Consider the following 72089-nt stretch of genomic DNA (forward strand, 5'->3'; position numbering starts at 1 on the left):
TATCTTTTCCTTGCCTCTTTCTCACTGGCAGTGATACAACTTTGATGGATGTAAAAGAAATTGCATCAGGGTTTTAGGTGGACTGCCTGGGGCTGAAGCGGGTACGGGGTTCCAGGCCTCCCTTGGGCACCTCGTCCAGGTGCTGGGTCCACGTGGTCAGGATGACCACGAGGGGAGGAGGAGGCTCCAGGCCCCGCCCAGGATCCAGTTGTGTTTTGATTTGTGTGGAATGAATTTTGACAGACTAGAGATAATCAACCAACTGGCTGTTCTCTAGGTCATTGTTCTAGAAAGCACGATTCTCTTAATGAATTCGTTTACATTAAAACACCAAAATTGTTTAATAAAGTTTGTTCCCCCTTCGTATTAGATGACACAATTTTGATTTTTTTCCCCCCGCTCTGTTTTGTATTATTACAATTTAAAATGAGGAAAGCTATGTAGCGATTTCAGGTTAATTTGTTGTTATATCTGCCAGCTTATTTCACTGCATTATTAAAACATTTAGTACCGCATGTCATTAGTATTCCAAAAATGTAATTAGCATATTTAATCAAAAACAATTAAGAACAAACACTTCTTCCCTTTTTAAGTAATAAAATATTTACCACCGTAAAAACAAATGGAAACCAAAACATACTTTGAAGTGTTGACTTCTGAGAAAGAAAGAAAAGAGAAAAGAGGAAGGAAGAAAGGAGGAGAGAGAAAAAGAGAAAGGATTCTAAAGAAACTTGCCAACCCTAAACTCCAGTCGTGGATTCGTTGCCTTTTTTTTTTTCTCTCTCTGTCTCAGGAATTTTGAATTCTGTGAGCCAAGTGCGAAGAAATAAAACTTCATTAGTGCTCCTCAAAATAATAACAAAGGACAGTGTATGAAAAATTATGTAATTCCCTGACCAGGAGTTTGATTTCTCAGCTGAAAATGTATTTCTGTAAGAATCCGCTTAAACGCTAAATTGTTCAATGAGGCCTTGGGATGTCAGAGCAACAAGAACAAAAAGAGAAATTGGGAGATCAGGAGACGCGGGCATTTGGAGCGGTTGCCTGGGCAGTGCCCACCCCGGGTGTGGGGTCTGGGCATTTGGAGCGGTTGCCTGGGCAGTGCCCACCCCGGGTGTGGGGTCTGGGCATTTGGAGCGGTTGCCTGGGCAGTGCCCACCCCGGGTGTGGGGTCTGGGCATTTGGAGCAGTTGCCTGGGCAGTGCCCACCCCGGGTGTGGGGTCTGGGCATTTGGAGCAGTTGCCTGGGCAGTGCCCACCCCGGGTGTGCGGTCTGTGTCTCTTCCCCTGTTGGGCCCTCACGGGACCCTGCACGCACCTCCACCTGCTCCCATCAGAGCCTCTGGTTCCTGGTGTCTTGTGCCCTTCTGTCTGTCTTTCCAGCTCCGACCCCTGGACTTCCTGGGCCAATTAAGCACCAGCAACATGTATTTTCTCCCTCACTGAGACCATTAGACCCTGGATCTCTCTCCTTTCTCCCTGTTCTTCACGGCTCCTCCTTCTTGTCCACAATCTCTTCTCTCAACAGCTTACTTGTCCTGGTTTATTTATTTATTATCACCCTCTGTCCAATGGCTCCATGTACCCTGCACTGTGGCCTCATCATGCTTTCTTGGCTAATCTCTAAACCTTAGCCAAACTGCTCCCGCCTTTTCTATGTCTACCCTTGGGCCATGGAGAGCTCCTGGGGAAATGACTCAATGGGGAACTTTGTGTCACCATAGATAGAGTCCGGTCCCCCACACAAGCATCCACTGAATGCTGAGGACTTTGTGCTTTTAGAGTCAGCATTCTGTCCACATGAGTAATTTAAAAATTGAACTCTCTTCCCAAACCTTCAATTCCTATATTCCATCATTCTGTCTTGACCTGGGTTTCCTCACATAGCAGAACCTGAGATGAAAGCTTACGTTCAAATTGTTCTTTGGGGAATTTGACTCTAGGAAACAGGAGTACAGAATAGGAGGCAAAAAATAAAAGGGAGGGGGGATCAATATCAAGTTAAATAGTTGTAAAGCTAATTAAGCACTTGTGATAAAGCTACAACAACAACAACAAATGATTAATTAGGGCTCATAAGCAAGATTGTACTGAAATAGCGTAAGAATGGAAGTTATTGAAGTGAAGTCTAGTCAAGGCTATGGTTTTTCCAGTAGTCATGTATGGATGTGAGAGTTGGACTGTGAAGAAAGCTGAGCACCAAAGAATTGATGCTTTTGAACTGTGGTGTTGGAGAAGACTCTTGAGAGTCCCTTGGACTGCAAGGAGATCCAACCAGTCCATTCTGAAGGAGATCAGCCCTGGGATTTCTTTGGAAGGAATGATGCTAAAGCTGAAACTCCAGTACTTTGGCCACCTCATGCGAAGAGTTGATTCATTGGAAAAGACTCTAATGCTGGGAGGGATTGGGAGCAGGAGGAGAAGGGGACGACGGAGGATGAGATGGCTGGATGGCATCACTGACTCGATGGACGTGAGTCTGAGTGAACTCTGGGAGTTGGTGATGGACAGGGAGGCCTGGCGTGCTGCGATTCATGGGGTCGAAAAGAGTCAGACACGACTGAGCGACTGAACTGAACTGGACTGAAGTTAAAGGGCATTTGTTTTCTGAGAAAAGTCAGAGACTATGATGCTTTAGATGCCATATGTAATTATGTATCAATACATTAAACATTTAAAATAAGAAAGCTATGGTATATATACACAATGGAGTATTACTCAGCCATTAAAAAGAATACATTTGAATCAGTTCTAATGAGGTGGATGAAACTGGAGCCTATTATACAGAGTGAAGTAAGCCAGAAGGAAAAACACCAATACAGTATACTAATGCATATATATGGAATTTAGAAAGATGGTAACAATAACCCAGTGTACAAGACAGCAAAAGAGACACTGATGTATAGAACAGTCTTATGGACTCTGTGGGAGAGGGAGAGGGTGGGAAGATTTGGGAGAATGGCATTGAAACATGTAAAATATAATGTAAGAAACGAGTTGCCAGTCCAGGTTCGATGCACGATACTGGATGCTTGGGGCTAGTGCACTGGGACGACCCAGAGGGATGGTATGGGGAGGGGGAGGGAGGAGGGAGGAGGGTTCAGGATGGGGAACACATGTATACCTGTGGCGGATTCATTTTGATATTTGGCAAAACTAATACAATCATGTAAAGTTTAAAAATAAAATGAAATTTAAAAAATAAATAAATAAAATAAAATTGATCCTGATGATAATAAATTTAAAAACTTAGAGATTTTTGCAGTAAAGAGGAAAATGGAGAGTGATGAAAATTATAAAACAATATACTAAAAAAAGGAAAATCATAAAAACAATAAAACATAAAATACAATAGGAAATATTCTATGTAATTAATTATAATAAATGTAGTTGGGATATTGGAGAGGTCTTAGTAAGCAGGCTCTTTTTCCATGAAACCAGAAGATTGGAGTGATTTCCTTTAGGCTTGACTGGTTTGATCTCCTTGCTGTCCAAGGGACTCCCAAGAGGCTTTTCCAGTGTCACAGTTTGAAAATATCAATTCTTTGGTGCTCAGCCTTCTTTATGGTCAAACTCTCACATCCATACATGACTACTGGTACATGACTACTGCTCAAACTCATGTCCACTGAGTCAATGATGCCATCCAACCATCTTATCCTCTGTCACCCCCTTCTCCTCCTGTCCTCAATCTTTCCCAGCATCAGGATCTTCTCTAGTTGGTCAGCTCTTAATATCAGGTGGCCATAATACTGGAGCTTCAGCTTTAGCATCAGTCCTTCCAATGAATATTCAGTGTTGATTTCATTTAGGATTTACTAATTTGATCTCCTTGCAGTCCAAGGGACTCTCAAGAGTCTTCACCAGCACCACAACCAGAAAGCATCAGTTTGACACTGATCCAGTGGATGTTGGCAATATGATCTTTGGTTCCTTTGCCTTTTCCAAATCCAGCTTGTACATCTGGAAACTCTCGGTTCAGGGACTGTTGAAGCCTAGCTTAAAGGACTTTGAGCACTACCTTGCTAGTGTGTGAAGTCAGCACAATTGTGTGATAGTTTGAACATTCTTTGGCCTTGCCCTTCTTTGAGATTGGAATGAAAACTGACTGTTTCCAGTCCCATGGCCACTGCAGAGTTTTCCAAATTTGCTGGCACATTGAGTGTAGCACTTTAACAGCATCATCTTTTAAGATTCTATATATTTATCCAAACCTATAGGATATGCAACAGCAAAGTGAAGCAACCATGATGTAAACTATGGCCTTTGGGTGATTATTATGTGTCAACACAGGTCAGAAATTGTAACAAATGTCCTCTCTGATGGGCCACACTGATTACAGGGGAGACTATGCATGGTGAGGGCAGGGCATATTAGGAAACCTCTGTATCTTCCCCTCATGTTGCTGTGAACCTAAAAAAGCTTAAAAAGTTGATTTAAAAAGACTTCTTAAAAATGATACAAAAAAGAATATAGACAAATCACAGACTGTAGATGATGTACTTAACACATATGAGCAACAAGTCCAAATGTCTGTAATGCTTAAAAAGCCTGCTACCAATCAATAATGAAGAAATAAACAATCCCATACAAATATGGGTGGAGGATTTGCATAGGGAGTTCACAAAAGATGAAATCCAAACAGCCAAGGAAATATGTAAAGGTAACACATTTCATTAGTCATTTTGGACATGCAAAGTAAAATCATGATTACATGTCTGTTCACATACCTTAGACTGACAGAAAGTAAGAAGTCATCAATACCATGTTGTTGAAGCAATGGAGTGGTGGGAGTGTAACTGCTCTGGCTACTTTGAAATACATTTTTGGCAGCACTTCATCTAGTTGAAGATATGTGTTTCCTAACACTCAACAGTGTTGTGCTTTGGGTCTGCAGGTATTTGCAAGACTGTTTATAGCCAAATTGTTAGTAACTGATGAGCACTTGCTATAATGGAAATGTTCATCCATAGTGAAACGGGTAAATTGTGATACATGCATACAGTGAAATGCTACACTTCAATGAAAATCTACAAAGTACGGCTCTACACGTTAACAGAAACATTTTTTTAAAAAACAATGTTGAGTAAATGAGGTAAGATACAGTAGATGCGTAAAGCACACTCTAGTTATTAAAGTTCAAGAAGATACCAATCTTCACTCTATATACTTTACCAATGTATTTGTAAGCTATAAAACCATAAAGAGAATCAAGGAAATAATTTTCACAACAATCAAAATCATGGTTATTTCTAGAAGAAAAAGATTGTGGTTAAGAAGACATAATTGGAGTTCCGAGGAGCTAGAAATGTTCTATTTCCTTAAGATGTGGTGCTAGGTGACTTTTAAATAACTTTATCCTTATGTTGTATAGACTTTCTGTGCTTATGTATGAATAGAAAAAATGAAGCGATTATTGGGGAAACTCTATACCGATATGTTAGGAGCCAGAACGAAATGGATTCTTTTGTAAGAACATAAGAATCCTGAAAATTGACACAAGGATTAATGGAAATTCTGAGTGGCCTATTAATGATCATCAAGTAAATTAAATTAATTTTAATATTAAAAATCTACTGCCAACATATCATCCTCTGACCTAGGTTGCTTGGTAGGTGAATCTGAATTTTACCAAAAACGTCCAGGAAAATCTCACTGACTGTCTCAGCAAAACTTTGAAACTCAGATGATGACTCAGAGAGGGGTTCCAGTAACACAAGCTTCCAACTGATACCAACAGAAAGGCAAGAATTACGCAACAAAGGAAGAGTTTAGGCTTCGCTTGCTCATAAATACAGATTTTAAAATACTGAAAATAAATTGGCAAAAGAAAGTGAAAAAATGTAAAGAATTGTTTCTTAAAAGCTCATTATGGTTTAATTCCACACCTGTAAAAATTTAATTTTTTGCTAAATTTAATGCTAAAAAGTTGATTAAGTTAACAGATTTGAAGGGAAAAACTCCATGATCAACTTCCTGCAATTAGAAAAAGATTAATTATACCCAGCACACATGTTAATCAAAAATCTTAGCAAACTATGAAGATATGTCCCGTAACCTAACTATCAAAAAATTCTACGACAATCATTATGTTTAAGAGTAAGGCACAATAGAAGCAGTATATCCTTCTAGATTAGAAAATCAGGTGAAGTTGCTCAGTCGTGTCCGACTCTTTGTGACCCCATGGACTGTAGCCTACCGGGTTCCTCTGTCCATGGGATTTTCCAGGCAAGAATACTGGAGTGGGTTGCCGTTTCCTTCTCCAGGAGACCTTCTCAACCCAGGGATGTAACCCAGGTCTCCCACACTGTAGGCAGATGCTTTACCATCTGAGCCACCAGGGAAGTGGAAAAGATTTAGAAAATAAAAAACAGTCTATAAAAGTCCATCTCACATCATTTTTATTAAGCAACAAAGACCCTAACCAGTGCCACTATGAGAACTAACAGGAGATTCCAGAGGTTTCCAAGAATCAAATTTTTATCCCCCAAATTAATACACCCATACTCTTGCAACAAGTAATTATAAGTAAGATACAATAAAATTTATTTTACAATAGCCAAAATCTATAAATTAATCTAAATCTAAGATATGTCAGACAGTTATGAAGGAAATGCAAAAGTATACTGAAGAATTTAGACCTAAATAAAAGCACAGATAGAGAGCTCATAGAATGAAAGACTCGGTAACAGAAAGAAAATATTCTCAGTTAATGAAAACACCGACTTAATAAAAAAAATTCAATTTCGGTAAAAATCCCAAGAGCGGTTTTCCCTGGAAACTTGTTGTCCATTAAAATTTGTAACAAGTATGTCAAGGGTCAAGGGCCAAGAAAATTTTGAAAAAGCATTTAGGGACATCTACAAGATATCAGGGCTTATTATTTGTACATAAATGGGAAAATGGATTAATGGGATAAGATACAAAGTCCCTAAGAGTATCCATATTTGACTACTATTTAATATATAATATACAAAGTGATAGCATTCAGATTGAGAGAAATGATGGATTTTTTAAATAAACTGTACTAAACCTAGTGGTTATTCTCGTAGGAAAAAAAATAGCTTGACCCCTACATTTTATCTTATGTATACCTAGGGTCCAGATGGACTCTAGACCTAAATGTGAAGGACAAACCCGAGGCCTTGGAGGTTTCCTTCTTTTTTCATCTTTTAGATGTTCAACAAAAAAACCCAGACCATACATTTGTCTACATTTAAGGTGAAACAATTTCTCACCAATTTAGGAACACCTACATCTTGTAACGGATAATGATGACCATCAAACAATAGAAAAACTTGCAAAATTCACAAGAAAATAGCTAAACCCTGAGAGAAAAGCAGACAAAGATTGTGAATAGACAGTTCACAGGAGAGATTCCTTGCCCAGGTGCCCAAGTCAAAAATCTCACAGTCATCCTTGGTTCCTCTGCTTCTTGGTCCACGTTGACTCCTTCAGCAAACTGTGTTAGTTCAGCCTCTAAAACATAACCCAGCTGGGCTAGTTCTCACAACTTGACCTTCTCTGATACCGAGGAATCTTATCCACAGACCTGTCCCTCCAGGACTGGAAATTCTTACCCAGCCTCCCTCTTTCCGCCCACCCCCAGAGCACTATAAAAATCTATGTGTGGCATAGTTCAGGTCTCTCTTTAAAACCCTCTGACTTATCCAGTCACCTCTGGGGGAAAAACATTTTCCACCGTGACTGAAGACCTACAGTCCAGAGGAAGGCCTCTGACTTCCTCTCCAAAATCGCTTCCAACCCTTTTCCTCAGACACAAAAAGCTCTCTGGAGCCTCAGAATCCAAAACGTTCTTACCAAGACTTTGACTTAATTCAAGAAACCATCCAGTGACCGGAAACTACCCAAGGGTGCCTCCAGCCGTCGCCTCTACAGCGCGACACGACTCCCCTCTAACTGCTTACCACCGCCTGCAATCAGAGAATAATAGAGAAAGAGCAAAGGATAAAATCTGACTCCCCAGCAAAAAGTGAGCTCTGCGAGGACAGAGCCTTCTTTCCACTGCTCACTGCCCCCAGCATTCCCAACACAGAGGGCAGGGTTGGGCATTTAATGCGTCTGTGCAATGAGAGAAGACTCCTCAATCTCATGTTAACCAAGAAATGCCAGTTGATGAAGCAAGGAGAGATGGCAAAGTTAAAACACCCGTGATGGGGTTTGTGAGGATGCGGAGGCGGGAGCCCTGTGGGCAGCGTCCATGCTTGACTTGGGCCTCTCAGCTTTACACTTTGCATCTGGTGGACTTACCCAGAGACAAGTCTCACTACCCAAAGTGTCCTGCTGTGGACAGTAACTCGTACGGCCTCCGTGTGTGTGAGAATCGGTGCAATCATTCTGCCACGTGGTTTGGCAACATCCACATCTGATGAAGAAGGGCTACTTTCCAGTCCAGCAGCTCTGCTCCTAGCTGTGTATCCTGGAGAATTCCTCACACGTGTGCATTAGGACTTTTTTTTTTAACAAGCATGTGAATTGTATCCATATTTCCAAGAACTAAAAATTGAAACCAACTTCCAAACTGTTTATGGAGAAATAGACACATCAGTTGCTATGTAGTTATATTATGGAACAGTATGCCAGTTATAGTGAACTAAAGCCACATGTACAGATCTTGAAATCATACTAACTGAAAAACCAAATTTGAAAGAATCTTCAGTGTATCTTTCCATTTATGCAAACCTCAAAAGCAAGCATACATTTATTATCAATGGGTATGCATGAATATGTACTGGGTGGGCCAAAAAGTTTGTTTGGGTTAGTCTGTAAGATGTTATGGAAAAACACTAACGAATTTCTTGGCAACCCAGTATATAAATCTGATCAGGATGAACGGATACCCAATTACTCTAAGGGTGTAATTGCTCTTAAAAGGCAGTAGTGATGATAATGACAGCTTTAACTATACATAGTAAGTTTTATTTTATGAACAAATTAAGATTAGAAGAGAATATAGCAAAAGTTTGCATTTATTAACGTCTGAGCAGCACTCCAATAGTCATGCATCATAATACTCTGAGCACCATGTGCTATATTTGAAGTGCTTCATAATTAAAATTGCAAAAACAATTAAGAAAATAAGAGCAGATATGAATAATTCAGAAAACAAGAAGATGTAAATGATAATTCAAAGGGCTGCTGTGATAAACATTTTTTAAAAATCTCATCAAATGGACAAAATCCTGTAGTATAATAAGAAAAGGTAAAAACATAAGCAAATAGGCACCGTGACAATTTTAATAAATTATAAAAGGTTGCTGTGCTCAGGTTTATGCTAAAAAATTCAATAATTTCAAGAAATATTTTAGGAAAAATAGGAAGAAACAAAAACTGAGTAATCCGATAATAATGAAAGAAATTGAAGAAAACTTTTTTCATCCTCAGCACGTACATTGTTGTTAAAATACTCCTTGCCAGATGATAAAATCTCTAGCTTGACACCACAGCCCCTGTGCCTCTTCACGTCCCAAAGCCTTGGCCCCTTCCCAGGGTCCCTGGCGACCTCCCAGTCCAGCAGTTAAGGCTTCCAGAACCCCTGTGGCTCTCCCAGCTCCCCACTCTGTTCCAGTTCATTCAGGCTCTGCGTCTGAATGGCCTGGGGCTGTTCTATGAACATGGAGGTCACCCCCACCCACGTTCCATCAAATATTGCAGATCTTATGAGAAACCAACAGCTTATAGATTCATTTTATTATTCATTTCATTCATTTTATGAGACCAAACTGTAAGATCCAAATCCAAAAAGATCACACACATACTCCCACCCCCTACTCACACCTACACACAAACACAGAAGTAAAACTGCGACCAGTGTTGTTCTTGATCATAGATATGAAAATCTTAAAAAGTAAGTATACTAGAAGTGTACTTTTTGTATTAAAGAAGTAGAATGGTAATTATATCCCAATATATGCCTTCTAATACTGTACTAGTAGAAAAATACTAATAGAATAATATCCTTCTAGAAAAGAATGATGTACTACTATGAACAGAACTTATTAGCATAAGTTATCATATCAGCAGATGAAAGAAAAAATAATAATTATTTTAGTTAGATATCTAAGAAATATCAGAAAAACTTCAGCATCTAATCCCAACTTCAAGTAAACTAGTAGGACTGAATGTATAATTCCTTGGTGTTTAAGGACATCTTAGCTGCGTAACTGATCAAGTAGGTAGTGTAAAGAGTGTAAGGCGTTTCCATGAAAATGAAGAGCAGATTAAGAATGTGTATTTTCTCCACTTAACTTTAACCCTTTCAAAAATTCTAGTCATTGCCAGAGACCAAAGTAATGGTCGGGTTTTTCTGTAACATCTTATGGAGGGAAAATGAACGAACTTTAGGTCCAACCCAATGTAAGAGTTGACCTAAGAAGCACAATCTCCAGAAAGGAAGAGACAAAATAATATTTATGGGCACATGCCATGGTCCTTTGCTAAGAGTTCATTTGCCAACAAAATAGAAAGAATCTACTGGAAAACTAATTGGAACTAACAAAGAGTGTTTGGTATGGTGATCAATCATAAAATAAACATTTAAAAGTAATGGCTTCAACAGACTCATACATACAGAGAACAAGCCAGTGACTAATGATGAGGGGAGGGAAGGTGAGGGGTAATATAAGGGGGTGTGTGTGGGGGTAAGAGGTACAAATTGTTAGGTATGAAATAAGCTCTAAGGGTATTATTGTACAACGTGGGGAATATAGTCAATATTTTATAATAACTATAAATGGAGATTACCTGCAAAAGGAAGACTATGGAAAAACGTCCTAATAAAATGCATGTAACTTATGCACATAAAAAAAAAAATCAAATCAATGATTTCAGGTTATAAAACTAAGTGATAAGATTTTCTTCTTTTGGTTTTCTTTAGCAAGCAGAATGCATATGCTTTTAAAATCTTAAATAATTCAAATGTACTTTCTCATGCATCTGCAATAACCAGCAGAAACTAAAATAATAAAAAGGATCTATTTACAAATAAAACAATGAATCTAGTACCATAAAATAAAGTTCATTAGAAAGGTGCAGGGCCCGTGTTTAAAAACTCCGAACCTGCTGATGCAAATGGAAGCATGCTACTGTCAAGATAGCAGTCCTCTTTGATTTCTTTTCTTGGTCCATCAACCAATAGAGTTTCAAAAAGTGTTTCAAAAGGGTTCTGATGAGGCACAGCTGACATACAATAAACAGTATATATTTAAAGAAGCAGGTTTTCACAGACGTGCACCTCACAATCAGGGGAACGCACGCGTTCACTGTCCTCCAAAGCTTGCTGGTGTCCCTTTGTCATCCGTTCCTTCCCAGCCCCCACCCCACTCCATCCCCAGACAATCCCCCTCTGCTTTCCCTCCCTCTATGTTGCATTCGCAGAACTTCATTTAAATGGAACCATATAGGATATACTCGTCTCTCTCTTTTTTTTCTTCTGCCTTCTTTCATGCAGAATAATTACTTTGAGATTTATCCATGCTATAGTGTATCAATGCTTTCTTCCTTTTTATTATTGAGTAATATTCTTTTCTAGGAAAGTTATTTTGGGGAGGAGTGGAGAACTACACAAAATTCTTCTAAAATTCACCTGGCAGGATAGACACAGAAGAATCATCCAAGGATATCTTTAAAGGGAAGAAACACCAGTGGAGAACGTTAAGACTAATTATTGGGATGCAATAATTAACAGAATGGTGCAGGACTAGAAACAACAGATGCATCGATGAATTAGAGTGAAACCTCTAGAAGCAGAGGGAAATGTAGAATTCGCAAAGGAGAGTGGGATTTTTAAATCAACAGAGAAAGAATAGTGAGTTAATAAACACTGTTATGAAAACTACTTAACTAAGACTGCAGACTTCCCTGATGGCTCAGATAGTCAAGCGCGTGCCTGCAGTGCGGGAGACCTGGGTTCGATCCCTAGGTCAGGAAGATCTCCTGGAGAAGGAAATGGCAACCCATTCCAGTAATCTTGCCTGGAAAATTCCATGGATGGAGGACTCTGGTAGGCTATAGTCCATGTAGGGTCGCAGAGTCAGACATGACTGAGGGACTTCACTTTCACTTGCACTTTCAACTAAGATTAACTTTGTTGTTGCTGCTCAGTCGTGTCCAACTCTTTGCAGCCCCATGGACTGCAGCACACCAGGCTTCCCTGTCCTTCACCACCTCCCAGAGCTTGCTCAAACCCATGTCTGTTGAGTTGGTGATACCATCCAACCATCTTGTTCTCTGTTGTCCCCTTCTCCTCCTGTCTTCAATCTTTCCCAGCATCAGGGTCTTTTCCTAACGAGTCGGCTCTTCACATCAGGTGGCCAAAGTATTGGAGCTTCAGCTTCAGCATCAGTCCATCCAATGAATATTCAGGGTTGATTTCCTTTAGGATGGACTGGTTGGATCTCCTTGCAGTCCAAGGGACTTTCCAGAGTCCTCTCCAACACCACATTTGTATAAATCATCAACAGAAAAAGTGTAAAAGCAGGAAATATTTTCATAATGTTGAGGTGTCTGAGGACTTTCTAAATATTTAGCTACTTGCAGAACTCATATGATAATATAAAAAGTATAACTGCATAAAAATTAAAAACTAAAAGCTCTTCAACTCTATGGAAAGGCCAAAGGCAGATGACCAAGGACTAACCTAATTCCTCTGTAAAGAGCTTTGAAGATGGTTTACAGCCCACACATGTCCACATTGAACCATGATCCTCATATATATACGAAGTTAAGTGCACAGTAGGAGAAATGCAAATGTGAAAATGAGATGATGGAAAGACACTCAGATTCGCTGTTGATGAAACAATTTTTCGAGCCAGGATCAGGTGTCTGAACTTCTTTGCTAAAGTGGTGCAGACTTATCATGGGGTTTAGCAAGGGACAGAACTTCCAGGACAGAGTGGATACGGCAGGATCCAGAGGGCAAGAATGGAAGCAGGGAGATGGTTATTGGAGGTGGGGGAGGGATCTTGATACAAGCCTGTAGACAGAAAGTGGATGGGGAGGCAGCTAAGCCCAGGCAGTGGAGCTAAAATGGATAAAAGCAGGTGGGTTCAGGACATATTGGCAGGATGAGTCAGAGGATTTGCTATGACTGGCCTTGGCATAGGAGAAAGTGGTCATCACCGTTACCATGGCCTCAGTTTGCCCAACGAAGCAAACTTTGAAGGTCTCCGAACTCTGGCTGGTCTTGGACCAGTGACCTTGTCGTCTGGGGTGGGGGGGCGGGTCTTGCCCTCATTCACAGCTGCGGTGAATGATGAGGATTTGAATCTGACCTGTGAATACCATCAGCTGGGTTTCTACTGAAGGAAATAGTCTTAAAATGTTCAGATCTAAAGTGAAGAAGTCTGCGGGACATTTGACCAGTCTAATTTCATAATAAAGGTTGAAATTTCAGAAAATTTAGTGTTCATTTATTTGCTTTCCTCAATAGAAAGCTCTTACTGACACTCACCAGGTGCCAGGCACTGATCAGTATCATAAAAAATAATAACTCATACAGCAAAGGCCCCTGCCTTCCAGAACCTTCCAGATAAGAGATACGTACCACGGAGCTCAATAACAAAACTGCGCAGAGGAAGCAGTGCCCGACTGCCTGGGGTCACGTGGAAGGGCTCGAGAGCACATGACATGTAGAGACCTCAGTAGAACCTTTGAGAAGTTACCCAGCCCGTAGTGGCCCCTGGGCTGAGCCCCTTTCTGATGGTCTCATTTCATCCTCACGACCAGGAAGTGGGCACATGTCATCAGTGTGATCCTGAGGAGACAAAGCCTTAGGAATGGCCAAGTGAGTTTTAGAGCCAAAAGTCACAGTCTGCCTGGAAAGTGCCAGGAGTTCTCAAGATGGACCCAAGGGTGGGTGTTCCAGACAGAAGGGCGATGGCAGAGGACCATGGTGAGAACAGCAGTGGGCACCTGGGCAGAAAGTATGACCAGGCAAGGGGAGGGCCAGTGATGATGGTCTTGGGGCCAGCATTGTGAGGTGTGGCCTCCTGCAGGAGGACCGGGACGTGCTTATGGTGTGAGACGAGGGAGGGGCCTGAGGGGTGATGCTGTGATCACTGTACTGGCCTCCATGTGAAGGATGGATTCAGAATGGAGCAGAGAAAGATGCTCGTGGGGCTGGGCGGGGCTGGGAGGACGGAAGCACAGGACCTGCCCAGCCAGGCACCTGGGGACCTGGAGGCCCCCCCTCCGATCCTGCTCCCCTGTGATGTCCTGGACCCCAGCCAGAGAGGAGGCACAAAGGACCTCACGGGACATGGCTCTCACCCATGAGATGGGGTGGGCAGAGAGGGAGGGAGGAAGGAAGAGGGGGAACCTTCCGGAAGGCGGCAAACATTTGCTCAATCCTCAATGGGGGAAAAAAAAAGCCAGACCAATTGAGCATATAATATCGACGAGCGTCTCTTGGGCAAAAGTCACACCTAAGCCCATATGTTTTAACAAATTAAGAGGTAAATAACGTGCTGAAGGTAGCGTGAGCCACATCTGAGCATACCCAACAATGAGAAATCTTGGTGCCTCAACTGCAGATGTCCATGGAAATCGCCTCCTTTATACTCGCTGGCAAAGCCTTCCCTGGCTTGATTTTTTCAGCAGGAACCCTGGCTGCATTGTGCTCAACCTCCAAACCCTCTGTAAGGAAGGAAGCCTGCCTGTGTTTCTGTGTTTGGCTTAAAATCCATCAGCAACCTCCTGGGGCTGATAAGACAGAGGTTTTCAGTAGGAAAAATTCACCCAGGACCATCTTATGCATAAAAAGAGACATGCAAAGGTTACATCCTGAATTTGAAGGGCCCGTTCATATTCCTGCCAAGAAAACATTAATTTATGTAAAGAAGCCTGGCTCAGCCCCCAAATGGTTAAATTTCCCGCAGTCTTGCGTTTCCTGTTCGTTAGTGGTGAATCTATCTCCACATACAGAGGCCATCAAATCTGGTCACCAGAGACTCCCCGTTGACTTACATTGGGGTCCAGGGATTGCTCCTGTTCTTATGGAAAATACCTCCGAAATCCCTGAGCTGAGCAGTTTGATCTCCTCTGCGGTGAGAGCTCGGCTGAGAAGGGCTGAAGAGTGCAGAGAACACTTTCCTCGCATAATTTCATTTGTCAGGAGAATCTTGCGGCTGACATTGGAAGAGTGATTTAATTGATTTTAATCATACACCTGAGAGCGGGAAATTGAGCCCTCTGTCCTGAAAAATAATTCTAGGCTTCCACCGGAATATCTAATTTGCAGCTAATAGTTTTTTCTTGAAGTTTTGTTGTGAAGTTTGGAAAACACAGATCAAGGGTGAACGTCAGATGGTGAGTGGCGGCCCAGGAGGCCGGAAGCACCCAGGCGCGCCCTGCAACTCCATGTGTGTGTGTCCGGGGAGTTGGGACACGTGGCCGCCAGCCGTGGGCACCGTCTGCAGAGCCGGCCGCTCTGGGCACGCTGTCCTTCAAGGGAGCTGAGGGCATTGGCGGGCCAGTGCCACCCATGGTCTCTAAGCCCTCATTAGACGCACAATCTAGGACCCCAGGGCTCCGGGGAAGCACAGGCTGTTGGGGCTTGACCAAAGTCTGCGAGGGGACACATATTACTGAATTTTTCCAAGGGAGGCTTTCATTCGCAATGGATCAACATGAAAAATAAATGAGGGTGGCTTTCATCTTCTTAAATTTAATCCACTGTAAGGAAATGTTATTGCACAAAAAGAGCTTCTGGGCTGGAATGAATGTATCCACATGAAAGAAAGTCAGGTTGGCTTTGCATGGCAAAGGGCCAGAGCATTTTATACCTGCTTCCCAAGGAAACCTCTGTGACCTTGTGGTGCTAGGGGTGATTTAGTCAATAAGTCTTGAAAGACCATGGACTGGAGCCCACCAGGCTCCTCTGTCCATGGAATTTTCCAGGCAAGAGTGCTGGAGTGGGTTACCATTTCCTTCTCCAGGGCATCTTCCTGACCCAGGGATCGAACCTGTGTCTCCTGCATAGCAGGTGGTCTCCTGCATGGCAGGTGGTCTCCTGCATTGTGTGTGGATTCCTTACCGCTGAGCCACCAGGGAAGCCCTCATAAAGCAGTGCTATGAGTAGCTGCAATTCAGAGGGGACGGTGATGAGCAAAACTGTGAAAGTGAAAGCAAAGTCACTCAGTCGTGTCTGACTCTCTGTGACCCCATGGCCTGCAGCCCACCAGGTTCCTCTGTCCATGGGATTTTCCAGGCAAGAGTACTGGAGTGGGCTGCCATTTCCTGCTCCAGGAGATCTTCCCCACCTAGGGATCAAACCCAGGTTTCCCACATTGCATGCAGACACTTTACTGTCTGAGCCACCAGCAAAACTGTGCAAAAGTGAAAGTCGCCCAGTTCGTGTCTGACTCTTTGCGACCCCATGGATTCATCCATGGAATTCTCCGGGCCAGAATACTGGAGTGGGTAGCCTTTCCCTTCTGCAGGGGACCTTTCCAACCCAGGGATCGAACCCAGGTCTCCCACACTGCAGGAAGAGTCTTTACCAGCTGAGCCACACAATGGTGTACATCCCTCCAAATGCATGAATGTGGACACAGCCTTGCGGTGCAGAAGCAAGCGGAGAAGGACACGTTGGTGTGAGTCCTCTAGGGAAAAAGCTAAGGGACAGCTCAAAGTAGGTGATAAAGACTACCCACTGGGCTCCAGAGACTTCTATTCTACATCTCAGCTCTAGTGGAATACTTGGTGTCCATAAAACCTGAAGACAGGTGCTCGCGTCCCAGGGAATGCAGGGCATCAGGGCTTGTGTCCTCATGCACGCATGCTAGAGTCTATGCTGCCCTCGCAACCCTCCCTCACCCAACAAAACATCACCATATTGACAGTAAAAGTAGATTTCATGGGATGTCTCCAGTTCATCAACATGGCATTCCTTGCAGAAGCAAAAGCCAGAAAAGCGTTCAAGAGACAGTGTTTGATATTGATTACCAGAAGCCTGAGATAAAGCATATTTTGTCATATATGGTCTTAAAAATTACATGAGTGTTTATGTGCTCAGATGCTCAGTCATGTCTGACTCTTTGCGATCCCTTGGACTGTAGCCCGCCAGGCTCCTCTGTCCATGGGATTCTCCAGGCAAGAATACTGGAGTGGGTTGCCATTTCCTTCTCCAGGGGATCTTCCCGACCCAGGGACTGAACTTCCAAGTCTCTTGAGTCTCCTGCATTGGCAAGCAGATTCTTTACCACTAGCATCACCTGGGACACTGCAGCTTCTCCAAAAGTGTGCTTCTTGGACTTGCAGGAGAAATAGAAACAGAGTGCAGTGAGCGGTGAGTAAGCCCCATTGTTCGTTTCAGATCTGAGGAAATTTCCAAAGCCCTCTCGGGCCCTCTGGCCTGGTTCAGTGGGTCCTGCATCCTGGGTCACGGTTGTGGGCAGTTTGCCCTGTGACCTTGAACATGTCATCTTTTCATGGTTTATTTCTCTTAGTTTTCGAGTGCATCTGGCCAGTGCTCTACCTATTAATTTGGAATGTCTTACACGAATAATGTCATAGACATGAACTTGGAGTCTCTTGGAAAATAATGGGAAATTAAATACTTAGCTTTCTTAAGAGATTGTGGACACGATTATATTTATGTTTTTAGTGCCCGAGAGCCTTCAGTCTGCAGGGTGACTAGTCCGTGTCCCGTGATGACATTCACAAGTTGCCCAAAGCACTGACGTGGAAGCGAGCTAGGGCATATAGGGAGAGTACTTGGTTTGGAATTTGGACGTAATCATGTACTGATTCTGTGAAGAAAGAGATCGTCTTGCTCCCTCTGAGCCTTAGTTTTCCCATCTGCCGAATGGGAGCTGCTGCATGGGCTCACCATCTAGCAGCTTAGGGGAGTTGGAGAGAAAAAGGTTCAGAGTGCTGGTCAGAGGCAGGCTGTTGCCCCATCAGATCATACACCTGTGATCTCCCCAGACAGCCAACCGTCCCCACAGAGGCTTCACCCAGAATGTCAGGATGTGGGGCAAAGCAGCCAGCCCTGTGGATGACGGGGGGTCTCATCGGACTATGGTATCCCCCAGGGCTGGCACTGTGCCCTCGACCCCACCCCCACTGGCTGAGGATGCGAGAGCAGTGGAGAGGGCCAGCAAATGTACACTTCCCAGAGCAAACCCGGTGCTTCCGGAGGACAGGCTCTGCTGGCAGCAGGAGGAATAGCCCTAAAAGCTGCAACTCCAATGGAAATTGACAACAAGACTGGTTCCCGAAACAGTAAACAATTAGCGGGTGGCTGAGCCCATCTCTCGGACATGGTGGGAACTTAGAACTTGGGGTTTGAACTAGGCCACTGAGATGCTCTGCCTTCTTAGGCCTCCAATACACAAAGCTTCTGCTGCTGCTGAGTCGCTCCAGTCGTGTCCGACTCTGCGCGACCCCACAGACATCAGCCCACCAGGCTCCGCATCCCTGGGATTCTCCAGGCAAGAACACTGGAGTGGGTTGCCATTTCCTTCTCCAATGCATGAAAGTGAAAAGTGAAAGTGAAGTCGCTCAGTCGTGTCCAACTCTTCTCGACCCTATGGACTGCAGCCCACCAGGCTCCTCTGTCCATGGGATTTTCCAGGCAAGAGTACTGGAGTGGGGTGCCATCGCCTTCTCCAGAATACACAAAGCACCAAGTGCTTAAAAACAATGTCCTTTAGAACAGTCTCAGTTTTCCAACAGTGTCAGTAGCAGAAGCCCTCACATCTGGGCCAAGCTTTAGAGTTTACAGAGTCCTTATATAAACATTACCGCACTGAACTTTCACAAGGATCTTCAAACTCAATATTTAATATGCTAACACAGGCATACTGACTCTCAGTAAATTTAAATTCAGAAGCAGAATTGGGTAAATTAAAAACATGGGAGAAGTCAATCTGCTTCTTCAGTTCAGTTCAGTCACTCAGTCCTGTCCAACTCTTTGCGACCCCATGAATTGCAGCATGCCAGGCCTCCCTGTCCATCACCAACTCCCAGAGTTCACTCAAACTCATGTGCATTGAGTCAGTGATGCCATCCAGCCATTTCATCCTCTGTCGTCCCCTTCTCCTCCTGCCCCCAATCTTTCCCAGCATCAGGGTCTTTTCCAATGAATCAACTCTTCGCATGAGGTGGCCAAAGTATAGCAGTTTCAGCCTCAGCATCAGTCCCTCCAAAGAACACCCAGGACTGGTCTCCTTTAGGATGGACGGGTTGGATCTCCTTGCCGTCCAAGGGATTCTCTGTGATAGATATCTTATGATTGTTTTTAATCTTTTTTGACATCACTCATTAGTGTGTACACACACGCATAACTAAAAAGTTTCACAAAGCACTACTTTTCTCTGTGTGTGTGCTAGGTCACTTCAGTCATGTTCAACTCTTTGTGACCCTATGGACTGTAGCCTCTTCTGTCCATGGGATTCTCTAGGCAAGAATACTGGAGAGGGTTGCCATGCCCTCCTCCAGGGCATCTTCCTGACCCAGGGATCAAACCTGCATCTCTCCCATCTCGGGCATCAGCAGGCAGTTTATTTACCACTAGTGCCACCTGGGAAGCCCTACTTTTCCCTAGTACAAACCAAAGTCTTCAATATTTTCTATTTTGGTCAATCTAATCTCATTTTTTTTAAAGTGCTGGCTGCAGCTCTTTAAACTGATTTCATGACAACACAAGTGGGTCATAACCAGCAGTACAAGATTTTGAGTCTATGTAACTACAACATTCTCAAAACTCTGACCCAAATATCAATATACTTCTTCTGAAATTATAAGAGCAGGAAAGAAAGTTGTTGCACATGGCAAGGGCCTCCTATTTTTCATCATCTCTTTCTACTTTTAGCCCCTGAAAAAGTAGAATAACTTGGTAGGTGGGTGGTTGCCTGGCCCCAGGGTTAGCAAGATAATATTTGAGTCTGCTGCAGACAACATCCCCTCCACCTTTAAATACCACTTCTGTTCACTACAGTGTATTCACAGGAGTTCATGTCATTCATTCATATCTAAAACGTTTTAAATTATGAGCCTCTTTATTGAAATAAGAGCATTTTAAACTGAATAATTATTTTTAAATGTTTTTTATTTATTTGTTTAGCTGTGTTGGGTCTTTATCGTGCATGCAAACTCAGCTGTGGCATGTGAGATCTCGTTCCCAGACCAGGTCCAACCCACGCCCCCTGCTCTGGGAGCTCGGAGTAGCAGCCACTGTAGCACTAGAGAAGTCCCAAGGCCAGTAATTCTTGATAAAAGTCCTTCTCGTCAGCAAGAACCAAAGAAATGCCCGTTCTAATGACCCTTTGTTCATGGATAACCTGTTTCCATGATGATATGAACTTTGCTTGGAAATTGCCATGTAATGAACAAACTGGAAGCTGTTTCCTCCCAGAAAGTGACAGGGTCTTGGCGCACGTGCTGATGTTGGAGGCCAGTGCTGCCCAGTAAGTGACGGGGTTCAGCGCATGTGCTGATGTTCTGCTTCATCACAAGCCCGTCCCTGTGAGCACTGCCTGGACCAGATGGTCGTTTGATGCATCTGCCCTTTGATGTCCCTCCTCCCCTTCTTTCTCCTTCTCTCTCTTTTTCCACCTTCTTTCTCTTTCTTTCGTCTCTCTTTCTCACTCTTTCTTTCATTCTTTTTTAAAATCATTACAGATTCACAGGTGATTACAAAATTGTTAGAAAGGTCTCAGGTAGAACTCACCTTATTCCCTCCAATGGATACACACTCTACAACTATAGTACAGTATTAAAACCGGAATTCCGACAAGGTTGTGAGCCATAGAGTTTATGTATATGTGTATAATCACTTTTATGTGCACTCTTTTCTGTGTGTGTGTGTGTCTGTGTGTGTGTGTGTCTGTCTGTGTGTGTGTCTGTATGTCTCTGTGTGTGTGTGTGTGTGTGTCTGTGTGTCTCTGTGTGTGTGTCTGTGTGTGTGTATGTCTGTGTGTGTGTGTGCCTGTATGTCTGTGTGTGTGTGTGTCTGTGTGTGTGTGTGTGTTGTGTGTAGGGTTCCAAACCACCGTATCCATGCAATTTCCCGTAACTAACCATCACCACTGTCAGGAAGCCAGTCTGTTCTAGGTTTCCACTGCTTCCCTCCTATAACCACAAATTCTGGTCTCTCTAATACCTAGAAAGCCCTATTCCTCCCACCATCTCTATAATTTTCTTATTTCAAGAATGTTATACAAAGGGAATCCTGTGCAACCTCACATGTAATCCAGAGAGGCTTTCTTCCCTTGGCGTCCCCTTGTGACCCACCCCATTAATGTGTCTCTCAGCACTGTCCTCTTCTTTATTGCTGAGCAGTATTCCGTGTACATATTTTGTCTGACCGTCCAGCTATTGAAGGACAACAGAGCTATTTCTAGTTTTGTGCGGTTACAAGTAAATCCACTCCACATGTCTGTGTGCAGTTCTTCATCTCTCTGGCCAGGAGTCCAGTTGCTGAATTGTGTGATAATTGCATGTTTACTTCTTAAGACACTGCCAGACTGACTTCCAGAATGGCTGTGCCATTTTCGGTTCCTACTTGCGATGTATGAGTGATTTGTTTTTCATCATCCATGCCAGCATTTGATATCATCACTGTGTTTTTTTTTTTGACACTTGGATAGGTATGTCATGATGTCTTACTGCAGTTTTAATTTGCTTTTCGCTAACAGCTAATAAGCGCATCCCTAGTGACTGAGTGGTTAAGAACCCACCTACCAATGCAGGAGATGTGGGTTCTATCCTTGGGTTGAGAAGATCCTCTGGAGGAGAAAATGGCAACCCACTCCAGTATTATTGCCTAGGAAATCTCATGGACAGAGAAGCCTGGCAGGCTATAGTCTGTGGGGTCACAAAAGATTCAAACATGGCTTGGTGACTAAAGTTCATCAAATGATTGATCTTGTTTATGCATTGAGATAACCTCAGTCAATGAACATGAGTTTGCGAAAACCCCGGGAGATAGTGAAGGACAGGGAAGCCGAGTGTGCTGCAGTCCTTGGGGTTGCAAAGAGTCAGACATGACTTAGCAACTGAACAACATTTTCAATAAAAATCCTTCTTCTCAGCAAGAACCTTCTCCTCATTAGAACCTGTTCTAATGAGGTTCTAACAACCTCAATCACCCCTCCTAACCTCCCCCAAGAACATTGAGTCCATGTTGGATCCTCTGGTTATGGGATGAAGAAAGCAGACATTCCTAACATCTCCTTCGAGACAGAGAAACAGGTCCTTCTCTGAGCCAGGCTCTCAGATGGGGCCAGAGAGAGGAGTAAGGAGGCTATTGAGGCGACTTGGCAAAGTGGGAGTGTTCTTAGCTGGGCCTCCAGCAAGCAGAGGGAGCTGAGAGTGAACGAGCAGCAAATTCAGACACAAATGTGACAGCCGCAGCGCGATCGCTGGGTCCCACACAATCACAAGAGCTGAACCTTCCCTGTTTCCCTTTCTGCATCTTTGCATCTCGGAATCCCTCCCTGTCTCTCGCTCAGCCTCCCCTGATGTCCCTGTCACACTCTTGTCTTCTCCTCCTGGTAAATGGCAAACATTTACAACCCAACTAGAACGCCACCAGGATAAACCCCGTGTTTGCTCTTTGGACAGTATTCAATAAATTAGAGTGAGCTGGAAATGTCAGTGGCTTGGGAACTGTAAGCGCTTTGCCTGGAGGTCTTTAAGCAAAGACCCACAGCTGGTGCGGTGGTGAGGTAAACCCCGAGGATAAGGCCCTTTAACGGGGGCGAGAAGGTTTGCCACAGCCGTCACAGCAGTAACTTAGCACCGGACGCCATGTGTGGTGATGAGGCTGGACTTCTCTGATCGTCTAGAACCGTTTCTTCAATGGCTCTGTCTTCTGAATTCTGGAAAAGTAGATAGGTTCAGCAAAAGCCTGCCTAAGGGTTGAACCAGCAAAACTGCCATGCTCATCCCTGGGGACCAAACGTGGCCCATTAAATCCACTTCGTTTGTGGTTTCAGTGACCTGAACCAGCAGGGGAGACTCTGGTGGAAAACATGAGGGTAAGAAACGGCGTACCTACCAACTCCCTTCATTGAAATGCCATGACTGCTCCATGTAGGCTGGCCGGCTGGCCGGCTAAGTCGCTTCAGTCATGTCCGACTCTGTGCGACCCCATAGACGGCAGCCCACCAGGCTCCCCCGTGTAGAGGGGGACGCTTAACCGCCTCTCGCGTGACTGGCTCAGCATCGTTCTTGGGGTCACTGACTGTGCCTGTCCTCTAAAACCTAAACCCAGAAGTGGACACTGGAAACTTGGTTTTCACTTATTACATTCAGAGGCAGGATTCCTACTCTCCATCTGGCTTAGGAAACATTTTCATGCTCTTTAGGAAAGAGGCAAGATTTCTGATGGTCAGGATTCCTTGAGCGTCAACAGATAGCACCTTGAAGGCACACCTGCCTGGGAAGGTGTCCACTCCAAGACACACAGTATTTCTAGAAAGTCAACAACCCAGGAAAATCATAGCTTAACCCTTGCAGTTCAGTTCAGTTTTGGGGTATATCATTCACTTTCAAAGACTTGTTTTTGAGTGGTTCTTCTATGACCCCACATAGATCCTCTGTTAACAAATTTTTAAATAAATATGACAATAGCCGATTGGCAGGCAAAGAAAAAAGAAACTAATTTACTATTAATAAAACTATGGCAACAAAGCAACACACGTTGTTTGGTTTCCTCTCTTTCTGCCCATCACCCACGTGTCCCAGACGTGCCCAGAAGCTTCTTTTCAGCTTGGTTGTATGGAGCCCCATTCAGATTACAAAGGGGGTTGCGAAGAACTGTCACTTGGTCCTCGGGTTCTGAACTCAGAAATTAGTCTCATCCATTCAAGCTACATTCACCCTCTTGAATTATTTCACTTTTCACCAAAGCGGGCTTTGAAGACAGGCTTTTTTTTCATCCTGAATGATCCCCGCTTCGCCCTCAGCTGACAAAGTAGAGGGAGGACAGACACGCGCTGGCCCCTGTGGGGAACTCCATGGGGCCGTGTGCCCATTAGCCTGGAAGAGGGGTGAAGTATTTGCCCCTGAAGGAATGTCCAGCTTAAGGGACAATGCACCAGGAGTGTCTGTGAAAGAGCCCTCCTGGCGTGATGATGACCTTCTGGTAGAGCAGGGTAGGCAGGAAGACGTCACGTTTGTATATTCATTCAACAAACATTTACTGAGTGCCTATGTGTGCTAGGTCACTTCAGTCATGTCCGACTCTTTGAGACCTGATGGACCATGGCCCATCAGGCTCCTCTGCCCATGGGATTTTTCTAGGCAAGAATGCTGGAGTGGGTTACCATTCCCTCCTCCAGAGATACTGAGTGCCTACTATGTACCATATCCTTATGTATTAGGGTTATAACACAGAACAAGACCCAGACATTCTTCACATCATGAGAGTATAGGGGCTACTGTGTATTCAGACATTAATCATATAACATCATGAGCCATTAAGTATAGTTTTGACAGGTTATGATAAACATTGGTGAAAGTTCACCAGGGCCCTTTGCTGTGTCCTGATCTGTAGCTCTAGAAGAGTTTTTACGGAGGACGTTCTCTTTCTTCTGGCTGAGCAGTCAAGTCTTGCTCAGATGTCATCAGGGTAGGCTAATTGCCATGACTGAAAACACCACGTCTCAGCAGGTTCAAACAGTAAACATGTCCCATTTTTGTCATAGCTGTTGAGAGCTAGCAGAGTGAAGGCTGGTCCACATGGGCCTGGGGATCCAGAACCTGCCATCCTGTGGACCTGGTGGATGGGCAAGGAGGGCAAGGCGCCAGGCAGAGGCTGTGCCGTGATCCACCATCCCCACACTCATTCCATTGGCTACTAGGACACTTGCCGCCTCCTAGGAGTGACCAGAATTGGAAAGTGGAGCTAATGGTGTCCTAGGAGGACAAGAAGTGGGGACTTTGGTGAGCTCCCTGAGCACCCTCTATCCTTGCAATCCCTCTCTTGCAAAGTGTGTGTCACCAGAATGGCATGGTGGGCACCTGGGCTGTGTCTTTTATAGCTTGTCCATATTTTGGCTTGTCCCAGGAAACACTCATTCCTGGAACTACCTATCAGCTGTCCTCTATGCTGTGTTGTCCACAGAATCATCTGGCAATTATTTTCTAAGGAGTAGCCTTGTCGTATATTTTCTGGAGTTATAAGTGAGCTTGCATCATGTTTAATGTTTATTAAAACATTTTTTGGCCCTAGGCAAAAATATAATCAGAAAAAAAAAACACTTTAGGAATTGATACTTTCTAAACAAACAGAAAAAAATCACATGCTGTGGAGCCAAGACCCCAGCTCATGGGCCTTTTGGAGACTCAAAGGAGAAAACACAGGTGAAATAAGATGTGATATATTGTAGGTGCTCAATAAACACTACTTATATTTATTATTTCATAGGAACTTTCATAGAAAGGTGCTGAGGGAAAATATATCAACAAATCAACCTAAAGGTAATCCATAATCTGACATTTTTGAGCAGCCAGGACTAAAAGAGATGTTCTGAGTCTCAGGATAAAAATGCATCTCAGACAACTGACCACTGATCATCAATTTCCACGTTTCCTGACTCTTTCCCAGGACCTGATGGGGGTGCTGGGTTCTCAGATGATAAAAGAACCTGCGCTCAATGGATTCAGCTTTTTTTTGCGGGGGAGGGGGGGATGCTTCTACAAGGCTTTCTCCAGGCTGGTAACCTGGCCAGTGAAAAACAGCAGTTCCAGGACAGACCTCCGTGCGGGGCTGCTCAGCTGACCCTGCACTGTGCCGACGTCTACATTCATTGTCAATATCAGTGCAGACATTGTTCCAGGCACAGGGGCACCAACTGGGATTTTCTGCTTTGTTTCTGAATCTTAAGTCTCAGTTTCTCCACCAAGGGAAGCAGGCTTATAGAGAATAAGAATGAGACTCGCATGGCTGCTGTGCGGTTGAATTTGACAATGAGAGTAGAAGTCCTTCCCTAAGTACCAGAGAGTTTACAAAGCCAAAAACCACTGATGTTACAGAAAATGTCATTTTGAGGCAAACTTTTCACTAACAACATCTTCAGTCAAAATGAACAAACAAAAACATTTCCCATAAACAAATGAACAGTTGGTTCTACTGGGTGGCAATCATATCCTGCAGTGAAGACACTTGCCAAATGGCTCAATCTCTTGCCCTTTTCTAGTCATTTCTAGAACTTTCTAACATCTAGGTTCTGCTTTGGGGATTAAAATATGCATGTCCCTGTTGCTCCTGGCCACACATACTGCCTGATGGATGACTTTAATTATTAATGAATTGTTTGTGCCCACTGATGAGACGTAAGATTGTTTATTTCTAAACTCCATGATTGTTTCAGTTAAAAAATCAGGGAAAGTAAATATTTGGAAATAAACTACAGAAGTACATCCATACTATAAAGCTATGTTTCAAAAGGACAGATGAAACAAAGAAGAGAAATAAGTACAAAAATAGTTAAGAACAAAGCATGCTGAATTCCAAACACCTAAGGCAAGTCTGGCTTTAATTTTCGAATCATCCAATTAATGTTTTTCTGCTCTCTACCTTGAACTTTTTATAAGCAGACCAGGATTCCAATGTCTAAGCAGGTGGTAATCCAGGGCATATTTTGCACAGCTTCTAATTTGGTAAAATGAATCACTGAAAGAGAAAGCAGGATGGCCGTCCACACAGCAGCGTCCCAAATTTATTCTCCATTTGAGAATAAAAGAAAGTTTTTCCTTCACCATTTGCCCTTAAATGTTTGATTGAGGGATATTTGCTTCCATTCAAGGTACCTGGCTGACAACAAAGCCAGAAGCGGCTTATTCCACAGGCTTCTTAGGACCAATAAATTCTGCTAATACCAACGGCTATTCAGCTGTCCCTGTGGTGCTTTGGTTAGAAACACGGAGCCCTGTCTCCTGAGCACTGCCCGTCACCCAGATGGTCAGTTACCAGGACCGGAAGCTGCCACCTGGTGCCAGACCTTGGCCCCCTCCTTGCGGGGGGCGGGGGGTGGTGGTGGGGAAGGGTTGCTGCTGACCTTGAAAACTGAAGGGATGCTCCAGAGGGCTAGATGCTCACCAGCCAGAGACGCCTCGTGGTGAGTCCTTGGCGTTTACTTCCTCTGTCATATCTGTCGTTTCCTACCCCTGTATCAGCAACACTCCTGAGTTCAGGAAGAGAGAAAAGAGAGCCTGCTTCTCAGAGGTCAGCCTTTGCCAGAGTGGTCTCCTTACAGCTCTAAAATTAAAAATTGGAAAAAAGAAAAAAAAGAGAAAGAGAAAACTGGTAACTCTGCACCCTGACTCTGTCACTCACCTGTCTTTCTGCTCACACTCCCATGGAAAGATCGGGGGCCTTGATCCTGAGAGGGCAGCCCCCCAAGCCCATCCCGAGACTGCCCGTGTGACAGCCAGCACTCTTCAGGGCAAGCTGGCAGATCTGGGCAGGGGGTGGGGAGAGGAAGCTGCCAGGCTTCTTTGCAATTCAGATGGTAATGTTCTCCTGGGCTTGTTTACCATCTGCTGGGCACACAGACATTTCTCTATTTGGCCATTAATTAATGTCCTAACTACAAGCCACAGCAAATGTGCAGCACTGGTACTTCCGAGGCGCGTGTTTACAGAGTCAGTGCAGCTGAGTTTCTTTCAAATTCTATGGCTTCGAGTTTGAATTTGTTAAGACACATTTTTGTCAGAAACTCATATAGTAGCTTGGAGGTTAGTCAAATGGATAATATATGAATGTGTACCTTATTTTTAATGATTTCCCTGAACACTATCCTTGATCCAAACTGTCTTTATCCCTTTGACAATCTGGAGATTAGTTATCAGAACATAAAGAGAAGTGCTCTTACATTTCCCCAGGTAATGGTAACACCTGCCTTTTCAAGTCAGGTACTGAATCACCATCAAGATTCCAAACCCTTGAAAACCTGGCTGCTCACGACCTGGAGTTTGGGTTGATCGATGCTGTTTAAACTTGTCAACTTCTCAAAATATCTCGTGTTTCAGCCTCCTTCTGTTTGAAGTGGAATTGGGGTAAGCGACCCCTAAAAATCCTTCTAGTTAGAGATCAGATTTGAAGTCATGGTCTATGGAGCTTGTGTTGACAACGTAACCTGAGGAGTAGGTTGTGGACTGAATGTTTGTGTCCCCTCAGGATTTAGGTGTTGAAACCCTACCCTGCAATGTGATGGATCAGGAGGTGCAGCCATGGAGAAGTCACAGGATTAGACGAGGTCTTCAAGGGGGACTCCTCACGAATGGGATTAGTGTCCTTTTAGAGACATGAGAGATCTTTCCCTCCTTCCCTCTCTCTCTCCCTCTGTTTCTCTCTCTCCCCATTTCTCATACGAGAACACAGCCAAGAGGCCATCATCTGCCAGCCAGGAGGAAGACTTTCATCAGAACCCCACCACAGTGGCACCCCGATCTTGAACTTCCAACCTTCAGAACTGGGAGGAATAAACTTCTGTTTTTTTATAACCACCTCATCTGTGGCACTTCGTTACAGCGCCTTGAACAGACTAAGGAAGGATAAAAGCAAATACACCATGAGGCTTGGCCTTGGTCTGGCCAGAGAGGAAGCGGCCAAGAGAGGGTGTTCCCGGCTTAGGCACCCCTCTTTGTGGGGTTGACCTGCCAACTAATGAGCATAATCAAGCCATCCGCCCACAGCATGACTACAGAATGAGCCCTTGACTTCTGGGTCCATGTGGGTCATTTCCAGGAAACATGGAGAAGAACCTTTTGGACAATTGCACAGAAGTACCCAGGCCTGCTTGCTTCATTAAACTCACCTTAGAAAACCAGGTCTGTGTGTGTGTGTGTGTGTGTGGGGGGTGGGTGTTGTGTAGCATTGGCCCCAAATGAAGCAACTCCTTCACAAAGCATTTGGTGTGATTCAGGAGGTAAAGCCTTCCTGCCCTCATTTCTTAGACCCGGCAAAGTTGGACAAATGGGCTAATTTGGTGCACGTGGATTCAATATTTCACATCCTGTAGAAGAACAGGCTCATGTATCCTAGCAAACAGGCCTCAGATCAGAAGGAACCACCCAACCTAGAAGTTGGATGAGAAAATATGAGAAGGGGTAAAATGCGATTTTTTTAAAATTATTTTTTTAAATTAAAATATAGCTGATTTTCAACGTTATATGAAAAGGGAGTTTTAATGTCCTTGCAGCCCTGGGACTGGATGACCCAATGTCCTATTGCCTTGGGAGTATGCCCTGGCTTTCCCAGGCCCCCTGGCTCTGGGCTTCCAGACATGTTTCCAAGGAGGACTGGGCTGCCATTGTCTCTGATGCCACGGTGAGCGTGGGCAGGGGCTCTGTGGCACCCCCACAAGGGGTGTCTTCACCAGGCGGAGCAGGGGGAGGCCCCAGCAGAAGTCCCAAAGCAGAGGCCCAGTCGTGACAGGACCCCTCCCACTGAGAAGCCCGACTCCCCAGGGTCCCTTCACAGATGATACCTGCAGACTTCAAGGTAAATACCCTGGTGAGTAGAGAGGACGCAGGCCGGCCTTCCCCCTGGGGTGACCGTGAGCCCGAGGCCTGGCAGGTTCGATCCCAGTGCAGATGGCAAGGCCAGTGGCGAACCCGGGCGTGGGGAGGGGGTGGTGAGGCCTAGGGGAGACAGGATGTCACTTTAGTAAGCAGGGAAGAGTGGTAGTCGCTCAGTCATGCCCGACTCTCTGCGACCACGTGGACTGTAGCCTACCAGGCTCCTCTGTCCATGGAATTCTCCAAGCAAGAATACTGGAGGGGGTTGCCATTTCCTTCTCCAAGTAAGCAGGGAGGCCAGTAGATAAAAAGTCCATATCCTTTTATATGGCTTCCTTCATGGCTTTTAATCACTGCATGGACCACTTTGTGTCCATCTTTTACCTTAGATTATTGACCGAAGTCAAAAGGGACACCAAAGTCTCCCTCTGGGAGAACATCCCCCTCCCCTGTCTCTGGCCCCAGCTGTCCCTAAGTTTTCACGGAGCCTCAGGACAAGAGGGAAGGACAAGCCCAGCCCCCACATGTCTCCCTGGGGACATCTGGAAGATTCTCACTACCTGTTGCGACTTCAGGATGGAGTGACACTCCCCAAGCTGCTCGACAACATCCCTCTAAACTGTTCTGAGCAGAAACGCCTGTCTTCACCCTTCTGGGAAATTCTGTGCTCTAGGCAGCGCTTTCTACTGGGTGTCACCCTCGTGTGTGTGCACCCTGCCCCCCAACTGCCTCCAAGCTGGCAGTCGGGGAAACACGAACTCGTCTATTGTCACCGACTCTGCTAATTAAAACCGACACGCACACCGGCAAACAACAGTCCCCACTCCCAGCCCCTTGCAAACTCTAACGAGAAGCCAATACTTCAAAATATTTCCTTCTGGACAGCCTTTGACCTCCATGTAGGCAAACCTTGGGGAGAAATTCCTATCCATAATGGCTTAAGTCTATCAAAACACCTCCTTGATTGATAAACATGCTGGGTTTATATTATGATTACTGCATGCAATTTTCTGTCACTGTTAATTTATTTGAAAGTCTTAACCTGGGAGGGTATGACACCGGCAGTATTTTATAATGAGAACTGTAGAAATAAATCACCGCCTCCAAATAGTACAAAGAACGCACGGCCCAATCATTCAGTACACAGGTGCCGGGGTGGGACAGGCTACAGGCTCTACACGCAAGCACACAGCCACGCGTGTCAGCAGCACAAACGCCCTTGTATCGAGCCGTGAGGATAATCCGGGCCCCTGTAGGTCTTTCATCCGATGATGTCCAAGCGCTTTGAACAGGAGTGCTAACTCTCTCTGCACTCGGGGGTGGGGGGGAATCTAGGCACAGCGAGGCTCTACTATCAGGCTCCAAGCCCAGCCTAACCTCGGTTTAGCTGGCACCTGAACTTGGATCCGAAACCCCAGAAGAGACACTCCCTTCCTTCTCCTTCATGCAGACAGAGGCCGGTGCAGGTGAGCAGCTTGGAGAAAATCATCAGGACATCGAGATGCACGGGTGGCCGGCGAGTCCCAGGCCATCTGCCCCACCCCAGCCTGTGGCACCTGGGAGCGGGCATCCAGATGGGGCGGGAGATGCGGGCACACCCAGTGGCCGTGGACCGCCCGACTCTAGGAGGCCGCTCTTCAGTTGAGGGCCATCCAGGCAATCCTGAAACATTCCCAAATGAACTTTGCATAGAGACGTTTTCATTCGCTGCCTCCCTCCTCATGCATATTAACAAATGGTATGCGCGGCCTCATTTAATTCACTGATTTTACATTCGGATCACTTTCTCTTTTACAGCTATTTTTACCGGGCTTCATTAATCTTTGTTGAATACAATGGCATACATCTTTAATGCGGCCGCTGTCAAGACGTATTTCAGCAAGAGCTGCAAACTGAATGACAGCGAGCAATATTAATAAATTTAACATAGACTATATCAATTTTTAACCGAAGGAATGTGGAAAGCTAAATGTATTATTTTTCATTTAAATCATAGGGTTTATCACCAGTTAAGTAGCAGCGATTTCGAGGAAACTTGTGACGTGCCATACAAATAGATTTACATCTCATTAATAAGTAAATTAGGCAAATGCCTTTCAAGTTCAGACAAGTACATAAGTGTAATCTCCATATTAAAGGAGTAGTCTTTGATAAACCACCAAGGAATTGTGGCAGCCAGGATGTGACACGTTGCCAGGGCTGGGGCCTTGTGCACAGGCCCACCTTAATTACACTCCTTCATTACTAAAGACCGAAGTGTCTCTCCAGTTAAGATTCTATAAATGAACAGCATGCCGGCACCTCCCAATTCATTTTTGCAGGAGCCATGAAAAGGTGGTAACAGTTATGAACAAAAACGAATTATCACCTTTTCTTTCTCTTGCTCGACCCCACCGTCGCACTAAGATAGTGAGACAATTCACCTTAAATCGATGAAAGAAACGATCCGTGGAAGAGGCTATTTTGTTGAAGAAAAGAGAAAGGGTAATAGAACCAAAAAAAAAACCAACTCTGATTTTTAAAAAATTTCTCTTCATAAATCCCAACAGAGATAATTTGCTGTAAAATGTAAACCCAGTGAGAACTTGTCTGTCTGTGTTAAATAAAAAGTTACGGTTGGCAGGAGGCATGTTTTTGCAGTAGCTTTAGCGATTATAGGAAATTACATGCAAAGCCAGAGTTCTGATCCTAAGTTAATTTATAATTGGAAAAAACTTATTAATTAGCTATGTCGCTCTAATTAAGAATTAGAAGAGTGTGCATTAGGAAGGCAGTCAGTAGCCAACTGACAGGAGTTGTTGAAAGCCCAGAAGAGACAGCTGCTCAGCCTTGCCCATCAGCGCAGGGCCTCTTCCGGGAGCCCTGCATGCACAATCGCCCCGCCCGTCCCCGTAGCCTGATGCACGCGGAAGACGCAGAATCTAAAGCCTCCTTGGGTTGGCCGCCACAGGGCAAGTTTGGACCTGGGCTCCTCCTGCCACCCTGTCCATCTGCACGTGGGACCCGAAGCTTCTAGAAACACAGACACCTCTGAGCTCACAACCCGCCCCACTGCCTCTACCTGGCCTGATCTGATCTTCCGTCGCCTTTTTTTTTTTTTTTAAGCACTCTTCTTATTGTTTTGTTTTTTTTTTCTTTATCCACTGACAAATACAAAAAAAGGATTAAATATTCAAGTACTTACAAAAGTCAGAAGTTTTCTACAAACGCGCACTGAATGAAAACCAAATTTTAGAACCTTTAATTCCAGGGCTTTCCACATGGGCTGCTGCTTCTTCTAGTGGATTTCGTGTCTTCTGTTGCAAACACAGAGCTGTGAAATGACTCCTTTTCTGCTGGGTTATTAAGACAGGGAATGAGGTTACAGCACAAACAACAAGATGAAAAGCTACTGTCTAAGTTAATTGTTCACAGCAAAAAAAAAAAAAAAAAAGATTAATTTTTTTTTTTAACCCAACCTCAACCTTTCTGGTCTGTAAGGGTCGTTTTCCCGGCACAGGTTTGCTTTCAATTAGAGCAGAACAAAAGCTCAAGTGGGCATTGGAGAGAAGTCAGTTTTCCTATTTGAATACCAAAAAAGCTGTCCCCCACATAACGATGCTTACAAAAAATCTCTGCTTGAGCACACTTCTACCATTCTATTCCATTTGCTGGCAAAACACAAGATTCCTGATGCACTCGTTTTACGAGATTAATGATCTTTTGTTGTCCGCCATAAGCCTATTATTCATTTTAAATTAGAGGCAAAGTAGTGTGTTTAAAAGTAATTCAAATGGGAGGTAGTCTTTCTTTAAAATAGGGGCTTTAATCCCCTTTCACAATCATTAGCCTGTACTTAGTTAAAAGAACCAGGTTGTACTGGATAAGGAGCAACTTGCTGGCTATTTTGGGTGTTACCTCTAATGAAACTCTAGGGGCAAAGACTCTCCCCCCTCCGCTTCTGACATAACTCTGTTAACTCTAGGTTTTCCTTTTTAAAATTTATGTATTTTTGATTGGAGGATAATTGCTTTACAATGTTGTATTGGTTTCTGTCATACATCAACATGAGCCAACCATAGGTATACATATGCCCCTTCCCTCTTGAACCTCCCTCTCACCTCCTACCCTATTCCATGCTGTAGATTATCACCGAGTACCTGATTGAGCTCCGTGTATCATACAGCAAATTCCCACTAACTGTCTATTTTACATATGGGACAATAAAATTTGAGGCTGGGCATTCAAAATAGTCTGGGGCTTGTTTTCTAGGGTTTGCTATAAGTCTAGGTAAAGATGACCCAATATTAGAAGGAGTTGAAATTCTCAAAGGCAGACCTGTTTCACCTTTCAGCCTGAAGATTGCTGAGTTTATCTTGAAAAGATTACAATCTCTAGAATGTAGTTTTTCTGATTCATACCCAAACGAGGAGGGTCCTGGGAGACCCACTGAAGCAGGTGGTCATGCATGCCAGCATTGGGGTCAGGAAAAGCACCCTCACCAGGAACTGGGCACTTTGTCTGCTGTCACAAGGCAAGGGATTGGTGGTGGTCTTCTCTGCCGCTCACCCCAGCACCCTAGACCCTGCCTCTGGCAGCCCAGAATCCTTCCCCAGTCTGCTTGGAGAACATGCCATCACTCTAGAAGGTGAGGTTCCATATGTCAAGCCCTCAGTCCCACTAGTCTCAAACTCTTGCTGGTTGGACTCTGCTCTCAGAACAGCAAAGCCAGCACAGACGTGTCTGTTTCTGCATCCCCAGGAGATAGTATGAGGCTCAGCACACAGTAGGTGTTTTGTATATCAGTGAAGGGAGAACAGAGGTGATGGAGCAGCTGGCACAGAACTTGAACTCAGTACCTACCCAGCCCCTCAGAGGCACTTGTTTCCTCTCCATCCACCATCGGTGGAGTGGGGGTGCTCCTGCTCCCCTTAACTGCAGTTTGAAGGGGGACCTCCAACACATCTTGGTGGAGGAGCTTCTTTTGGACAGAAGATGGCTCTTAGCTCTGATGACTCTAAGGAAGGAGCTGTCCCTTGGTGTTTCCCCAGGATCTGAACTATGAGCAGAGGATGCACCTGGAGGTCCTCAGGCCTCCACAGCCTGCCAAGGTCCCCCACCCTGTGAGTCCCACATCCTGGGAAAGCAGGCTGGCAGAGGCTGGTGCTGAAAAGGGAAAGCAGACAGATGATGGAGGGCAAGCTGTCTCATTGGATGGATGTGTTCTGGGAGATGATCAGCTCGCCAAATCCTGTTCATTTTCCACCACAACCGTTTTCTTAGAAGCTTTAGGACAAGCTAACCCAGTGCTATCTAACCATCATCTAACCTCAGCATTGTCTACTCATGATCTAGCATGATCTAACCTCAACATCATCGACTCAACAGACATGAACTTGAGCAAACTCTGGGAGACAGTGAAGGACAGGGAAGCCTGGCATGCTGCAGTCCATGGGGTCACAAAGTCATACACAACTTAGTAACTGAACAACAACCCAATGTAGTCAGTTCAGAAGAGAAAAAGAAATACTAAGATAGAAGAAACATACTACTCATCATTTACAAAATCGAATGACTGCTTGCTTGAAAATTTTAAGAATTTAAGAGATTTACTATAAATATTAGAAATGATAAGATTTCAGAAAATCCCATGGATGGAGGAGCCTGGTGGGCTGCAGTCCATGGGGTCGCTAAGAGTTGGACACGACTGAGCAATTTCACTTTCACTTTTCACTTTTCACTTTCATGCATTGGAGAAGGAAATGGCAACCCGCTCCAGTGTTGTTGCCTGGAGAATCCCAGGGATGGGGGAGCCTGGGCTGCTGTCTATGGGGTCGCACAGAGTCGGACACGACTGAAGTGACTTAGCAGCAGCAGTAGCAGCATAATTTAAAAAAAAAAAAAAAATCACTTGTCTTCTTGTATACCAAAGCTAACCTTTTAAAAAATCAAAAGGATTTAAGAATCCACTGACAATAGCAAAGCCACTCTATAAACTTCCCAGGAATAGTTACCAAGAAATACACAGGAAAAGTATGTGAGGAAAACTATAAAAATCTAATGAGACGTAAAAGAAGATTTGAATAAATACAGACATGCCCCAGGTTTCCAAAAAGACTCAGTATTATAAAGATAACAGTACTCTCTAAATTATTTTTTAATGCCAAGCCGAATACCAATAACATTCCAACAGGACTCCTTCTGAGGGTTAGCTTTTAGAAATGGATAGAATGATATCTAAGCTTAATATAAAAGGTAAACATGCACAATTTTTGAAGCAACAATATAAGTCACTAGGAGGAACTGATAGTACATAAATCAGACAAGCTGTAGAAGTAACCCAGTGTAGTTAATGATGCAAATAAGGTCAAAAAAGCAGGAGAAAGAATCTCACCACCCCCACCCAGAAGCACCCAAGTAAGCATGGCAATTAAGTGCGAGCTTTGCGGGCATTTTAAATCCATGTGAAAATACATTGCTTATAGATGGTGATGGGACCCCCGAGTAGGCCTTTGTTGGCTGGGGGATAACCAGCAACACTGGGATGCTGCACGCGTATGTTCAGGCCTGTCTTTCGCAAGGTCAGTGAAGAGCTGCCTTATATCTCATCAGCGTTCTATTATTAGAAAGTTTTTCACACTCGGGTTATCACTTTGTTGACCCTAAAAATCTGTGCTTGTATCTACGTGTTTGAAAACGTTCAAGCAGGTGGCAGTAAAGAGTCTTAGTTGGAGACGAGCTGGTATATGACAACAGTTCTCCAGCACAGGAAGGTCAGGTGTCACCTCTGACATGACCGAGATGTGTGTCATTCTGCGCGGGACCCAGGAAGGAAGCACAGGCTCAGCTACTGAGAGAGTCTTTTTAAAGTCTTTGTTGAATTGGTTACAATATTGCTTCTGGTCTATGTTTTGTTTTTTTTGGCCAGTGAGGCATGTGGGATCTTAGTTGCCTCACCAGGAATAGAACCCAGATCCCCTGCATTGGAAAGCAAAGACTCAGCACCTGGACTGCCAGAGAAGTCCCCTGAGCAATCTCATTCATCTGTTAATAGAAACTGAGTACAGCTGCAGCATCTGCACAAAGAGGGCTGGGTCTACTAGGATGCTCGTACTTGGATGTCATTTTTAAAAGGTGTTGAAATAAGCAAATAAAATCAAACCAAAACAAACGACAACGACACAACAAGAGAATTGTTATCATTAACGTCCTGCCTAGGAATTTAAGCATTTCATGCTGTAGTTTATATCCTTCCCTGATTGTTTAATTTATCAGAATAATATTACTGGATTTCCAATTTAAACTCTAAGTGCTCCAAGTATGTTATGAATCACTATGTAATTAGCAATATTCGTTTTCTATTAATAATTTATTTTGTAAAAACTTTAATTTGTGCTGTTATTATTATTGAGAAATAATAGTATTTTAAATTATTCTTTTTCTTTTTTTCTTATTTGCATGAGGGCACCCTCTGGGCTGAAAGCACCCTATTCTTCATAAAATACTCCAAATGTAAGTGCCCATGTATTATAGCTTTGACAAAAAATAAACCCCATCTGAAGGAAAAGAAATATGTAAATGACCTTAAGAAGGATAAGAGTTACTTCTAATCTTAAACCAGAGGGTGAAATCACAAGGAAGAGAGCTAGAGAGATTTAGCTAGGAAAAATTTATATTAGCAAACAAATAAAAATTAAAGTAAATCAAACAAACAGAAAGCAAAAATCTCTAAGGAAAATGCAGACATATGGCAGACTAGGAAAGGCATATCAGAAAGGTATGCAGTCTCAGAAGCACAAGGAGAGAGCCAGTGACCTTACTTCATAAAATCTTTCAGACTGATTCAAAAAGGTTAACTGGTCAAAAGAAACGAGCAAATGAAAAGATGTTAAGAATCACTGGTAATCAGAAAATGAAAAGTAACCTGAGATACCACTTTTTTCTATTAGGATGAAAAAACAATAGAGATATTCAAAAATTAAATATGCAAAACCAAAAATATTTAAACATAAATCAATGCATTTGATTTATACAATGTCAAACACACTATGAGGAGGTGGAATTCTCAGCATTTAGGGAGAACAACATTTGTTCCCACGTGGGGAAGGAAATCAGTGCCGTGTAGTACAGACTTGATTGCTATTCACGCTCTTTCATTTTATTTCAGTGATCAACATAAGGAAATTAATGGAAGATAAGAAAGATTTTTGGAGTAGGAAATGGCAATCCACTCCAGTATTCTTGCCTGGAAAATTCCATGGACAGAGAAGCCTGGCAGACTACAGCCCATAGGGTCGCAAAGACTCAGACACGAGCAACTGAGCATGTAAGAAAGTTTTTTTCTGAGTTACTTATAAAAGGAAAAAATATTTTAAACAACTGAAACTCCATATAGTGGAGAACTGCTTAGGCAAATTATAAAGCATCCATAAAATAAAATATGATGTAGTCATTACAGTGACTATGTAGATTTATAGTTAATATAATATAATCCCACGTTGCATTGTTATGAATTTGTATATACACACACACACACACTGAAATTATACACAACTCCAAATTAGCAATGGGTCTCTATATGACTCTAAATGACTTAATAATGAACAAACAAGCAAAAATTCTTATCAGAAAAATCATAAGGCTGTCTTTGAAGAGAACATTGGTGCTCAGATTTAAATAATTTATCATTCTGAACAAATGATAAGTAGTGGCACTCAAGAGCCCAGTTAGGGGACCGGACCACAACTCTGAATAAAGACGCTGAGATGTCACCTGCATTCAAGATGTGGGTGTTTGGTCTCCAGGTGGGACCTTGCCTGGCCTAGGGTTGAGTACAACAGCCATTCAGGGCAGGGTGATGGGGGTGTGCTGAGGGACTAAAGAGGAGATTCGGGAGCAGACAGCACATGGAGGTGCTCTCTGGGTATCTCCTTCCAGCTGCACTCCTTGTTAATTCTGGGGGTCTCCAGATCCTGCTTGGGTCCCCCCTTTCCTCCACACCGCCACTGTCTTGAGACCACAAGGCAAAACCCCCTCCCTTTGCTCTGCTGCTGACTGGCTTGTGAGCAGACATGGGACAAAGCTGCCGAGAAATGGGAACCTGGAGATGGATGCCAAGAAGCAGGGAGCCAGTACCCCCAGGGAAGTCTCAGATCTGCGAGGCTGAGCTCGTTTTAGAAGCAGACCTCTGGACGCAGCCTAGTGTGCTGAATCTGGCTCTGAGAGTCTCAGGCTGGCCAGTCTGTCTCCCTCTAAAATTCCTGGGTGCTGCATGTCCAGGGGGGATCTGACGCTCACGTTGCTGCTCCTTAATGAGCAGGTGGTCCTGTCACTAAAGGAATGTCACAAGGAGCCCAACGTGCAGGACGATGAGAGCAGATCCCAGGCACCGGGTCTCCGCCTGACCCCACACTGCCGCCCCTACCCATAGGTGCTCTGTTTGGTAGCCATTCAAAACTGTAAATGCCTGGAAACAATTGCCCGTAAAGGCTGAGGAAACAGAAAACAGCTATCATTCTTTTCTTTCTTTAATTTTGTATTATTTCATGAATTGTGGTATAACATTTTTTGTAAGAAAAAAATTAAGAGAAGCTAAATACAATGAAGATTGCAGGTTGTGGGATAACCCAGAAAGCATGTAGTGAGAAAAGCAGAATTAAAACATGTTTTGTAGCCTGACTGCAACCACTTACACATGGCTATGCCATTTCCAGCTTGTGGGAGGCTTTCAATAGATAAGGCAAATAAAGTATACTTAATGAATGGGTGAATAAATGACCAGAGAATGTTCAGAAAAGGCCGCAAGGAAATATGAAAAAGAATTTTGAAGAAGAGAGTCAATATGGGTAACTTTTAAGATTTCACTACTTTACTTTCCAAAATTTCTTAATAATAAATGAATACACTTAATAAACTTAATTTTGATAAATAAATTTTAAAAATTTAGTTAATGTCTAAAATTTTTTAAAAATATAATCTAATTCCAAACCAAACTTCGAGTCTAAAGAGTATAGAGCCTAGGTTCTTTAGAGGTTATATAGGACTGAAACAAAGATTTAAACAACAACAATGAGGAATAATTCGAGAAATCTAGAATGTAACCTAGTCCTCAAGAAAACTCTTGTTTTCTTCAAAAGGACATTATCATAGAGAAAAGAAAAGGTGGACTTTTCCATACTAAAAGAAACTCAAGTGACACAGCAACAATCAAAAACAAATGTAGCTCTAAATTGTATCTTATCAGAGACATTCTTGGGATAATTAGGAAAGTTAGGCTTTGGTCTGGATATTAGAAAATATTATGAAATGATTTGTAATTTTTTCCAGTATCGTAATGCAGTGTGGCCATGTAGAAGAATACACCTTCTGATTCTTAGGACATGTAAGGTGAAGTATTTATGATTTGAGTATCATGGGATTTCAGTTTTCATATAGTTGGAAAGTTTTCAAATATAGAAAGAATACGTGTATAACAACATACAGAGGGAGAGAACAAATATGGCAAAATGTGGACAACTGTTTGTAGATGGAAGGCACACAGGTGTTTCACAATATTTTTGTCAACAATTCTGTTTCAGAATATTTATAACAAATTGAGGAACAATTTAAAGGTAGATAAATGTATGTATGCATATAAATGTGTATGTGTGTTTGTGTTTGTATATATGTATGTATGTATGTGTCATACTTATACACACGCATACATACATATGTAGTTACACGTGTACACAGTCACCGCAGTGTCCAGACGAGAGCAAGAAGGATGCAGGAAGCAGAGCTGAAGTCCCCAGAATGGCCCCATTTCCACATTGCTTGGGACCAGTGGGGTCTGTCCTCCCAGCCTGCCCTCTTAAGGGCCTGTCCCTGCTGAGTTCAGAGCCCTCAGCCTGGCCCAGCGTCTCTGGAGAGGAGGAACAAGAGGCGGCTGGTACCCCTCCACTCAGGGACGATCTGCAGACACCAGGAAGGTGTGTACAGGTTCTCAGGCATTTACGGACAGCACAGTGCAGGAAAAGACCCACATGGATCTGTATCCTACGAGAGAAACCATGTGCGTGTTGCGGTGGAGGTGTGGAAGACTCTCAGGGGAGCCCCAGAAGAGGAACTGGGCTGAGAGACCCTGAGACATAGGGGAACCCCCGGGGAGGTGGTCCCGTGGAAAAACAGTCATCTCAGGAGCGAATGGTAAGAAAAGATGCCTCAGTTGTGGGGTAGAAGAGGTGGATAGCCATGCCCAATGATCAGAGAACAATCAATACCATTTAGTTCTCTAATACAGGGTTTTTTTTAAAGATATAATTCATATATCATAAAATTCACACTTTTACAGCATAAAATTCAATGGTTTGTATATATTCACAAGTTTATGCAGCCAACACTTCTAATTCCAGAATATTTTCACCACTCTCTCAGCAACTCTGCACCCTTATCAGGCAGTCACTATTTTATCCTCCACCAACAACCACTAACCTACTTTCTACCTTCAAGGCTGTGCCTACTCTGGACACTTCAAATAAATGGACTCACACAGCACGTGGTCTTTTGTCTCTGGTCTCCTCACCTGGCGTGTTTTCAAGGCTCAGCCATGTTGTAGCAGGCATCAGCACTCCATTCCTTTACGTGGCTGAACAAGTTGCATTCGGTTTATCCACTGGGCTGTTGGTGAACCTTGTGCTGTTTCTGCTTTTCGGCTATTAAGAATAATGCTGCTATGAACATTTTATAAACTGCGTGCGTGTGTATACACACAGTTCTCCTAGTTAAACGCCTCAGAACAGGATTTCTGAGTCCAATGAGGGACTTCCAGGTTTCTCCAGAGTAGCTGTTACCATTTTACATTCCTACCAGCAAAGTACAAGTGTTCTAGTTCTCTGCACTCCGACCAACACTTGTTCAGTTTTTGCTCTTTTTAGATTTTTGTTTTTACATTTTTGGCTGTGCTACACGGCATATGGGATCCCAGTGACCTGACCAGGGACTGACCCCATGCCCCCTGTTTTCAAAGTGCGGGGTCCTAACCACTGGACCGCCAGGGAAGTCTTGTTTTTTTTTTTTTCCCTCTTTTTTATTTTAACCATCCTAGTTGCTATGAAGTAGTTTTGATTTGCATTTCCTTAATGACTAATGATGTCGAGCATCTGTTTATGTTCTGTTTGGCCATTTTTATATATTCTTTAGAGAAATATCTATTCAAATCCTTTGCATAATTTAAAATTGGGCTATTTGCATTTTGATTGTTGGGTTGTAAAATTCTTTTTATATTCTGGATACTACACCCTTATAATAATTTGCCAGTGTTTTCTCCCATTCCATGTGCTATCATTTCAAATTTTTGATAGTGTCCTTTGAAGCCTAAAAGTTTTTCGTTTCAATAAAGTCAAAGTTATGTACTTTTTCTTTGTTTACGTACGTTTGGGTGTCATACCTAAGAAACCATTGCCTAATTCTGGGTCACAGAGATTTATACCTATGTTTCCTTCTAAAAAAATGGTTTATTTATTTTTTTTTTGGCTCTTACATTTAGGTATTTGATCCATTTGAGATAATTGTTTTATATTTGATGTGGGATAGAAGGTCACACTTCATTCTTTGCACATAGAAATCTATTTGGAGCACCATTTGTTGAAAAGACTATTCTTTCTCCATTGAAATGTCTTGGAATTTGTCAAGAGTCATTTGGCCATAAATTCAAGGATTCCTGATTCTATTCCATTGATCTATTTGTCTGTCTTTACACTAGTACCACACACTCTTAATTACTGTGTATGTATATTGTTGTTAAAGCAGGGTGTGTACATCCTCTAAATTTGTGCTTTTTCCTCAAGGTTGTTTTGGCTATTCTGAGCCCCTTGCATTTCTATGTGAATTTAGGATCAGTCTTTCAATTTCTGTAAAAAGTGCTATGTGGGATTTTGATAGAGATCAGATTGATTCCGTAAATCACCATGGGAAATGTTGTCTTTTAAATATGAAGACTTGCAATCCACCAACATGGGATGTCTTTCATTTATTTAGGTCTTTATTCATGTTTTTGAGTATTTTTTTTATAGTTTCCAGTGTCTTTCTATTTATCTTGTTAAATTTACTAAGTATTTTATTTCTTTTTGATGCTATTGTAAATGAAATTGTTTTCTTAATCTTGCTTCTGGGTTGTTCATCACTATTATATAGACATACTTGATATTTTATATCAGTATTGCATCCTGCAATTTTGATGAACTCATTTTATAGCTCTATTATTTTCTTTCCTTAAGATTCTCTGTACACAGGAGATGATGCCATCTGAAAATAGAGATAGGTTTACTTTTTCCTTTTTGATCTTGGATATCTTTTCTTTTTTTTTCCTGATTGCCCAGGCTAGAACTTCCAGCAAAATGTTGACTAACAGTTGGAAGAGAGGATTTCTTTACCTTGTTCTTGACCCTAGGGGAAAGCTTTCAGTCTTTCTGGCTTCCCAGGTGGCTCAGATGGTAAAGAATCTGCCTGCAAGGCCGGAGACCTGGGCTCAATCCTTGGGTTGGGAAGATGCTCTGGAGAAGGGAATGGCTCCCCATTCCAGTATTCTTACTTGGAGAATTCCACAAACAGAGGAACCTGGTGGGCTACAGCCCATGGGTTTACAAAGAGTCAGACATGACTGAACAACACTTTCTTTTTTTTCGGTCTTTCTCCATTAAGTGTGATGTAAAGTGGCTTATCTCCCAGATGTTCTTTCATGTTGGCGATGTTGCCATCATATCGGTGATGAGTTTTCTTTTAATCCAATGGTTATAATACAGCTTTTTGAAAAACACATAGTGGAAAATTGTATTGTAGGAAGATGTGTCTAATACAATTTAACTATGTAACTTAAAATGTCTAAATATCATCTCATAGATATCAATTATGAATAAAGAAAAGCATGGAAAGAACTAAGATGGAATTAACACTGTACTTCTAGATGGTGGGATTATGGGTGCTTATTCTTCTCAATAATTTTTTTTTGTATTTTCCAACAAAGTAAATGTATGACTTTGACTATCAGGGAGTAGAGATCACATACAATTGCCCTGAGTTGGAGAAGGAGAGCGATAACGGGCCAGTGTTGAAGACAGTGAGCACACGTGTGTCAGGGCAGCCTGACTGTAAGGCTACAAGGTGGCCAGAGGACTCATGTCTTGGTTTCTGGGTGAGAAAATGAGAACTCTCTGGAGCAGTCGCAACTTTTGGAGATAATACCCTGGAGGAAGAGGAGATGCTTTGGGGATTGAGTAACCCAGGGGCAGCAAGTCACCAGTCACAGCTTAGAGTGGAGAAGCAGCGAGATGTTTCCTCCAAGGAACGCAGCGGGATCCAGCCTCAGAAGCTCTGTGGGGTCTACCCGTGGTGGGTCTACTTGCATTCAGAGTGTTAGCTGGTTCCCACAGACAAGCGAAGCCACTGACCTTTGTTTTGGAAAGTAGAAGTTGAGCTTAGAAAGCCGTGAGTTCCATGGCTAGAGAGGGCTGGGAGGTACTGGAGTCAGGTTTTAAACTTAATTCCTCCCATTCTTGGAGGTAATATAAGAACTGAAAACAATGCTGGAAGCAGCATACGCAGGGGCATTGGCAGTGAGAGGTGAGGATGGGAGTTCCTTGCAGGCAGGGGATGTTTTAAGTGATGCGCTCTCAAATCCCCACTGCTGAGTAAAACACATGTCCAGTGTGTTTTGTTAGGGTGAAGCATTGGTCAGTTTCAGTCTATGACCTTCCCTCCTAAACACTGTAACAATTCATATTAATAAGGGCTGTCTGGAATTCTTCCACCTGAAGGATTCACATGACTGTTCCCTGCAGTGGAGGAGAATCCAATCATTGAGGACAAGGGCTGTGTCTTCAACACCTCCATATCTCAAGGGCCTGATATCTTGATACAATCCCTGTTGCAGAGTTGAAACACCACAACTATTTTTTGAAGCTTTAAACAATGAAGGCCCTTCTCAAGATATGAGTTGAACTATTCAGAATGCAGCTCAGAAAATGGATATAGAAGCCCAGGTATGCTCGCTGTTTGGCTTGTTTGAGCCAATCTGCAAAGTTCTATTCTCCAAATGCTATGCCCAAGTCTTTGTCAAACCCAACAGATATTAGCACTGTTAACTAATTTCTTTAAAATAGGGCCAACAAACTTTATTTGTGAAGAGCAAGAGAGTAAATATTTTAGACTCCAGGATCATATGGTCTCTGCCCTAACTCCTCAATTCTGCTGTTTTAACCTGAAAGCCGCCAGAGACCTTACCTGAGCACATTGCCATGGCGTTCTAGTAAAAACTTATTTATAGACACTGGGACTTGAATTGTCTGTGATTTTCAAAAATCATAAAACATTCTTTTGCTTTATGTTATACTCATTTAAAAATGTAAAACCCATTCTCAGTTCATGAGCTGTACAAAACAGTTGGCAAGGTCAGATTTGGCCCACAGACCACCCTCTGCCAGCCCCTGCTTTCAAAGATAAAACTGAGACTAGAATCGATTTCCAGAGCACAACACACATTCCTTTGAGAGATTTCCTCTTCCCCAAGTTGTACAATCTAGTGGACTTCTTTTGTAAGAATCAAATAAACGATTTTTTTCAAAACTCAACTCATTGGCACTGCCACTGTCCATGTCTAAGCCCGTTTGCTTTGCCCTTTGTCCCTCCATTTCCTTCCTAAATCCCCAGTCAGTGTTCCTCTCCTCAGATCCACACGTCTTGATGGCTGGATGGGGAGTCCAGAGAGCACGCCGTGGCCATGGGTGTGAGGAGAGCCTCGGCCTCATGAAATGGCTCCCCTCCGTTAGTTCCTAAGAAAGAGCAAACTTTCTATGTGCTTCTTTTTAAAATGCAACAATGTAAAGGTCACAGAGGAGGAGATGAAACTCAGAGTTGTAATAAGGAAGGAGAAATAAAAAATAATGACAGAAATAAATTGTCATAAGAGGGGATACAGTTATGATTTATTGTGATATTCTACAAATTTGGAGGTGATTAAAAGCCACCTAAAATTCACATTAACAAGTCACATAAAAATGGAATTAAACTAGTGGGCATAATGTGGCAGGGTATAAAGAAAAATCATGACAGAAATAAATTGACAGAAGAATGATACTATTCAAGTTCTACTCCGGCGCGCCACCCTGACAGGAGCCTAGTATTTTAATTTCAGAGTTGTGGTTGAGTTTTTGGAGTTCATTAAAGGCCCACATTAAGAATCTCATAAAAGTGAGAAGAAATTAGTGACCATAATGTGGCAGAGGAAATAAAGAAACAATAATGACAGAAATAAATTGACAGAAGAATGATACACTTAATGCCTCACTCTGACACCCTCTATTAATAGGCCGCTGCAAGCTGGAGCAAATGTCATTCATATTTTAGCCAAAGTATACCACTAATTAGGCCAGCTCTCTGCACTGGAATTAGATTTGAGATCCCTCACCTTTAGAGTGGAATCATTTGAATTCTAAAGAAAAGAGCTGGTGACAGAAAAAAAAACTTTCTACTTGGGCTTTTCTAATGAGATAAAATTCCCCCTTCTCCCCATTTCCCAGCTATAATTGCTGATTATGTTGTTACATAGCCGCGGCTCTCCGCTCTCTCCTCCCGTCATTATGATCTAGTCTGGCAGATCAGGCGGCTTCAAACGCAGACTGGAGTGGTTTGAGCCTAATTTAGCGCTCATTTAGGCCGCAGGTACCACACAAGGTAAACACTGTATTGTTATAATTAATTACCCCTTAGGCCTCGCCAGGCCATCTCTGTTTCAGCTGACCCTTATCATAATAAGGCTTCCGGGCACACTGTATTTCTTTTGACAGATTAATTAGAAATTCAGCCAGTGGAGGTACAAAGCAACTCGGTCATGAATATTTAAATGGCCTGACACAAAAAATCATGAAAGGGCTGCTGAACTACATGACGGACAGGGGATATTAGGCAAGTGACTCTAATCAATAATCTCTTGATCTCTTACATATTAATACACTGCCTGCTGTTATTAAGCTCCGTAATAAGGAAGGGAGAGGAAGTTAGTGTAGCTCTGCTGTAGGCCTCGCCGAGGCCCCCAGTGATTACGCTAACTGACTGGGAAAATGCACAGAGGAGCGGGCCTCAGCCTCCTCAATCTAATCCAATCTTAAGGAATGGCAGCTCTGAGTAGCGCCGACTGGATAATTATTGGCGCTGACAAGGTGAGGGCGTTTGCAGGCAAATGAGCTCGGAAGCCGGCGAAGTCCCCAGACCACCCAGCGCAGGGCACAGCACAACACCAGCCCGCGCTGCTGGGCCGCCTTGTCAGGGCTCCGTCGGGGGGTCCCGGGGGACCCCGCAGCCCTGCCCAAGCTCCGGGCGGGGCGGTGGCCGGGCCGGGGGCTCCCGGGCCTGCTGTCGGGGCCACTCTGACACCGAGTCGCGAGTCACTCGGGCTCCCTCTGCTCATCTCTGCCCTGCGCCCAGGCCGCCGAGTGAATTAAACAGCGGAGGCAGCTGAATATCATCTAAATTCATTAAGAGAGTGAGTCCTCCCAGCCCAGAGCGAGCCGAGCGCTCTGCCGCCGAGGATGCCCCCACCACGGCCCACGTGGGCCTGATGCTGTCGCTGCGCATCTCCGGGCCGGCGGCTAACGAACCCGGGGGCCGAGACCCTAGGAAAGGTTCCTGGGCAGGCGCGGGACCGCGGCAGCAGAGGCGGCCCTCGGAGCAGCCCCGCCACCGCGGGCCCTTGTGGGCGCTGAGGCGGTCGGAGGCTGACCTGGCCCGCCGCCCCGCCAGGCGCACCCGCGTCTCTGTGGAGGGCCTCGCCGGGCACTTCTCCAGTCCCCGCCACGTCCCCGCGGGGATTCTTTCCTAACTGGCAGAAAGGGCCCCCGCTACTAGCCTCGCCCACGTCTAGGAATGGGGGGCTTGTTCAAGGCCTTGATTTCTAAACATCCGCCTGGAGAGGCATGGAGCTGGGTTTGCTAGCAGGAGCTGGTCGCCTCTGAGAAAATGGAGGGCCTTGGTTGTCGTGCTGGAGGGAGAGGCAAGAGGAGAAGGAGCCAGAGGAGGTATCAAAAAGTTCAGCAGCCGTGTCGTGGTTTCTCGTGTGAGAGGCGGAGTCCTGAGCGGCGGAAACAGCCCAGAGAAACCTGTTTAAGAGAAGAGGAGGGGTCAGAGACACCATTTCCGGTTGTTTCCTTCCGGGTCGTGCCCATGTTCCCACATATCCCAGTTCAGAGAAGTCTAACCTTCTTGAGAATGAATTTTCTTTACTTGAATGATTTTTTGCTTTAAAATTTTAGTGGAAATTAAAGAAAATAAATAGTTTACATGCCTGTGGAGACCTAGAGCAGAAAACAAGGGGAAAAAAAAAACCACTAAAATTTAGTCAGAGCAGGAGAGCCTACCCGTTTGGGGTCCATGAGGCCCCCAACGCATGGGTGCCTTGGGAACCCGTTTCCTGGTTGTGGGAAAGGGAGTGTGTGTGGCATGGCAGGCATGTCTCTCCAGACGGGGTCCTATTGTATTTAGGCCTCTTTCCTGTTTCTCCTGGTCTCTTCCTCAGGTGACTCCCAGGCTAGCAGGGAACTCATGCAGTCCAGGGTGGGCTCTGGATTTTGGGAGTAGAGCCACTGAGCACAGCTTGTAGGGGTTACGGTTGTGGTTCCAATTCTAAGCTCTTAGAAGATGCAACACACGGGACGGCCAGTATCTGCCTGAACCCCATAGGGCCCACAGCAGGACACATGCCAGCCACCTGGGCTTCCACACCGGGGGACCTCACTCAGCCTGTCTCCCCATCACAGTAGGCACCCAAGTTTGCCACAAGCACTAAAATGACCCAGCCACTTCACAAGCCCTCTTTATGCAAAACACCCATCTATTGCTTGCTCCCTTTAACAATGATTATTTCCAGGGTATCCTTGCAGCTTTGAAATTAAAAGACACTTCCTCCTTGAAGAAAAGCTATGACAAACCTAGACAGCATATTAAAAAGAAGAGACATCACTTTGCTGACAAAGGTCCATATAGTCAATGTAGTCATGTATGGATGTGAGATTTGGGCCATAAAGAAGGCTGAGTGCCAAAGAATTGATGTTTTTGAACCATGTTGTTGGAGAAGACTCTTGAGAGTCCCTTAGATAGAAAGGAGATCAAACCAGTCAATACTAAAGGATATCAACTCTGAATATTCACTGGAAGAACTGATGCTGAAGCTGAAGCTCTAATACTTTGGCCACCTGATGTGGCCAACTCATTAGAAAAGACCTGATTCTGGGAAAGATTGAGGGTGGGAGGAGAGGGGGATGACAGAGGACAAGATGGTTGGATGGCATCACCGACTCGATGGACATGAGTTTAAGTAAGCTCCAGGGGATAATGAAGGACAGAGAAGCCTGGTGTGCTGCAATCCGTGGGGTCACAAAGAGGCAGACACAACTGAACGACTGAACGACAATCTGTCATCATTTGTGGAGCCCTTCCCTGGTGTTCTCAGCATTTCCACACCATCCCTTCCTTTGCCTGACTCCGTTAGTTCTGTTTTTCTAATTGAAGTATAGATGATTTACAATCCTGTGTTAATTTCTGTTATATAGCATAGTGATTTATTCACACACATATATACATTCTTTTATATATTCTTTTCCATTATGGTTTATCATAGGATATTGAATTAAGTTTTCTGTGCTACACAGTAGGACCTTGCTGTTTATCTATTGCATATACAAACACACCTGCTAATCCCAAATCTGCTAATCCATTCCTCCCCCAATCCCTTCCCCCTTGGCAACCGTCACTCCTTTAGTTCTTAGCTGGCTTTGTGTTTGATTCTTGTCTTGAGCCACTGCACTTTCCCTCATCCTCTGCTGTCTGCTTCATTCCCCAGGGCCCCGGGAGCTCATCAAGGCCAGGGTGGGGGTGAGGCCCCTGACAGCACCCACGGTGGGGGCGGGTGGGTGCACGCAGTGTGGAAAGCCCTGCCACCCTCACCTGTGTCAAGGGACTTGCACAAACAGCCTCACTCTGGGCTGGAACTCAAAAAGGGAGTAGATAATTAGGAATAAAGAAAAGCAATCCCAGGGTGACTGCCAAGTTAAATACTCAAGTGCAAAACTTGTAAGAATTGTTCTACTGAGTGATAGAACAATTACTACTAGTGATAGTAATAATAATCACAGCAATGATGACAGTGGTCATTTCTACCCTTGCCGTTTGGTTTATGAAAACATCACTGAAAGGTGTAGCTCTGGGAACGAGTTCCTGTACCTTCGTCTCTTTATGGCCCGATCGTAACGAAGTGCAAGCCAAGAAGCAAATTCATTGCAAATTATATAAAAGATTTGGGGCCAAAATGAAGCTGTTAAAAACCACATCTGTAAAAATGGTGTAATTATTATGGGTGGGTAAAAATCTGGCAAGAATTATTTTCTTAAATAAGGCGTAAAGGAGAACAGATGTGCTGTAACTGACACTTTTTTTTTTTTTGCAGTTTCACGATTTCTGCAAAAAAGAAAAAAAATTGATCCAATTTATCAGATTATCCTATTTATTACAGCGCAGCTAAGGCTATGGAAAATCCTTTCATCTCATTTTCATCCCCAGGAACAGGAAGGCAGTCCAACACAACCAGGTGAGTTTCCCTGATGGGAGGAAAGCTCTGCCAGTTCTAAGAAAGGTGAAGTGAACAGGGAGTGAAGGCAAGGTGGAGGAACAGAAAGTCTTCGAGGATTCAGGATGGGAGAGGAGGTGTCAACACACTCTCAGGAGAGAACCGCAAAGGCAGAGGAGCAGCAGCCTGGGAGGGTCGGAATGGAACGGGAAAAATGGCCAAAGACAAAGACAGGCAGTTTAAGTCTGGAAATAATTATCGTTCAGCGAAGACAACTGAATTCCATGTTACCTTGGTCCATGTCTGCCGTTGGGGGAGGCATTTGGGTTGGGTTTACTTTTTTGGAGCTTAGCAACATAAATTTGTTGTCACTGAACTATTAAATACAGTGGACACATGTTGGCAGCGAGGATCCAGAGAGGCATGGAACTTATTAAGGGACAGCCTATGAAATAATCACCTAAATGGGCCCACTGCACGATTTTAATATCCCATGACAACACTCAATTGTCAAATGCAGCTAGAGTGTCCAGGATGCTACTAAACTTAAGCCAGAAATTCCTAGATTTATTCTCGCTCTCTCCCTCCCCCTCCCCTTCAGTTAGAAACAGGAAATGCCAGTAAGCCGTGAGAATCTCACAAGAAATAAACTGGGAAGAAAAAAGGATGGTCTAGCATTTTATGAGATTTCTGCCATTAAATCTGTAACAAATGTCTTTCACCTTCCCTCGATAAAGAAGCAATGTGGGGTTTTAATTGGACTTTTGGCTTTTCTTCATTTGATTTAAACCAAGGTAGAATTTCAAACAATAACACGAGAACACCTGGTTAACACGTTAGATGATACGCACAGTTGTAAATTGTGGTTTTAATAGTTGCTCACTGGGGGATTTAAAAGGGTCTCATTGTTCTGTTTGGCAGATATTAAAAAAAAAAATCACCAACTACTGGGTTTTAAAAGCCACACACGTGATTTCAATGCAACTCAGGTCATGAAATTTAATCATTTGACCTCACTTGTGGCCGTTTATACAGGGGTGACTCACGGCCCGTGAGGGGCTTTGCAAGTTTCTCCAAAGTCACCATCCAGCTTCAAGTTTGGAAGAAGTGGGATTGTTTCATCTTCCTAAGCTAACAGGGACGATTTGGGGGGTGGGCATCAGGTGAAATCTCAGGGATATGTCTGTGCAGGTCCATATACGTTCATATCTACCCACTCACCATCAGTGTGACCTTGAAAGTGGCTGGGAACTTCTATTCATCTTCTTTTTGAAAAACATGAAGTTCCCCAAGCACTGCAAGCATTAAGTTCCCCAAGCACTGGCTCGCCACATGACTTCGGGTGGCTCGCAGGTTTTCCTTTCCACCGGCCCCTTCCTCAGCAGCAGGGGTCCAGCCCTGCCTGGAAGCCTGAGTGGGGTGACCTCATATTTTAAAGTGACAGTTTTCTAACTGCCTGCACGACTTCTGCCCTCCCTCCCAGCTGTGGCCACCACCCGGTCCTGCCTCCCAACCTGACCCTGAAGGGCAAAAACTCAAAACAAAGACTGGTCTCATTGCTTCCTTCTGATGGCGACCAGGAGCTGTGTGGAGACTGCCCACAGAGATGTCCTGTGAGAATGGCTGCCCACTGTCTGCCCCTCCTGTTCCCCACCCTTTCCCCCCCTCTTCCTCCCCCTCCCCTGCTTCCTCTCCCTCCTTCTCCTTTTCCCCCTCTTCCTCCTCCTCTGCCTCCTTTTCCTCCTGTTTCTTCCCTCAGCTCAGTCCTCCATGGCTAGCCCATCTCCTCCTCGCAGCCTTGAAAGGTGAACACTGTGGGCTTCCTTGGATGTCTCTGGGCTGAATTCCTGCAGAAGATCAGATTGTAGGGCAAGAGGGTCTCCAGAGAGGGGTTTACATGGTGGCATCCACATAGCAGACCATTACTTTAAGACAAGCAAGTCAGAGCCCAGAGAACTGAAGAGCAGCTTGGCAGAGCCCAGTCTCTTCGTGGTCCTGAAGGCCTGAGGCAGGTTCTGACTTACAGGCATTACTTCTGGGAAATTTTCTTCTAGAAAAAGGCCTCTGTGAAAAGGGAAGGTATCCTCTAATCAGGGGTGTCCAGAAGCCATGGCTTCCGCTGAGTCAGGGAGGAGCTGACAGGGAACATGAAGTCTCCCACATTCAGCTCTTTGCCATCAGTTAGGTTCCCTGAGGTTCAGGGCCTCACAACCAGTGGTTTCCTGTTCCTCATATCCAGTGGGTTCCTGTTCCTCACACACAGCGGGTACCTGTTCCTCACACACAGTGGGTACCTGTTCCTCACACTCAGTGGGCACCTGTTCCTCACACCCAGTGGGTTCCTGTTCCTCACATTCAGTGGGTACCTGTTCCTCACACACAGTGGGTTCCTGTTCTTCACACCCAGTGGGTTCCTGTTCCTCACACAGTGGGTACCTGTTTCTCACACCCAGTGGATACCCGTTCTCACATTCAGTGGGTTCCTATTCCTCACACATTGTGGGTGCCTGTTCCTCACACACGATGGGTTTCTGTTCCTCACACCCAGTGGGTGCCTGTTCCTCACACCCAGTGGGTACCTGTTCCTCACACTCTGGGTTCCTGTTCTCACACATTGTGGGTGCCTGTTCCTCACACACGGTGGGTTTCTCTTCCTCACACCCAGTGGGTGCCTGTTCCTCACACCCAGTGGGTACCTGTTTCTCACACTCTGGGTTCCTGTTCTCACACATTGTGGGTGCCTGTTCCTCACACACGGTGGGTTTCTGTTCCTCACACCCAGTGGGTGCCTGTTCCTCACACTCTGGGTTCCTGTTCTCACACATTGTGGGTGCCTGTTCCTCACACCCGGTGAGTTCCTATTCCTCACACACAATGAGTTCTTGTTCCTCACACACAGTAGGTTCCTGTTCCTCACACACAGTGGGTACCTGTTCCTCATACCCAGTGGGTTCCTGTTCCTCACACACAATGAGTTCTTGTTCCTCACACACAGTGGGTACCTGTTCCTCACACTCTGGGTACCTGTTGCTCACACATTTTGGGTTCCTATTCTCACACATTATGGGTGCTTGTTCCTCACACCCAGTGAGTTCCTGTTCCTCACACAGTGAGTTCCTGTTCCTCACACACTGTGAGTTCCTGTTCTTCACACATAGCGGGTACCTGTTCCCCACACACAGCAGGTTCCTGTCCCTCACACACAGCGGGTACCTGTTCCTCACACCCAGTGGGTTCCTGTTCCTCACATTCAGTGGGTACCTGTTCCTCACACACAGTGGGTTCCTATTCTTCACACACAGTGGGTACCTGTCCCTCACACACAGTGGGTTTCTGTTCCTCACACTCAGTGGGTACCTGTTCCTCACACATTGTGAGTTCCTGTTCTTGCACATCATGGGTGCCTGTTCCTCACACACAGTGAGTACCTGTTCCTTACACCCAGTGAGTTCCTGTTCCTCTCAGCTGGTGGGTACCTGTTCTTCACACTCTGGGTACCTGTTCCTCACACATTGTGAGTTCCTGTTCTCACACATTGTGGGTGCCTGTTCCTCACACCCAGTGGGTACCTGTTCCTCACACTCAGTGGGTTCCTATTCACACCCACATTGTGGGTGCCTGTTCCTCACACACAGTGGATACCTGTTCCTTATACCCAGTGGGTACCTGTCCTCACACACAGTCAGTGTCTGTTCTTCACACACAGTGGGTACCTGTCCCTCCCACACAGTGGGTGCTTGTTCCTCATACACAGTTGATTCCTATTTCTCACACATTGTGGTGCCTGTTCCTCATACCCACTGTGTTTCTGTTCCTCACACATAATGGATGCCTGTTGCTCGTGGGCACCAGTACCCAGCTTTGCTGAGTCAGTCCATCTGAGCGCTCTGCCCTGTTCCCTGTCAGAGTCTGTGTTTCTGCTTCACAGGATAACATGATGGGTGAGCTTGCCAGAAGGTCAGCAGATGCTGTCACATCCTGCTGAGACAAGGAGCTGGGCACAAAAGAGCAAGGCAGCCAGCCTAGAAGGGCAGCTCGTTCTGTGAGAAGTATCATCAGGGTGAGCCCTGCTCAACAAAGACCTAATTGTGGATGAACTGGTCGCCCCAATGGACGTGACTTTCATCCTCACAGCAGGGAAGGCCCATCACACCTGTTGGCCTGCCTGCAATTCTTCCTGAGTTCCAGGACTTGTCACTTAGCATCCCCACTGGAGCTCTTGTGCCAGGAGGTGCAATCTCCTCCTTCCTGTCAGCTGAGCCATCACCAGCCATTCCCCTCCACAGAGTGAAATAAGTAGATAATGGGTTAGATCTTTGAACTCTTATGATCACTTTAACTTTAGATTCTGCTATGAGGAATAAAGGGGTTTCTGGGTGGCGCTAGTGGTAAAGAATCAGCCTGCCAATGCAGGAGACATGAGTTCCATCCCTTGGTCAGGAAGATCCCCTGGAGGAGGAAACGGCTACCCACTCCAGTATCCTTGCCTGGAGAATCCCATGGACAGAGGAGCCTGGTGGGCTGTAGTCCACAGGGTCACAAAGAGTCAGACGTGACTGAGTGACTGCGCACACAAGCCAGAGCACCTCAGCATCTGGCTCTGCCCTCCTAACTCTCCACTTGGCCCCGGCCCTCGGCAGTCTAGTCAGTGTCTCGGGCTGAACTTCTGGTGCCTCCAACCTGTTCCTCCCCTGGATTTGCTTCTGTCCGCCCCCAGGACTCAGGCCACATACTCTCTGCAGCTCTGTCTCAGTTTTCTTTCCACACATGTCCCTGGTCAGGCCCTGCCTTTTCTGCAGCCAGAGCTGGAAGTCAGGTCAGCTTTGTTTCCTAGGCTGCACATCCACCGCGCAGCACCACATCCAGGGCTCTTGCAGAGATGTACAGCCAGGCACAGAGTTCTCCGCTAGGGGCTCTCCAGGGGTCACTCATCAGAGTCAAGGGCCCATCTGACCGTGACCCACTGCTCCCGTTTGTCACACTGCCAGGCCTTGCCTGCAAGCCAAAGTCGCTTCTGCCCCCGCAACCCCAAGTTTCTCTGGATCCAGAATGTCCTTTTATCGCCTTTGCCAGGCTGAGTCCCTCCAGTGTGGCCAGAGACACCCTTCCCAGGAATCACCCGTGGCCACCCTTCTCTGAGTGAAAAAGCTGGCTTAAAGCTCAACATTCAGAAAGCTAAGATCATGGCAGCTGGTCCCATCACTTCATGGCAAATAGATGGAGAAACAATGGAAACAGTGACAGACTTGATTTTCTTGGGCTCCAAAATCACTGCAGATGGTGACTGCAGTCATTAAATTAAAAGATGCTTGCTCCTTGAAAGAAAATCTATGACCAACCTATACAGCATACAAAACCAATACAATATTGTAAAGTTAAAAAATAAAAAAAATAAAAGGAATTACAAAGGTCCATCTAGTCAAAGCTATGGTTTTTCCAATAGTCATGTATGGATGTGAAAGCTGGACTATAAAGAAAGCTAAGTGCTGAAGAGTTGATGCTTTTGAAATGTGGTGTTAGAGAAGACTCTTGAGAGTCCCTTGGACTGCAAGAAGATCCAACCAGTCCATTCTAAAGGAGATCAGTCCTGAATATTTGTTAGAAGGACTGATGCTGAAGCTGAAACTCCAATACTTTGACCACATGATGCAAAGAACTGACTCATTTGAAAAGACCCTGATGCTGGGAAAGATTGGGGGCAGGAGGAGAAGGGGACGACAGAGGATGAGATGGTTGGATGGCATCACCGACTCAATGGACATGAGTTTCAGCAAGCTCTGGGAGTTGATGATGGACAGGGAAGCCTTGCATGCTGCAGTCCATGGGGTCTCAAAGAGTCAGACTTAACTGAACCCTTCTCTAGAAATACTCTGTTCTTCCACAGCTCTCACGGCTCTCAGACATGATCATATAACTGTCTTTTTTTTTTCATCACCAGGTACAACGTGAGCCCCGTGAGAGGAGGACGTTGTCGTGCCACCCCCAGTACACCAGGAAGCACCAGACACGGTGCAGGGATACACAAGGGAATGAGCCATCCTGTAAGGTGGGTGGTACCACGTGTGGAGACGATATCTGTGGCTCAGAGAGGTCTAGCGTCTTGCCTGTGGCCACTCAGCTTCTACACGGCAGAGCCCAGTGTAGATTGGCCCTCCCACTTCAAAGCCAGTGCTCTTCTTGACAGTGTTATTTAGGACAGTGTGGATGCCAAGGGTTCTAGAATGTTCCTCAGCTGCTGGGTTATACTGTCAGGCCAGGAAGCCAGTGGGTTCAGAAGCTGTGAGAGAGGGTCTCCTTGTCCCCCACAGGTACTCTGGCCAGCCCTGCAGTCCTGCTCTTTTCGACAGCTGGGAGATTCACCTCAACCCTCCACAGGGCAACACATGACTCAGTATATTTAGTTTGGAGCTATGACACACTTCTTTTCACATGAGATTATAAACCTGCCTATGATCAAATACCATGCTGTTTTCTGGACAATTCAGCAATAACTTCTGTCTTTATCAATCCCACGGTTATTTTCACACACGTCTCTTGGACAAAAGCACTTCACCTGCCTCATTTTATTGCTCTCTTTTTTCCTGGCACTGGCGGTAAAGAACCCTCCTGCCAATGCAAGAGATGCAAGAGACATGGGTTCAATCCCTGGGTCGGGAAGATCCCCTGGAGTAGGAAATGGCATCCAACTCCAGTATTCCAGCCTGCAGAATCTCACGGACAGAGGAGCCTGGAGACTACAGTCCATAGGGTAGCCGAGTGTCAGACACGACTGAAGCGAAGCATTGAGTCTTTCTTTCTTTCTTCTTGCTCCTGTAGCCTGAGTTACTCTCAGGCCCATAAGGAAATTTCCCCAATGCAGCAGCATCAGGCAGTGTGAGAGGCTTGCCGAGGTGCTGGTTCTCCGTGCAGCTGTTCTAGAGCTGAGCGAAGTGCGTTTCCAGGACTCACTGCAAGGCAGTTAATGAATTACAAGCGCATCATTACCTCTACATGTTGGTTTTAAACACATATTTATTCTTTTCTGGCTCAACGGCTACTCTCCAGAGTGAATCAGGGCTGCGTGAGCGCACCTTCTGTTTTTCCTCCTTCACAGGCTTCTTCGTCTCCTTTTCCCTCTTTCATTTCTTTGTCTTCCTCTTTTTCTTGTCCTTCTCTTTCTCCTTCTATTCTTTTAATAACATCTCTGGGTTCATGTGGCTAGGACTTCTTGCCCAGGTCAGGGAGATTATGCCAGTTCTAAGTGGCAGGAATGGATTCTTCAGCATGAGAATGCTGGGTCCAAGTCTGTGTGTACACACGTCCCCGTAAGCGTGTGGCTGAGAATGCTGGGTCCAAGTCTGTGTGTACACACGTCCCGTAAGCGTGTGGCTGAGAATGCTGGGTCCAAGTGTGTGTGTGTGCACACGTCCCGTAAGCGTGTGGCTGAGAATGCTGGGTCCAAGTCTGTGTGTACACACGTCCCCATAAGCGTGTGGCTGAGAATGCTGGGTCCAAGTCTGTGTGTACACACGTCCCCATAAGCGTGTGGCTGAGAATGCTGGGTCCAAGTCTGTGTGTGCACACGTCCCGTAAGCGTGTGGCTGAGAATGCTGGGTCCAAGTCTGTGTGTGCACACATCCCGTAAGCGTGTGGCTGAGAATGCTGGGTCCAAGTCTGTGTGTGCACACGTCCCGTAAGCGTGTGGCTGAGAATGCTGGGTCCAAGTCTGTGTGTACACACGTCCCATAAGCGTGTGCCCACCACCTTGGAGTCGCTGTGTCCACTTTTCCTTTCCAGTCTTCTGTGCGGGCAGGGCGTGAAGACAGGCACGTGTGACCCCCTGGTACATCTGTGTTCCTTTGCTCCCATCATCCTGGGCTCTCCATTCGGTGGGTGCCCAAGGAAGTAGGATGCACCTGAATTACTGTACAGTACAAGGGAATTTAATTAAGAATATACACATTAGAATTTCAGTGGGATTGCCTATTTAATGTTACTTTATTAAGCCTTCTATCAAACCCTTTTTTATGTATATCAGTTGATATACAATTAATCTCTTCTCTGGTGAGAAAAAAAATAGCACCTGAGGTGGATGAAAAGTGTCAGATGATGATAATTATAAGCAGCTGTTCACTTGTAGCACCTCTGGCCGACACGGGGGATGCTGCGAGCTACCAGTGCTCACAACAGCCCACCTCATTAGACTTGACCTTCCCAGCTGGGGATTTCATTTGTGTTTTTTTTAATGGGTTTGTATACCGCAAATCACAACACCTTATGAAGACGGAGGCTTTGTAGCTGTAACAAAAGAGAGCAGGCGAGTTGACAAAAAAGCCGTGGCTCCAGCAGACTGGCAGGGTACCGCCGTACTGCAGGTAACTTCTCAGGCACTGGCTGGGCAAAGGCATGCCACCCCACGTCTTAGCTGAGATAAATGCCTTTCCTTGGCTTTGAAGCATCTCGGTGCGGCGCAGCCACCAGCGGTAAAAAAGTAATTGCTCAGTCCTGATTGCACTTCGGAGCGTGATGACAGCCCACTTACAGCCAGACCTCCCAACCCACAGGAGCCCCGATTTCCAGCAACACCTCGTCTCCAGGCGCGGGGGTCTTTCCGAGGACCGCCTCCTCGCCGCAGCCGCACAGATCAGACGCCCTCGGAAACGCAGATCAGAGGTGCAGATGGAGGCGCCAGGCAAGGTGGGGGGACCCTTTGAAAGAACATGTCTGGTTTTCTCTTTTCCTTTCCATTTATGTTTGTAATAAACTCACTCTCATACAATTAGCCTCAATTGTTTTTATATCTTCTGAGGCAATAATACAGGCAGCCTGGGGAATACAGTAGTAATCCGTATACCTGTGTTCATTTACCCAGATCACTATGGTTACTGCCAGGGCAAACTGTTTACTGTGAGACTCGGAGAGCCTCTTTTCAGCTACTAATGACCTTTCTGTTCCTCCAATAACATCAACAAACCGAGAGGCTGCCCACGCCATTAAAGCCAATTGCCTCTCAAGTTACTGAGGGACTGGAGCGTCTCCTCATTTATTTTCTCTCATCTGATGTAACTCACATGCCACTTTCTTGTCTTTAAAGAAGGGGAGAAACTGTGGATTATTGATTTGCTTCTGAACAGAAGACCAACCTAAAAGCCCCGATGAATTGTCACTCATTATTGAAATTACTGAACACTAATTAAACTGGCAGCTCGAATCCCAACAGGCCACACTCATCTGAAGCTGAAATTCAGACACTTGGGCAGTGGCAGAGAGAGAGCGTTAGCAACCACCAGGACTGTAATAAGCTTTGCATTAATTTTTGCTTCTTAAAGGCGTACAGCCCTGTTTGCGCTGGCCAGCTAGGGCGCTGAGGCTCCACTTCCGCTGTTGTTTTGGCAGAACCAGTGCTTCAGATCTCTCGAAGCATTTCGCAGTGAGACTCAGCCCTGCTCCCCTGTGAGGGCAAAGCAGCACCTCCGAAGAAGAGAGCAAGCCATCTCCCGGGCGCAAGAAGGCTGGAGACGCCTGGAAATCCGGGAAAGGAAACTGAGTCAGACTGGCTGAAGAACGACCAGGCCAGCTTTCAGGGAAGCAGACAGTGCCAACCAGCACTTCCAATCCGTCCAGTCTGATTTACTTTTTAAAATATGCCTTGGCCTGTTTTCAGGGCTGCACAAAAACCCTGCATCAATTATGCATGATCGTGGTTAATCCACCTCCTTTGGCTCTAAGTACTGGTCACTCCTTTGCTCTGCTTCAAAGGGGGCTGGTTCTGGGGAAGAGGCCGGTCTGAGGCTGAGACCGAGGGCTAATGTCCTAGAGTCAAGGGAAAAGGCAGACCTAATTGGACCTTAAGAAGGCCCCGAGTACACGGCCAAGGTGTGGGCAGGAAGGAGGAGGTAGGTGACGGTCTCCTGGCCAGGCCTACTTAGACAAGGATGACTGGTCTGACCTATTTCCTTCTTTCTTAAAAACTCGGTTGAAACACAAACATGTTAAGTGCAGAGCTGTTTATCTGTAAGGGCTGATGACTGGAAACCGCCCAAATGTCCATGACAGGAGTGTGAGAAAGAGACTGTGGCAATGCAACGGACTCAGCGTCAAAAGGAGTGAGTGATGGAAGCACAGGACAGAAGCTTTCACTATTCTCTTTTAAAACAGAGCTGTTTAGGGGCCATCCTTCACACTATGGGGTGAACTGACCTTTCCAAGTACTTTTCTGCAAAGCGGGAATGAAGTATGTTTCAAAGAAAACGAAGAGGCAGCAAATGAAGAAGTGTTGGAGGCAGGGTCATGCTGAGAGAGTCCCCTGGGGGTGGAGTTCCAGGCCCTGGGAGTCTCTGAAAGAGGGAACCACACAGGCTGTGTCACCATCGGGTGACAGCCACAACCACCACACCATCCTCAAAACGTGTGCTCCTTCAGACCTTTAACACAGTTTGGAATTCCTAAGACTTTATCAAAAGCCAGCTAGTTCCACTCCACCCAGTTCTCACGGTCCAGCCTGGCCTGGGTTCAAGGGGGAACAGCGAGGAACGAACTAATCACGGGGGTGTCTCACCAGCCCAGGAGCCCAAGGTGGGCATTTCCTGATTCTTGGAGAAATGACACTCACAGGCCGGTGGACCACCTGCCTTGCCGGAGCTTCAGGTTCCAGAGAGAAACCAGCATCATGGCTGCAGAGCTCTGAACCCCTCAGAGAAGAGGGCCACCATCACTGCCAGGGAAACCGAGCCTTTGGCAAGAAGGGCATTTCCCTCGATCCGGATGCATGGGGGGCAGGCCATGGGAAGCATGACTACTCAAAGAACAAGAGCAAGAGGGCCCAGCGGTTTCAGGCTAGGGCCCCGGGGCCACAGATTTGGGGGTCCAGCTGTCTGGCTTTGGGTGTGTTACCTGAATTCTTTTTTCTCTATCACAGTCTTCATCTTTAACTTTCTGATAATCATGTTACCCTAAAGATGAAATGAATTCGTTTTATATAATCTGTATAAAACTGTGAACACACTTCCTGGCCTGTAGTAAAATGCTTAGTAAAGCTTTGGGGTTCTTGACCCTTGACCCTGAGATTTTTCTCTGCTGGGCTGACGGCTTGTACCAGTTATATGTATGTTTTGCTCAGCTGCTGGGCAGTCATTATCTCATGCTACTTGGCGAGGGTCATGGTATTCATCCATGTTTCCACACATGTCACCATGCACTTTCCACCAATCCGTGATGGGATTTTCCTGTCTTCTCACAGCCCCTTCTACATCCTCCTATATGGATTAATTGAATTATTTATTCATCTGTCTCATTCAGAGCACTATAGGGATCGCAACATGTCTTTCTTCTGGAAATCCATGCCCAGCTTTGTGTGCTCCATTCTTATTCAATGCTTATTAAGTACATGGCATCACTAACTTAAACTCCATCCCATCCGATTGCTTGAGGTAGCTTGCAAAATTGTGTCATCAAGGTGATGGTGATGATGAAAGCCCATATTTACTGAGCCCCACTGGTACCCAGTGTTCACACCTCTCTCTCTCTCTCTCTCACACACACACAGATTGTTTAACTCTAAAATATAAGTAATTATTGTAGCTTTATAAACATAAGAACCAAAAAAGGAAAGTTACTTTCCCAAGGTCATGTGGCCAGTAGTTAGGAGAAAAAACACACATAAAAAAGATAAAGACATTAGATCAAAGGGAAAATAAATTTTGCACAGCAAACTGCACCCAGGCTAGCGTAGGGCAAATGGATGTTGTAATGTCTTTCACAGCCGCTAGAGTTAGCTCATAAATAAAGATCTATTTTTCCCAGCAGCCAAAGCAATAAGGAGAATATGGTAAATTACAAGACTCACCTTGACCATAAAATGAGAGATACTAGCTTCTTGGGAGAAGGGCGGATTTTTGGTGTGATGAATACAGGATCCATACAGATTCCCCGAGTTTATACTGAAACCCTAACAGGGCCGGTGTGGACTTGTAGAAATCTTAAAGCCAAATAATGAACAAAGCAGAAAAGAATGAGTCATTGTATAGATACCTCATGTTACTTCCCTTCTTTTTTAAAGAATAATTATGTCAAGTAAGACATTTTATCTTCACAGTCAGTATTGCTTCCAAGTGACTAAAGTATTTTATGTGAAGCTTCTACAAAGCAAATTTAAAATGTGTCATCTTTGGTTTTTTACTCAATATGCCTATATTTTGATCCATTTTCCCTTTACTAGATGGAGAATAGTATCTTTTATGTGTAATATGTTAGTGATAAACCTTAAAACTTAGCATACATCCTAGCAAAGATTAAATTTGAATGGACAAGAAATTAAGCACACTTCTATTTCCCCTTAAATCTTCTCCTGGCTCCCATATGATTGCCTAGAAGTTTATTTTGAGCTTGTTGATACGTACTGTCTTTGCCATCTTGGGCTCCCATTACACAATTCCGGACTGGGCAGCTTGAACAAACAAGAGACATTTGTCTTCTCTCAGTTCTGGAGGCAAAATGGATGGCAGAGACCTCCTGAGAGGTCTCTTCCTGGCTTAGAGACAGCTAACTTCTTTGTGAGTCCTCACATGGAGAGAGAGAAAGAAAAACATGAGAGAAAGAGAGTGCGAAGGAGGAAGAGAGAGAGAAGTGGAGACAGGGAGAGGGAGAGAGAGGATTCTATGGTGCCTCTTCTTATAAGGACACTGGCTATATAGGATCAGGGCCCCACCCTCATGAACTCATTTGACTTTAATCACTGACTTTGAGTCCTCATCCCCAAATACAGACACACTGTGAGGTAAGGATTCAACATTTGAATTTGGGGGGCACACAAACATTCATTCCATTACATACACCTGAAAGTTAATATCTCTATCATTGTTGCATCATTATTGATATTATTCTATTTAATGTCAGTTTTTAAAATTTTTGAAGTGCATTATATATTTACTTCTTTAGGCATTGAAGCTCACCATGTATTCCTGAATTTCAGTACTTTCTTTGTGTGTCTTCTCTTTTTGTTTTGATTTTGTTTTTCTACAATGCATCTCTAAGCGTTTTTTGGCAGGGATTTGGTGTCCTGATTTTTTTTTGTCTATCTGAAAATATTCCTATTTTTACCTCATCTTGAATGGTAACTTGAAAGAGTATTGACTTTTAGGTTTAGAATGATTTCCCTTCGGCATCTTGAAGATGTCATTGCATTATTTTCCGGCATCTGTTGAGGCTGCTGAGACTTTGCATCCATTGGGTCATGGTTATAAGTGTCCCCTTTTCCCCTCTGGTGGCTATTTTACTTTTCCCTGATGCTCTACAGTTACATTGTCGTATGTCTGGATGTGATTCTTGTTTATCGAGTTTGTGTGGCATTGGGTTAGATTTTAAAATCTAATTCATTTCATGCTGTGATTCTGGAAACTCTTAGTGTTGGTTCAGATACTGTCTCAGTATCTTGTACTGATTTTAACCTTCCAAATCTTGAGGATATATGTAGTTGGATCTTCTCAGTCTAACTTCATTCTCCTTTACTAGTTTTCTTTGTTTTTGGTATCTCTCCTGATCCTCTGTGCTGCAGTCCAGGTATTTTTTTTTTTTTTTTTTTTTTGGTTCTGTCTCATGATTAATCACTTTTCATAAGAGACTATCTATTTAGGCATCTGTCCAGTTTTTCCATAACTACACTTTTCATTTCCATGATTTCTATTTTTTTTTTTATTTTGCATAGCTCTGTCTTCTTGTACAATCATCTAGCTTTTTTCATAACTTCCTGTTGCTGTTTCATTATATGCTTGTGTATATTTTTATCTTGTGGAGGCTTTAACAATCACTTATTTAGAAATCTCTTTCACTTTGCCCTGTCATCTCCCGCTTGTGGAGCCTGTTGGCTCCTTCACATCCCAGGATTCGGGCAGTTGTAATTCTAGTGTGGGAGGTCATCTTTCATGAGATGCTTTTCTTCCAGGCCCTGAGCCGTGATCATCTTCCTGTGAAATGAACTGGATTCTTGTTCGACTCACTTCACACTCACTTGATCCTCCTGCTCATTCCAGCTCCTGTTGACCCAATCAATTCTGGCAGGTATACCAGGAAGCACCTGTTCTCAGCTGGTAGGCATTTCCTGCTTTCCATCACCTTGCAGGTTGAACCTGGAAAGCACACTTATCCTTTCTAAGTGAAGTGAAGTCGCTCAGTCGTGCCCAACTCTTTGCGACCCCATGGATAGTAGCCTGCACCAAGCTTCTCCGTCCATGGAATTTTCAAGGCAAGAGTACTGGAGTGGGTTGCCATTTCCTTCTCCAGAGAATCTTCCCAACCCAGGGATTGAACCCAGGTCTCTCACATTGTAGACAGACGCTTTACCATCTGAGCCACCAGGGAAGTCCATCCTTTCTAAAGCGGGTGCCAACTAGCAAGTGTAAGGGAGTGAAAACCGGATGGAGCAGACCCTGACCAATCAGGGTGGGAGCCAGAGGATAAATACAAATATACCTTCTTTCTCACAAGCAACAAATCCTGAGGCCTTTCTCAATCTGGTCTTGATGATCCAGCTCCCCCTGCTCAACTGGGGACCAACTCAACGACATGCCTTTGGATCTGAGCTCCTCTAGCTGCTTCCTGCCCTGGACAAGCAGATCACCTGCGATGGGCTGGGGCCACCTGCTTCATGTTCAGACTCCCCTTCAGGTGTGGCACTGGGAGTTACCTGCAGGTCCTGACATCTCTGCCTCCCATCAGACCTTGTCAGAAGCCCAAGGTGGGAAGAATGTGATCTACTGGCGGTCTCTGAGAACCTCCCAAGAAGCAGAAAAACTTCCCAGCCTTTAAGTGAGGCAACGGTTTGCGGGTCTGATTTTCTTTTGAACGCCAGCTACCACGAACCCTCAGTCTAGACTTTGTAATTTACAAATTTTGTCTGCGCACCCATCACCCATTTAACCTTCAGAGCCCCTGGGGCTCGGACAGTCTGAAGACTATTCCCAGTGTGGACTCCAGTCCCACGATTGTCCTGAGTCTGCCTGATGGTAAACCAGAGATGCCCTGTCTGTGTTCCCTCCATCCTCCATCCCACTCCAACAACACGTCCAAGTTCTCTGTCCAGGCCTGCTGTAGGATAGATACATGATGAGGACACATGCAGAAAGAAGGGACCTACATGTATAGAAAGAGTACCAACAGCTCATATAACCAAGAGGCGAAGTCAAGTGACCTCCTCTGATTCAAGCTGCTGGAGAAACATTGGAACTCCTCGAGGCTCAAGGCAGAGGTGGCTATGGGAAGAGTCTGTGCATTTGGGGGCTGGTTCCCACAGCTCCCAAGATGCCTCAGGAGACATTAAGACATTGCCCTGTTTTTCTTCTTAAATGAAAGAGGTTCAGTGAGAATAAGCTGATTAAACAGGAGGGCAAGACTGAAGGGCAGGTCTTGCTGTTAAATGAGCAGAGATGGGCACAGAACAGACCCAGAAAGAGATTTTTAAAGATTGACTTTAAGAATTGAGATAAAATGCAGCTCCAGCGGCCGTTCTGAACGGTGTTGACGGGAGCCTGGAGAGGAGGTTATTTAAGCACTTGAGAGAGACTAAAGGCTTAAGTCTAATCTCTGAGCTGCACTCAGACTTGCAGCACGTGCTGCTCCCAGCCCCGGGCATGGGCGGGGGCGCAGTGAACGCCACCCAGGCTGTGAGCTCAGGAAGGAGCGGGCAGCAGCCCCTTGCGAGGCTGGCGGCCCTGTCTGTGGGGCGGCAGCCTATCCAGTGGGCCTTGGTGATCCAGATCTCCCCTGGAGATAGCCAGCTTTTGCCACCAAAGTGGCACAACCAGCCCCATGTGGGAGCCTCTCCTGAGGACGGGCGCTGGTGAGATTTTAAGAAGACAGACTGTGAGCAGGGTTGCGCTTCGAGCCCAAAGTCCGTTGAATGGCATATTTGTTTTCCAAAGCACCTAATGGCTTCCCTTTAACGTGACAGCAAAGCGTGAGCCTGGAAGATGCAAAGAAAGGATGAAACAGAGGAAGAATCCCCAGGCTGTTCTACAGACGAGAGAGGAAATGAAGGATTCTGCTGGATCCCAGGAGACAAGAAAATTTTTAAAAAGTAGCACTGTTTGCCCACGGCCCCTTAGTGGAGAGGGGCCCCCTGACCCCACAGAGAGCAGAAGCGATGTCCAGAGGCTTGGTCATGGGCTTTTGCTGGTTTTGCAGAATTGTTAAAGGAGGGTGCTTCCTCATGGGCCCATCACCCACGTCATCCCAGGTCCTGGACCTTTTGCTGGAGGACAGGGAAGCAGAGCTGTCTGAAGCCCAAGAAAAAACAGGAACGAACAATGCCAACCATGTGGTCCTGAGGCAAGCAGGTGAGGGCTGTGGTAACCTGCTCACACGCCCTGCAAAGGCAGGCGGTGAAGGGCTGTCTCAGGGCTGGGCCTTCTCCAGCTCTGGTCTCTGGTCTCTCACTTCTGGAGGCAGCTAACATCTCCACTTCCAGGAGAAGGTGGGGGTCTTGTTCAACACCATGTGGGCAAATCCAGGACTTCATGGGCCTAGCTATCTGCCTCTTGCATCACAGGAACTGCCCGTGAATCCTCGTGCCCGTGCAGTTCTCTAGAAAATTCTACCCTCTGCGCCAATCCATCCCCATTCTCACGCTCTTTACTCAGGGTGAAAGAACTGAGGATGTTCTCGTGAGCACGTGCACACACAGCCTCTCTTGCAATGTCCCCCAGATATGTTTAAATAAGTAGAACTGAAGATTTTGAAAGCTGTTTTCTAAGATGTAAACAGATGGGAATTACAAAATAGCTTTGATTCCCATGAACGCAGCTGGGTTTGGAGCCCCTCCACATCACAGGTGACGCTCCTTCACCCTGGCAACCACCTCCTGGAAGGTGGGACAATGGGGTATCTGACCAAATTCCTTGAAACAACTGAGAGACCCTGTCACCTGTCAGGAGGTCCTCAGGGAGGAGACCCCATCACCTGTCAGGGGGTCTTCAAGGAGACAGGTGCCTCCACAGGGCAAATTCAGATCAGGATCTCAGGCCACCCCAGTTCAGTTATTTTACATCAACCTGTCAACCAGAGAGAAACCACTGCCTTTTTCTGGCAGGGGGTGTGCGGAGGCCTGCAGGGCTCAGGCCTGAGCTCCTCTTTGTGTCTAGGAGGTGCAAGCAGGCTTCTCTGAGCCCCCAGGACAGAGCTGACTCAGATGGGGTTGAACCAGAAGACGGAGCGTTCATGACCATCAATGTGCAATAAAAAGTGATGTGGGCCACCTACATAATTTTACACTTTTTAGTAGCCATGGTGGAAAAGCAAGAAGAAACAGATGGAATTAAATTTTAACTCAATGCCTACTAAAGGTTATCATGTCAACATGCAATCTTATAAAATCATTAATGAGATAATTTCTTTTTTTACCATGAAGTTTCTGGAATCTGGTCATTTAAACTTAGAGTGCCTTTCAAATCCACTAGCCTCAGTTATGTACTCAGTAGCCGGGGCTCCCACACTGAGCTCAACAGCTCAACAGCTCTCAAAGATGCTATGGTTATAGCATTCCATGCATGCTGGCATTTTTCAAAGGGGTTTCCCTGATGTCCACCTTCCAGACTCAGTCCTGCTCACAGATGTTCTCTGACGAACTACCATGAAGGAAGTACATGGATCCACCCAAACAGATCATTTTATCATGTCCCAGATCTTATTTTCAGAAATTGGAGTCCATTCTAACCACAGGGCCCTGACCCTTTCCAAACCTGGCATCTTGCCAGCCAGGTGCTGTCCAAGGTGCTGGGAAATGATAGTACTTGCCCCGGACAGAGCCTCACCTCCATGGGGGCGTCTGATCAGCTCAGGGACAGGCGACCAGAATACATGGGGGCAGTGATAATATGTACATAAAGCAGGGCATCAAGATTTATAGGGGCTGGGGCAGGGGGTTGCTTATCCAGGTAGTTTATACAGATTGTTTATATAGGGGATATAGGCCCTTCAGTGAGAAGTGTGAGGATGAGAAGGAGCAGGTGAAGTCCAGAGAAAAAACACCAGGGAAGAGAGCCCCAAAGTGCAAAACCCCAGAGGTGGGTGCCTGCTGGGTGGGTGGGCACGTGTGACACAGCTCACGGGCCACTCCTGAGGCTCCATCATGCCCCAGGGGCAGCTCAGTCTCTGGGCTCCCTTTCCAATTTCCTGATCCTCAGATGCCCCATTTCCCAGAGAGCTGAGCACCTTAGAATCCAAGTCAAAGCCTTAAAACTGGGGAGAAGCTCAGAACTAAGAAGAGCACCCCCTCTTTTGTACATTCCCATGCTCCAACCTGAAGTTTGGGGCCCTCCACAGGGTTCTTTTTTTGCACTATAAACCATCTTGTTTTCCTAATGTTTATGTTTTTCTCATTATAATCTGTGGGCCTCCATGGGGGCTCAGTGGTAAAGAATCCACCTGCCATTGCAGGAGAAACAGTTTGATCCCTGGTCTGGGAAAATCTCCTGGAATAGGAGACAGAGGAGCCTGCGGTGATGCAGTCCATGTGGTCACAAAGAGTCAGACATAACTTAGTGACTGAGCATCAGCAACAATTATATTTTGTATAAATTAATATATATTCAATTTTATCATATATGAATTATGTGTACTTACATTTAGAGTTTACTGATTCTGTCTTTAAGGTTTTGACTTTTTTGGGTTTTTTTTTTTTTGTTTTGTATTGATTGGTTAATTTTGCATGAACTTTGACTTCTTGAAGTGTTAGCTGCTTAGTCATGTCCAACTCTTTGTGACCCTGTGGGCTATAGCTCACCAGACTCCTCTGTCCATGGAATTCTCCAGTTAAGGATACTGGGGTGGGAAGGGAATAGCCATTCCCTTCTCCAAAGAATCTTCTCAGCCCAGGGATCAAACCTGGGTCTCTTGCTTTGCAGACAGATTCTTTATCATCTGAGCCAACTGTTTGTCTCTCAGTTGCGTTTGACTCTTTATGACCTCAGGGGCATTGCACTAAATATCATTTATCTTGACTCCTATTTTAGGGCTGCCTCCCTAACCTTTGCATCTGAGATGGTGCTCACTTGCCTCACCCTAAGTCTGCCCCTGACTCTAAGAGGTTTTGTATGTCAATTCATTTAATCCATGGTGCTGTGGGGAAGGCTTCTGAGGAGGCTCTGGGTGAGGCAGGGATTAATGGGCTCTGGACGTTGGGAGAGTATCTTTGCATTTTACGATGAAGATGAGTCTTGCAACTAACCATGTTGTCTTTATTGCTGTAACTACGCTGAATTTACTGTATGATGCTGTCCATTCCTGCCCCTCTCTGAACCCCAGATTTCTTATTTGCACCCTGACAAGTTTGGTCACAAACAGCAGCTTCTAACTGTCCTTGGCGATTCTGCTGGGGTTGTCCTTCAGGGGTCACCTTGAGTCCAAGGAAGATGAGGTCAGTACCTCAACTTCACCTCTGCCAGAGAAACCCTACCCTTGATTTTATTTCTGATGAATTTCTACCTACGATGTTGGGCTTGAAGAAAAGGTTCTGCCGCTGTTGCTGATGGTGGTGATGACGTGATGGTGGTGGTGGTGATGATGGTGGTGAGGCTACAGAGGGGCTGCCGCTGGTGAGGACAGTAGTGATGTCGATGGTGAGAACGACGGTGATGACGGTGGCAATGCCAGCAGCTCCGACGACGTCAGCAGTGGTAACAATGGCCATGGTGGCTGAGCCTCTGAAAGGGAAACAAGGAAATATCGTGCTTCGGGGTTTCTAACATGCCTCATAAATCAATGGTCTCGTTGTCAAGCAGGATATGCAGGTGTATTACCATCTCAAGAATTTTACTGTTTCAAAATAAGAAAAGTGAAAAGGCCCCTATAAAAGTGACTAGTAAAGGGGATCAGCATAGGTTATAAATTAGAACGAGTTCAGGAGTCCTGACAAAGGCCTCAGGCAGTAACTCTGCAGGTCTGAATAGACCAAAAGCAGGGGCTGTGCTGACCAGGAGGTGGGCAGTGGTTCACCTTAGGCTTCCCTTGGGCCTGCTGGATTCCCTCTGGTCAGCATGTGGCCTGACACAGGGAGGACCAACGCCCGTCAATAAAGTCCCCCTCGCTTATCTCATGGCCAGGACCCCTGAGGGACAGGGTGCTGCACCTGTCCTGGCAGAGGCCGCTGAGTGGAAGGCAGCGTCCAAGCCTGTGTGCCCCAGTGGTAGTTCTGAGAACTGGAAGCAGTCCTGGATGAAAGTCCAGGAATACTTGCAGGGCCTTTAAATATATGTGGTTTGGGGGATTGTGAGCAGCAACTCCTGTGTGCCCTGACCCTGCTTCCTCCTGTGGTCAGAGACACACAGCCAAGACACAGCAGCTGGCAGCTCTAAGGGTGCTCATCTAAGTGGCAGAAACTCGCTGGAGCCCCTGCATGCCATGCCTGCTAAGGACCAGCTCTGTTCCCACTGTCCACCCTCACTCTAGCAGCGTCAAGTCAGAGAACATTCCTCCAGACTGACTCCAGAAAAAGAGAGAGACAGCGCCAAAGGGGAACGGTGTGGGAGGGGTATATTGGGACTCTGGAATTAACATATACACACTATTACATATGAAATAGACACCAACAAGGACCTACTGTATAGCACAGGGAACCCTACTCAGCATTCTGTAATGATGTATATGGCAAAAGAATTGGAAAGAGAGTGGACGTGTGTGTATGTGTGTATGTGTAACTGAATTACTTTGCTGTACACCCGAAAGTAACACAGCATTGTCAATCAACTACACTCCAACATAAGATAAAAATTGAAGAAAAAATCAAAAGAAAAAAAAAAAGAGAAGCAGACTAGAACCTACACCATGAATCTGAGGAAACTCCAGGAGACAGTGAAGGACAGAGAAGCCTGGTGTGCTGTAGACCATGCAGCCGCAGAGTCAGGCACAATTTAGAGACTGAACAAAGCTGCATTTGAGTCCAAATCTATTCCTGCCTTGGCGACAAGATGGCTTTAATCAGACAATAAATGAATAGTTCTATAGAAAGGTCTGCCATTGCTTTTCATTTTAATATGGGGCTGATCCCTTACTGAGCTTGTAGTTGAAAAATATCATTGACAATTTCCTTTTTAAAATTTAACTCCCGAAACTACTCTTAAATACTCATTTCATAATGAAATGTGCAACTCTTTCAATGATACTAAAATATATAATGCAGCAGATCAACATAAAAGAGCATATGTCTGTTTGTGCACACTAGTATGTACATGCGGGCATTTATGTATAGTGTATACAAATGTGTAATTCAGTACATACAGTGTGTATATATGTACACGTGCACACATGTATCTGTATATATAAAAACAGAGAGAGGACCAGCTACTTCAGAGCCATTCCAGACTTTTTCTAAGGAAAAATACTATACCAGTGTAATGCTACATACCATTCTTAAGGTACCTCAAATACACCTTTGTTCAGTAGCTCTGTCATTCAGTCATGTCTGACTCTTTGCAACCCCATGGACTGCAGCACGCCAGGCTTTCCTGTCCTTCACTATCTCCTGGAGCTTTCTCAAACTCGTGTCCATTGAGTCAGCAATGCCATCCAACCATCTCATCCTCTGTCGTCCCCTTCTCCTCCTGCCTTCAATCTTTCCCAGCAGCAGGGTCTTTTCCAGTGAGTCAGCTCTTTGCATCAGGTGGCCAAAGTATTGGAGTTTCAGCTTCAACATCAGTCCTTCCAATGAACACCCAGGACTGATCTCCTTTAGGATGGACTGGTTGGATCTCTTTGCAGTCCAAGAGACTCTCAAGAGTCTTCTCCAGCACCACAGTTCAGAAGCATCAATTTTTCAATAAATACACCTTTATCCGAGGTGCAATAAATTCTCACCAAAATACCTATATAACCACTCCCTTCTAGTCTACCGGGACTGAAAATACCACTTTTGAAAAAGCGCAGATTTGCCCCCAGCCTTCAGATGAGTGTGGACGAGCCCTTGAGTTCCCACAGAGCGCAGGACCCGCTGCATCTGATGAGAGATGTCGTGCGCACCTGCTCATGCCTCATCGTTACCTTTAACCGGAATGTACCTTTTTTT

General features: G+C 45.0%; 1 long non-coding RNA gene across 2 annotated transcripts; it reads left to right on the forward strand.

Moving 5' to 3' along the window:
* The first annotated feature begins 47012 nt into the window (after positions 1-47012).
* LOC133239554 (uncharacterized) lies at positions 47013-58866 on the forward strand. 2 transcript variants are annotated; one of them, XR_009733879.1, is made up of 4 exons: positions 47013-47519; positions 49943-50083; positions 53991-56108; positions 58498-58866. It is a non-coding gene; the product is annotated as an uncharacterized LOC133239554 (long non-coding RNA). The 2 variants fall into 2 exon arrangements; XR_009733878.1 differs by having other exon boundaries at positions 58606-58866.
* Positions 58867-72089: the final 13223 nt, after the last annotated feature.

The sequence above is a fragment of the Bos javanicus genome, chromosome 26 (assembly GCF_032452875.1).
Source record: "Bos javanicus breed banteng chromosome 26, ARS-OSU_banteng_1.0, whole genome shotgun sequence".
In the NCBI taxonomy this organism is placed as follows: domain Eukaryota; kingdom Metazoa; phylum Chordata; class Mammalia; order Artiodactyla; family Bovidae; genus Bos; species Bos javanicus.